Consider the following 72,089-nt stretch of genomic DNA (forward strand, 5'->3'; position numbering starts at 1 on the left):
ATGTTTATACATGTTATGGATGGGTGGTGAGATGTGCTTGTCTTTGGTGACAAGTGTTATGAAATAAAATTTCCTCCTAATTCAGAGCAGACTATTAACATGATGGTACAATCAAGACATTCATGGCAACTTAATGACAAAAACATTCAAAGCACTGCAGAAGGGCATTTCCCTCATCTTTTCACGTCACACCCATTAAAATGAAAACTCCTTTTGGCAAGCTAGGGAGACTCAAGGTAAACTGATTAGTTGGATTGTACCAGCCTATAAAGGGCCTTTTCCCCATTAAATTAGTATAAATGAGTTATTAAATACATATGAAAATTAATGGCATTTACAGCCATTGTTACGGCCATGATGTTTGCACAAAAACTTTCACATAAGTAAGGAAGAGAGTGTTTATGTTTAACAAGTCTACACTGGTTGTTCTCCAACATCTTTGAAATGTATTGCAAATTAGGAGAACCTTACAATTGCTAAAATATCAGGGACAAGCTGACAACGGGACTGTTGGGGTGCTGAGTTGTGCCCAGAATCAGATCTTCTCCTAAGCCCACAGGAGTTTTCATGCCAAGCTTCCCAAGTCGAATTTATTGGGTAGGATGGTGCTCTTTAAGAAGAGATCTACAAATCTGTGGATTTCCCTATGAAATCTGCAGATCTCAATATAAATAAATGGGCTTGGATGGACTACAGATGTGGGCTAAGGGTCTGCAGATGCAGGTTGAATGTGCATATGATATTAATCAAAACACATGTGTAAATATGCCCTTCCTCTATCACCATGGGTATAATGCTGGCTAGGACATAGATTTTTGTAAGAGAGAGTTAGGTTATCCATTTGGGTTATCCACTCAATATACAACACCCTCATCATCTACATTGGGCTGCTCCAGATCTCCATATTTCCACCAAAACAGGAATCTTACCACTCTACTCACTGACGGTGAACCTCAACCTCCTACAAAGAAATCTTGAAGATGGAGTGAGTTGAGAACCTTCTCCTGTAGTCCTTGACCTCATGTCCAGAAGGGAGAATAAGATACCGTATGGCAGCCTAGATTCTCTACCCAGCAACTCAATTAATTCACAAAGCCCTCATTTTTATATCATTTCCTCCCACCACATGCCCATGTTTCTTATCCTAAGGGCTCTCCAGGGTAGACCTGCACACAAAAGCACAGAAGAACCCTCAGTGGTTCCTCCTCCAGTATCTTCTTTGCTAAGTGAAGGCTGGAAGCCCCAGGTTAGCTTTCATGGTCTCTCTTTTAATATGTTTTATTTATGGTGCACATTTAAAAATTCAACCCCTAAATATTGAGTGCTTACTGTGTTCCAGTCTCTGCTGTAGATTTTTGGGACACATCATTGAACAACACAAAAATCTTTGCCATTGTGGGACTGACCTTCTAGCTCCTTCCCCAGGATTCCTGACCCTCCACAGGGAACAGGTGGAGGAAAGCTGAGCTCCGAGTTAGCATTCTATCAAAGGGAAGGTTGCATCCCTTAGTCCAAAATCTTGATTGAGGAACAACTGAAATTCAGGCATATTGATTTATTAAGTAAAACTATATTCATCCTAAAGAAAATAACATGAGTCTGTTTTCAGCTTTTATTTATCATCTTATTTTCATATCTATCTATGCCATTTCCCTTTGGTCTTTTGGACATTAGTCATCACTGTGAGGAACATGTTTTCTGTACTTTACATCAATAGTTGGTGATAGCTGCTGCAAAACTTGGATTTTAATCCTTCTGCAAGAATTACAACAGGATAGAAACTGCCAAATTATATCACAGTCTCAACTGATATAAAAGGAGACAATATTTAATCCTCTGATGCTCTTACTTTTCACCTTAATGTAGTGATGTATTCAGGGAGAGGATGGTGGTTAGACTGAAAATATCTTTATTTCACCCTTCCTCTCAAAGGACAGTTTCATTAGGTACACAATTCTAGGTTGACAGTTATTTTCCTTGGCATTTTTTTCTTCCTCAATCAACATTTCATATTAATTCTTAATAGAGATCCAATTTCCACTTGACATTCGTATTTCCCCAATTTCCTAAAAAAGATCTTTTTATAGTTGGTGTCTTTGAATTAAGTTCGAAACAAGGTCCATGCATTGCGTTTAATCATTAACTCTCATAAATCCCTTTCAAACTTTACCATTATTTTCCTTTTTCTTAGCCATTTTTTTCTTCTGTTGAAGAAACCTGATCCTTCATCATGTGGAATACCCGCATGATTCTGGATTTGGTAGATTGCTTCCTGGTAATGTCTTTTAACTTGTTTCTCTAACTCCTGTGTTTCCTGTAAACTGGCAATTAGATCTTGAGGCTTGATTGATTCAAAGTTAGTTTTTTTGCGGGGGGAAGGCGAGGGCAGGTGACAAAGACGGGTAGATGCTATGTGTGTCTAATTGCCTCACATCAAGAAGGACATAATGTCTGGTTGTCACACTTTTAAAGATGCTAAAACTGGCCAGGCCACTGGGTTTAAGTAATGTCAGCCCAATCCCTCTGTTATAAAATTCTGGCAGATCGGAGGGGGATATTTCTTAGAGTGTTTTTTGTCAATGTATAAGTAAGATGTCTTTCTTTCAAGAATACAAACATGTACTAAGAAGAAAATAAAAAGTATCCTCACACTCACCCTCCAAATTATAAACACACACACACACACACACACACACACATGCACGCACACACGCTATGTGTATAGTTTTGTATGCAGCTTTTTTTCAGTTAACATGAACTGAGAAGTGTTTAGATGCATTTACACTGTGCAACAAATAGGAAACAAAGAGCCTCCTTGGCAGTGTTCTTATGATCATGAGGTTTCTCTTGTTTCCTGGTAGAATATCAACACCCCCCATCTACTCCACAGACCTCCAAAGTAACATAAAAGACACACCTTCGAGACCCTCATTATCATTGCTCGAGTTTTCTGAAGAGGTTTTAGATGCCATGGGTTGGGAAGCACTCTGTATTCTGCTACTCCAGAAGATTTGAAGATTTATCCTTGAATCATTTGGGTTTTTTTCCCCCAAAGCTTCTGATGTCCCAAAGAAGCTAATGGTCAGATACTAAATATGCAATAAAAATGGGGCTCGATATTATGCTGAATCCAAAATCAGTTTCATTGGCAGATAATTTGTATATTTAAATTGTATAAAATCAAATAACCCCATAGAGGAAGCCTACATGTTCAGATAGCCAGAAGGTTACTGTTTGGCTGGTTGAAAATCCATAGAAATATTGTAGAAGATTGTCTATGGGTAAAGCAGGTGTCAGAGTAACACTTGTTTTGAAACTATTCCAGGTCTGAATCAGCTGTCCTGCTGTGGTATAGAACTAGAGGCTTATATGTGCTCATAAGCAGAAGTCTACCCAGAGTCTCTCGTTTATTTTTCTTAATTGATGTTGAAATAATGCAGTTTAGAAACCAGCAATTCTATAAAACAATCAGGAAGACAGATTAAAATGTTTTATGTTATTTTACTGTAAAATACACTCTGAATTCTAGGATAGAAAATAGCTTTTGCATGACAGTGAAATAGAGGATTGGCTTTTGAAGGCTTCTTTGGGTGGCCAAGTGCCAAGGACCAGTGCTTCAAAGGTGAGCTCTTTGTGTTCTGGGTTCTGAGATTTATCCTGAAAAGATGGAAGAAGCATAGGGTCCACTTCTTGCGCTGTTTGTAGGCCCAGAGAGTGGCACAATGCCTCCGGGTGGAAAGAAGTCTGAAGCCGAAGGCAGCTTTGGTACCTGTGGTTGAGCCCATCCTAAGCAGACCCCTGACTTCTGGCGAGCCAGAGCTTTTTAGTCCCCTTCAAGCGAGGACAGGGTAAGATGTAACGCACTGGAGAACACTAGTCGTGATTCTCTGGTTTCCTGATAGAATGTTAACCCCCCTATTCACTCCACAGACCTCCAAAGTGACATCACATACACACCGCCATTGCTGGAGTTTCCTGGAGAGGTTTTGATGACTTAGTTTGGGAAGCATTCTGTATATTCTGCTACTCCTGAAGGTTTTAAGTTCCATCCTAGAATCAAGCCCCCCCCCCACCGCCAGCCCCGACCCCCGACAAGACTCCACATTTGAAACACTCTGGTGGAGGCTCTTTTTTTTTTTTGTATGCTTTTTTTTTTAAATTGAGGTATAGTTGATTTACAATATTATATTAGTTTCAGGTGTATAACATAGTGATTCAAATTTTTACAGATTATACTCTACCTAGAGTTATTGTAAAATATTGGCTATGTTCCCTTGCTGTACAATCTATCCTTGTACCTCATTAATTTTATACATAGTACTTTGTACCTCTTAACCTCCTAAAGTACTGCTTTCATTGAGCTGCTCTTCAAAGTTATGCTTTTTGTTTTAACATTTTAAAAAGGTGAGAGAGTGGGGGATGGTCATGAGCAAACTGCTTCTGAACTGTTTCTGATTTTTTTTTTTAAACATCTTTATTGGAGTACAATTGCTTTACAATGGTGTGTTACTTTCTGCTTTATAACAAAGTGAATCAGTTATACATATACATATGTCCCCATATCTCTTCCCTCTTGCATCTCCCTCCCTTCCACCCTCCCTATCCCATCGCTCTAGGTGGTCACAAAGCACCGAGCTGATCTCCCTGTGCTATGCGGCTGCTTCCCACTAGCTATCTATTTTACGTTTGGTAGTGTATATATGTCCATGTCACTCTCTCACTTTGTCCCAGCTTACCCTTCCCCCTCCCCATATCCTCAAGTCCATTCTCTAGTAGGTCTGCGTCTTTACTTCCATCTTGCCCCAGGGTTCTTCATGACCGTTGTTTTTTGTTTGTTTTTTTTCTTAGATTCCGTATATATGTGTTAGCATACGGTATTTGTTTTTCTCTTTCTGACTTATTTCACTCTATATGACAGACTCTAGGTCCATCCACTTCACTACAAATAACTCAGTTTCGTTTCTTTTTATGGCTGAGTAATATTCCGCTGTATATATGTGCCACATCTTCTTTATCCATTCATCTGTCGATGGACACTTAGGTTGCTTCCATGTTCTGGCTATTGTAAATAGAGTTGCAATGAACATTTTGGTACATGACTCTTTTTGAATTATGGTTTTCTCAGGGTATATGCCCAGTAGTGGGTTTGCTGGGTCGTATGGTAGTTCTATTTTTAGTTTTTTAAGGAACCTCCATACTGTTCTCCATAGTGGCTGTATCAATTTACATTCCCACCAACAGTGCAAGAGGGTTCCCTTTTCTCCACACCCTCTCCAGCATTTATTGTTTGTAGATTTTTTAATGATGGCCATTCTGACCAGTGTGAGATGATATCTCATTGTAGTTTTGATTTGCATTTCTCTAATGATTAGTGATGTTGAGCATCCTTTCATGTGTTTGTTGGCAATCTGTATATCTTCTTTGGAGAAATGTCTATTTAGGTCTTCTGCCCATTTTTGGATTGGGTTGTTTGTTTTTTTGATATTGAGCTGCATGAGCTGCTTGTAAATTTTGCAGATTAATCCTTTGTCAGTTGCTTCATTTGCAAATATCAAGACAGTGTGGTACTGGCACAGAAACAGAAATATAGATCAATGGAACAGGATAGAAAGCCCAGAGATAAACCCACGCACATATGGTCACCTTATCTTTGATAAAGAAGGCAAGAATATACAGTGGAGAAAAGACAGCCTCTTCAATAAGTGGTGCTGGGAAAACTGAACAGCTGCATGTAAAAGGATGAAATTAGAACACTCCCTAACACCATACACAAAAATAAACTCAAAATGGATTAAAGACCTAAATGTAAGGCCAGACACTATCAAACTCTTAGAGGAAAACATAGACAGAACACTCTATGACATAAATCACAGCAAGATCCTTTTTGACCCACCTCCTAGAGAAATGGAAATAAAACCAAAAATAAACAAATGGGACCTAATGAAACTTAAAAGATTTTGCACAGCAAAGGAAACCATAAACAAGATGAAAAGACAACCCTCAGAATGGGAGAAAATATTTGCAAATGAAGCTTCTGATTTTTTTATAAGGTGTTGCCAAGGATACTGTCTACAGGACAGGACACTCCATATAAGGCTACACTTGAAAATTTTCTTTTTGGGTTGAGAGCTAGAAAGAACAAAAAGCCTTTTCTTACAAAACTGGCCAACTTTCTCCTTTCTAGTAAGTAGAGTGTGTTAGCCTAAGCTCCTGTAACAAAGGTACCCAAAACACGGTGGCTTAAACGGATTGGACATTTATTATTATTTTGTGTGAAAGTCCAGACATAGATGATCTAGGGCTGGTAGGAAGCTCTGCCATCATTGACACATGGCTTATATCTTTGGGTTCAAAGTGATTGTTCCAAGGGACAAAGGGCAAGGGAACCCAGAAGTGGTTTACATTATTTCTGTTGACTAATTTCTCCCACTGGTCAGAAATTAGTCTCATGGTCATGCCTGCTTTTGAGGGAGGATGAGAAGAGCTTGACTATAAAGAAGAAAGAGGCATAGATATTGGTGGACAAACTCAGTATCTGCCAGAATTGGCTCCTCTGGCCATCCAAATATCCATATGCACCCTTCTTCCCACACACAGAACATTCTCCCTCAGACTTAAAGTCCAGAATCTCTGCATAATGTATCATCCTCTCCATCGAGTCTAGCTCCAACTCCTGTAATCTGGTGACCTAGCAACTAAGAGGGAAGTTATCTTCAGCCCCACCTTCCACCCAAACTACCACAATAAACAAAGCTTTATGACCATTTTATTGTGGATAACCACAATAACAACTCCTATTCAGAGAAGTGAAAAATGATGAACATAGAGCAGCCACTCATCCATAGCAACTGTCACACCGCACCAGATGGGAATTGCAGATTCTGTGCCCTGGCAGTGCAGGGCCCCTTGGTTAGGCTGGCATGCTGGGAGCAACTCTCTGGTCCTGTGGGAGGTTTTCTTGCCTTTATCCTTCATGGCCACTTATAAAGTGGGCATAGCCTGTTGTCTGCTGGTGAAGGTTTAGGAAGCTGGGGATTACTTTAAGGTTCAGATGGCCACCGTCTTTTTCAGGGCAGGCTTGTGGTTTTTTTGGCAATACAATTCCCTTAAAACCTAGTAGACTTATGGTCTACTAGCTTCCTGTCAGTTCCAATAACCACTGCCAAAGGTCTCATTTATCCATAATTCTTAAGCCCAAAGATTCTATTCTTTCATTTCCTGGTCTCCTCTCTCTCTCATATTGCTGGAGACTCTCTAAAGGCCATCTGAAACAATAGCTTTGAGTGAGAAGGCAACACCCTTAATCTTTACTGTGGGAGTGGCCCTGTTGCCTAGTAGGGAACACTCAATATCAGGCTCTGAGGAAGGCTTGGCGTTACAGTCTCATCTCTCACTGTATTTGGTGGTAAAATAGATGTATTTTTCAAACCTTTGAATCACTAGACTTTCATTCAATTTACATTGTAGCCTGCAGGCAAGAGAGAACTTCTGAGAGCAGAGATCTCTTGTAAGATGGCTAGTTACACGTGAGTTAACCTCTCTTTAAGGCTTTGCTAAGATCGTCAATTACTAGTCATCTACCACTGGTGGTAGTATTACCATGACAAAAGTCAAGAGCTAACAGATTTCAAAGTCTTTATCCTCAGTGTCTGTTGCTTGACCATTAAGGCAGTATCATCTATTTTAGGGTTTCTATTTCTACTGCAGAACTCCACTTCTAGATACCAATTTCTGTTGGTAGGGTACAGTCTAATCGGGTGAAACAAAAAGTCCAAAACTGCAGTAGCTTCAGCAAAGTAATAGCCCAAAGGTCAGCAGTCCAGGGCTAATACAGAGATTCTGCCATCCTAAACACACAGCCCCTCTGGGTTCCAAAAGCTGCCTCAGTTCCTGCCACTACGTCTGCATCCCATCACATCTATTATGCTAAAGAGTATGACTTGTGAGTTGTACCTATCAATTCCACTTACATCCCATTGGCTAGAAGTTAATCTCATGGCTGGGTTAGCTGTAAGGAAAATGTGAAACATCATGTTTAGAAAGGAACAGACATTGGTGAGCAGCTACAATTCCCACTACAGAATTGAATTGTCTTGTTTTTCTTTTTGCCCAGGCAATCAGGAAGCTCCAATCCATAGCATTTGTGTATGTGTATGTGTGTGGGTGTGTGTAGACTTAACGGTCTACTTGCTTCATATATATATGTATATATATAATATTTAAAACATTTCTCTATTTTTTCCACGGTCTTGATTTTCTATTTTGATTTTATTAAATTCTTTATATGCATGTTTTATTGTAAGCTGACTCAAGTCCTTTTCAGAAAGGGCTGTCTGTGGTATAAACAAACAGTAAATGTGAATATGAATAATAAGAATTGTAATATAGGACACTCCCAAGGAACATTCAGCTTCAGTTTCCCATTTATGATGGAAAATATTAGTCATATCGAATATATCAAGCTTGAACTTCATTTAATTTGCAATGTGTTAAGCTGCCTAGCATATTACCTGATATTCCACTGTTAGAGGGTACATTACTAGGCTAAAGATTCATGCCATACTAAACTGTGAATACTCTTGGGAGGAGTAATCATTTAAAATGTTAGCAGACATCACTGCTGTAGTGAGAGCTCGACAGATGAGCTTCATTGTAATAGCTGCTAAGAAGGTGTGGGTGTGAGGAAATGTGACACAAGACCAGTGAGCGTTCATTCCGGGCAGGGCGACACGCTCCAGAAAGGGTGTAAAGTGAACACCACAGGAGGTCACACAGTATCTGGATGGTTTGTTGGGGCATCCTAGGGGAGTGGAGGTGGGGGGATGTAGAGGAAAGCCTGATCATCATTAACTTTTATCATGTACCTACCTGTGCCAAGCAACGTTTAAGGGCTTTATGTGCATGTGTTACCTCATTTAAAACAAGGGGGCCCTGGAAGTCAAAACGGGACAAGACAGACTCAGGTGCCAGGAAACAGGACACAGCTGCTAAAATTGCCTTGCACTAGTTTACCAAGAGCTTTCACAGAGCTGGTCTCATTTGACCCATCTGGAGCCCTGTTGTGTAGGTTGGTCAAAGGTGAAGAAACAAGGCCCTGAAAGGCCAGGGAATATAGAAGCGACAGAGCTGGGTCTCCAGCCCGTGCCTTCCCCAGCCTCATCTCACTACACCTCAACCATGCCTCCTAATTCTACATCTTTTCACCAAGATTTGGTCTCATATCTAAAAACAAAGTTCGAGGATGTTTTCAAAGTGGGAACATAGGAAGATTTTTAGATGAATAATGGAATAAAAGATTTCAGCGTGAAAACATCATAAATACTTTACTCCAAAAGCTGAGAAAGAACTTTCTCATGGTGGCTGAGGTGTTAGGCCTCATGTTGAGGCTGGTCCCTCCCTTGTGTTTATTCTCTCCTTCTTGGAGACATTGTATGTATTCTTTCCTTCCCAAGGGGCTTCTTTTTTTTTAATTGAGATATAGTTGGTTTACCTGCACCCCTGTGTTCGTAGCAGCACAATTCACACTAGCCAAAACATGGAAACAACTTAAATGTCCATTGACAGATAAATGGATAGAGAAGATGTGGTACATATATACAATGGAATACTACTCTGCCATAAAAAAAAGAAGGAAATAATGCCATTTGCAGCAACATGAATACAACTAAAGATTATCATACTAAGTGAAGTAAGTCAGAAAGAGAAAGACAAATACCATATGATATCACTTATATGTGGAACCCAAGGGACTTCTTACCTTCAACCTCTCAACTTTTCTAAATCTTGCCCATTCTACAGGAAGGGAGCATTGCCCCCAGCTTTTACCTCGTCCTCTCCTTTCTAGTGTCCTCAAGCTTCCCAACAATAGGCATGGTTCACGCCTCACATCTATTCACACCTTCCTCTGAAAATGGGTCTTTGCTTTTGACACCTTTTCTGGTAAAGTCATTGGTTATCTCCTGACACCAAATTCAGTGGATTGTCTCAGTCCCTTCCTTCCTGGTCTTCCTGGGACACTTGACACAACTGGCCACTCCCTCTCTTTTCCTTTGCCGCCCCTGACACCACCCTCTCTTGGTTCATCTTCTACGTCTTTGAACATTCTTTCTAAGAATTCTTGTTGGATCAGCCTTCTCTGTCCATCACTCAGATGTTAGGATCCTTGAGTGTGTTCTTGTTTCATTCCTGTTCTTCTCTCAATCTTACCTGCTCTACCTCGATATATATCTCCATCTCCATCACTATCTCATCTCATATCTATATCTCAGTTCCCCAAACTCCTGAAGAAATAGCTCATTTCTTATTAAACAATCCACATTTTCCCCACAAATGTCCCTAAACAACTGAAATTCATCACTTCTGAAATTGAACTTCTTATGTTTTTCCCCTACACAATCCTGGACATCTTCCCACATTGCTCATACCAACTGGTGACACCACCATCCACCTCATCTCCCAAAGGTGAAACCTGGGATCATGCTGGAGTCCTTCCTTTCCTCACCCCACGCCCAATCGTTCCTTGAGTCTCCCTGCTTTTGCCTTCTAGCCATTTCTTGGTTCCATCCTCTCCTTGTCATCTTCTCCACCATGGCTTAAGTTCAGGCCAACCTTGGCTCCTTCCTAGAGAGGTTCCTAGAACGTTGACAGTAGGTTCCAGATTGGTTCCACTGCCTCCAGGCTCATTTCTCTCCCATCCAAGCAGCCTACCAAGTTTGTCTTGCTAAAACACAAGTCAAATTCTTCTTAAAACCCTTAACAACTCCCCATAGGCTACAAAATGAAATCTGAGCTTTTCTGCAGGGCATGTAAATTCTTCAAGAGCTGCATCCTAGTTTTCTACCTCCCCAGCCTCATCCCCTGCTATTCTTCCATCCATTGGCCCTTCCTTCCAATTCCCCTTCCCCCACTCCTTTGTCTGGTATGCTCTTCTCTTCTCCAAACTCTGTCTGTAATCTTGTATAATCTCTACTATCTCTTCACCAAATTCTCCTGAGTTCCCTTAACGGAGGTCTCTTCCAAGTATATTGGGACAACAGAGAAAGGAACACCTATGTTTGCCTAGGGAACTCTGCATAGAAGAGTGTAGTGCTTGTGCTAAGCCTTGAAAGATGAGGAAAAGCCTGTCCCATGGAGCCTCTCTTGACCCCCGAGGATTGCTAAGTCCTACCTCTTTCCTGTATTATACTGCTGCCCTGGTACATTGACTTCTTTCTTTCTCCTGGTGGACTGTGTGTTCCTTTAGTGTAGGGACCACATCACACTCCTGGGAGTAGCCCCAGTGCTAAGCACAGCTGCTGGTGCTTTGTAGACCTCAGTAATCTTGTTAAATTAGCCCAAATCAGAGTAGCCCAAGGCCACTGAGCTCATTAGTGGCAAGTGGTTGGCTTAAGAGAAATGGTATCCCATCCTCAGGAAGACTGGGCCTGGAATCTTGACCTCATTAGCACCCTGTTCTAACCTAACCTGCCAACTGGCTCTGACTTTCCAAATGTTAACACAACACATCAGCACGTGTGAGCTAAGGATACACACACCAAGTATCAACATGGCATATGGATATGTAGTATATGGAAACTAAACTCCTTTCACTCACCAAGTTTACAGCCCTTTTAAACTGCCTGAGTTAGTTTTGAATCAAACCCAGATTTTCTAGTGTTTCAGTTCATTTTCTTTTGGCAAACACATCTTCCTGTTGTTAAGAAGAAAGACTTTACAAAGATTATTTAAAAGTCGAACTGGTTTCTTGAACATCAGCTAACTCTTATAATACAGGATTTTAATGGTACTAGTGTAAACGAATTAGAAACACATGGATTTATATCTCCTAGAATCTTCAGGCTGTTTAAAAATTTAGAGGAGATATTTGAGGGAAAATACGGTTGATGTTCCATCAGATTCCAAATGTAGAATATTGAAAGATACTCTATGAGCTCGAAGTATGACTGTGCAGCCTGTAGGAATATCATTTCATTAATAGGTGTATAAGTGAACTATTTAGTAACTAGAGTTATCATACGTGGCGTGAAACCATAAGGTCCTGTTTAAACAAAATGGCTGCCACCAGAAGAGAAGATAAGCCTCCAACTCAGAGTTTCTAAGTCTGATCCAACTGGTAACAAAGAGAAGCTTTTTTTTTAAGTTCAGTATAGCAGCCCTGTGAAGGTGGGTGCCCTTAATGTGTTTCCTTAGGAGCGCTAGGTACAGGGAGACTTGGGACACTGGAGTGAAAGGAAAGTCATGCAGGGGTCCAACTTGTCTCTTTAATGGAAACTCTTTCATTGTGAAAGCGCTGCCTCATTTGGCACAAGTTGAGTGCAGGCTGGGAAGAACAGGGTGATTGCAGGTCATGATGATCTAGTAGGATTAGTTAGTTTGTATAAACATGTTCCAAGTCCAGCTATGTTTCAGTTAAGCTGCACACAGAGAAATACCAAAGCAGGCCAGCCCTGGTTCAGTGTCACAAACTGTTTATTTGTACAAGAGATCCCTAGAAGTCCACTAATCCAGGAGACAGCCATCTTAGGGTATTAATGGAGCCGTCTCTGGGGTGGTTATTTTAAAACCAGATTAAACCAGGCCCTTGAGAAAGCAGCATAGAAAGTAATCCCACGTGGAGTCCTGTCGTGAAGCAGGGAAGTGGCTCTTCGGAAAGAACTTTCTTATCACGAAGGTCTATTGATCTCCTCCGTTCTAGAGGAATGTGAACTGGTGTACAGGGGGTGGCTTACACATTTAGGTACGAATGATGTTTACCTAAGGTGCTCCTTCTGTGTCTAACGTGCTTTCTCTTCTTGCCTGTTGAGAATTAGCCTTAGCTTTCCTGCAGTTCAAGCGGGCATTCAAGAAGGTTTGTTTTTTTTTTTTTAGGCCTCCAATGGAAACCACAAATGAAATCTACACTGGGCATTGTTATCTAAACATTTACTGAGCGCTTCCTGTGGGCCAAGGACTGAGTTAGGGACTGGATACAGAGATGACAGTCATCGATAACAGGAAAAGCAATGTAGTATCTTCAAGAAGGTTATAGTCTGGGTCGAGGAGGGAAGAGACAGATATGTGAACACACCACAAACATACAAGGAGATAAGTGCTAAAACAAAGTCAAGGACAAACTGCTAAGTAGGTCCAAGCTCTGCAAGGAAGGATGCAACTTACTGGGGAGATCAAGAAAGGCTTCCCAGGGGAGGTGATTTGGAGGGAGGTCTTAAAGGATGGGTTGGATTTTCGTAGTTGATCGAGGTCAACAGTATCAATGGAAGAACAGAGAGGTAGGGAGATGAATGCGAAAAGGAACTTGTCCACATGGGCTCAATAGGAGTGACTTTTGATTGGTACCCTTTGTGTCTCCTATTGAGGGAGTGGTTTGGTTTCTGTCTTCCTTACTTCTCTAATACCCTGCTTCTCATTTGTCACTTTGACTTTTCTCTTGGATCTAATCTCCTCTGGCAATCTTGATTCAATTTAATTCAGCATTTATTGCCATCGTATATTTTTCAGCTCTGTATCAGGCCTGTGGGAGATAGAAGAGGAGGAAACCCTGTCCCAGACCTCCCAGAGCGTGTTCTCCAAGGCTTGTGTTGCACTGCTTTGGGAGCAGGTTGATGATTATCTTCTAGTCCTTAAAAGACATCCAAATTGACAGTTGATAGCTCAGCCTTGTCTCAATTAGGAGGTTAGTGAAAATTTCACAAAATATGCTAGGCATGGAAGTTGAAGTTTCCGATGTAAACTGTAACTGAAGCTGAAGATGGTGAAATATAAATCCTTCCTTATGACAAACACAATCCCCAGGACTGGGACCACAAGCTGATTCACTTATGTTTTGTATGTTTTAGGATAAGCACAATTTTTCCAGAAACTGAAATTGTCTGTTTAGGAATATATGCCTAAGGGAGTTATAAATGTAGATTTTCCTGGCACTAACATCTCCTGAGCTGTAAGGGTAAGGCTCCCTAAGACAGAACTTTAAAAACCTGCAGTGTTGCATGAAGTTTCTCCATACTTCTTACTGCTTAATCGCTTTTATTTTATTGGTTGATCACGGAAGAGAAATGTTAACTAGTTGTTAGTTTGGCTCAATAGATTCTCATGTCTGAGAAAAAGAAAGTGACGTTGAATGGGAAAAACCCCAAGATAAATTCATGCTGGCACTCACTTCTCTCCTTTATATTGAGGAATAAAAACTAGATTTAAGAAGGTACTTGTATTTTGTATACCTGGAAAATCTTCTAACATAGAAAGGAAAAGGTTAGGCCATGGCAATTAAGGTCAAGAGAGATTACATTGGGTCTACTAAGGACCTCTTGTCACCACTAGGGACACCAAATTCAGAGCCTTCACACCTTAAACATGCAATAAACCAAGCAGGCATTCACTGTAGCCCTTGCCATTCAAAATATCCAAATTGACTTCCAGAATTTTCAAAATTATTAGGAGAAAGGATAGCACACAATGGACTTCTAGCTAGACACTCTATCGAATCCTAACTTTATTCTTCCCACTCTATTCCCAGGAAACAAATCGAGTCAACAAGAAAATATTAAACTATTAAGAAGTCACATGAGTAAACTTTGATACTGACTATAAAAACAAGAGGCCTGATCTCTTGGATTTGTTCGTTTGGGGGGGCATGTGTGTGTGTGTGTGTGTGTGTGTGTGTGTGTGTTTTGCATTCTGGTCATTTTGGCATTTACCAAGTGACTAATACTCTCTGGTATCATCAGTTTATGCTGAACCCAGGACCTTTAATTCAGGCCAAGCATGCTTATGATTATTCAGGGATTTCTGCGGGGTTGGTTGACCCAATCATCTGTGTAGTCTGCAAAATATTTTCTCCTTTGTTTTCTTATTTGATCCTTAAAGTTAACCTATGAAGAGACTGAAAAGCTTTGATTATTCACATTTCACAGATGGGGTCCAAGGAGGCTAATTTAGACCCAGTTATATTAATTTAAGCCTTAGTAAGTAGCAGAGCTAAGGCTTACAGCTAAGTTTCCCCTCTCGGGGTTCAGAATTTTTCCCACTACACAGGAGGTGTATGTGGTAAAAGAAATCATGGGCTGGGGTGAATCCCCACCGTGCCAATGGCTGCTGCCTGACTAGGTTATTTTAGCAGAGATATCAGTGCCCCAGGCAGGAGGATGACCAGATGTTCCCTCAAGTTGATAGTCTTTAAATATTTATCTTTATTTAGTGAGAGCATAGAGAAATTGATTTTCTAATAACAAAGATTCAACATTTCTTTGTTTTAAACAATACGTTCATTCCCGGTGCTATGGCTCCAGCTCCTCCAAGTGTACATTGATGACCCATGTAGATTTTACCAAAGACACCGTGGAAGAGCGGAAGGAGAAGTGCCACACTGCCCTCACAGCACGTTCCTTGAGAAAGCCCTTTTGGATACATTCCTATCCCAGGTCTCTTTTCTCTCTCTCCCGTTCTCTTTACAAGCTCAATCTTCCCAGCTTTGACACCCTCTTCTCAGGTCTTATACTTCCTGAGATCTCTCTCCCCTTCTTAGCAGAGTAATTTCTTTGTCTCAGCTTCTCTCTCTAAACTTACAACCTCCTTACACAGGATAATATAAACCTTCAGTTATGTCAAACACTGTTTCAATGCAAATAAAGATTTCCTTAAACTCAACAAACCAAAGAACCAGGGCTCAGTACCAGACTCTCTGGTGAGGAGTGAGGTGGTAAAGAAAATTTTAAAATATGTATGTAAAATTTTCCTGTTATTTAATTAAATTCAAATGAGGGATTAATACATACACTAAGGCAGAATTTAAGAAAACATGGGATAAAATAATTCTAAGTTAACAGACACCATATTCCTGATAATTTCAAAATGTTTATATTCCTTGTTGTTGTTGCTTTAATTTTTATTTTATATTGGAGTATAGTTGATTTACAATGTTGTGTTAGTTTTAGGTGTACAGCAAAGTGATTGAGTTACACATATACACATATCTATTCTTTTTTAGATTCTTTTCCCATTTAGGTTATTACAGAATATTGAGTAGAGTTCCCTGTGCTATACAGGAGGTCCTTGTTGCTTATCTATTTTACATATAGTAGTGTGTGTACGTTAATCCCAAACTCCTAATTTTTTCCTCCCTCCCACCTTTCCCCTTTGGTGACCATAAGTTTGTTTTTGAAGTCTGTGAGTCTGTTTCTGTTTTGTAAATAAATTCATTTGTATCATCCTAAAAAAATATTCCACATGTAAGTGATATCATATGACATTTGTCTTTCTCTGACTTCACTTAGTATGATAATGTCTAGGTCCATCCAAGTTGCTGCAAATGGCATTATTTCATTCTTTTTTATGGCTGAGCAATACTCCATTGTGTATATGTACCACATCCTCTTTATCCATTCATCTGTCGAGGAACATTTAGGTTGCTTCCATGTCTTGGCTATTGTAAATAGTGCCACAATGAACACTGGGGTGCATGTATCTTTCCAAATTATGGTTTTCTCCAGATATATGCCCAGAAGTGGGATTGCTAGATAATATGGTAGCTGTATTTTTCGTTTTTTAAGGAAACTCCATAATGTTCTCCATAGTGGCTGTATCAATTTACATTCCCACTGACAGTGTAGGAGCATTCCCTTTTCTCCACACCCTCTCCAGCATTTATTGTTTTTAGACATTTTGGTGATGGGCATTCAGACCGGTGTGAGGTGATACCTCACTGTAGTTTTGATTTGCAGTCTCTAACAATTAGTGATGTTGAGCATCTTTTCGTGTGCTTTTTGGCCATCTGTATGTCTTCTTTGGAGAAATGTCTATTTAGATCTGCCCATTTTTTGATTGGGTTTTTTTTTTTTTTGATATTGAGCTGCATGAGCTGTTTGTATACTTTGAAGATTAATCCCTTGTCAATCTCATCATTTGCAAATATTTTCTCCCATTCTGTGTGTTGTTACATTCCTTTTATTATTTCTTTTTTCAACTCACTTAGACTTAATAATTCTAAAATAGACTCAAAATATATAAAGCAAAATTGATAGGACTACAGGGAGAAATTTACAAATGTACTATATTCACTAGGTGATTTCCATACATCTTTCTTAATTATTTGAAGGTCAAGCATCAAGAGCTCAGTAAAGATAGAGAGCATTTGAACAACATAATTAATATGCATGATCTAACAGACACATATACAGATCCTACACCCAGCAGTTAGAAAATATACATCCTTCTTAAGCACATGTAAAACATTTTTCAGAACAAAACAACAACACTTAAAGCAAAACAAGCAGGAAGTGTTGATGATGCTATAGATAAGCATTAGCTTGCTTCTACTTTTAAATCTTTTCTTGATATGGGGCATTACTAGCACTAGGTGAGCATAATACATGTTATCACTGTGTCTGAACCCTTGATCGTTCCTGTGAAACTCATCCATGTTTTCCATTTGCAGACCTTGTGATGAATTGAGAGGAAACTGCTTGTGTCTTTGACAACATAGTTGAATTATATGAGCTATCTGATTCAGCTGTTCGTCAAGTTTATTTTTTTCAGCTTTATTGAGGTATAATGGACAAAGTGTACCTCGTAATAATTTGATATAATATACATTGTGAGGATTCCTTTCATCTAGTTATAAACACATCCATCACCTTACATAGCTGTTTTTAGCGAGAGCACTTAAATTCTACTCTCTTAGCAAATTTCGATTATATAATACAGTATTATCTACATAGTCTACATGTTTATACATTAGATCCTCAGACCTTATTCATCTTACAGCTGAAAGTTTGTATACTTTTACCAATATTTCCCTATTTCTCCCACTCCCCAGCCCCTGGCAACCACTTTTCTATTTCTATGAGTTTGGTTTTTTTAAGAGTCCACATATAAGTGATAGCATGCAGTATTTGTCTTTCTCTGTCTGGCTTCACTTAGCATCAAGTCCATCCATGTTGTGGCAAATGGCAGGATTTCCTTCTTTCTCATGGCTAAATAATACTCCTGCATGTGTGTGTATCAGATCTTTTTTATCTTTAGCCATTCATCCATTGATGGACACTTAGGCTATTTCCATACCTTGGCTATTACAAATAACGTTGCAGTTAACATGGGGAAGCAGATATTTCTTTGATATCCTGTTTTCATTTCTTTCAAATATATACCCAGAAGTGGGATTGCTGGGATCATGTGGTAGTTTTATTTTTACTGTTTTCCATAGTTGCTGTACCAATTTACACTCCTGTAAGTTCCTTTTAAATGGTTACTTTGGCACCTGCTTAATTGGATTGCCCTTTCATTGAGCTCTTCTTCTAAACATGAGTTTCCTCATCTGGAAAATGGGGATAGTATTTACATGCACTGGTTTGGTGAGAATTAAATGAGATACTTCAACATAACACACCTAATCCCAGGGTCTATTCATGGAGGTAACTGGCAAATCTGAGCCATCCCTTCCACCTCACCCTCACCAACATATGCCCATAATACTTCTCCTGTCACTCCAGTCCCAACTTCCATCAAATATTGTCAACTTCCCAGGGGACAGGACCTTGTCATTCTTCTTCTTATTTTAAGACTTTATTTTCTTTAGCATAGTTTCAGGTTCACAGCAAAATTGAGCAGAAGTTACAGAGATTTCCCATATATCCCTGCCCCCATACATGCATAGCAGCCTCTATTATCAAAATCCCCCACCAGAGGGGTACAATTTATGAACCTACACTTAAACAGCACAGTCGCCCAAAGGCCATAGTCTACGCTGTAGTTCATTCTTGGTGTTGTCCATCCTATGGGTTTGGACAAATGTATAATGACATGTGTAATGAAGTGTATAATGACATAATGATATCCACCATTACAGTATCATACAGAGTATTTTCACTGCCCTAAAAATCCTCTGTGCTCTGCCTATTCATCTCTCCTCCCCTTCCTTCAATCCATGATAACTGACTGATCTTTATACTGTCTCCATAGTTTTGACATGTGTTCGTCATTATAATATCGTACAGAGTAGTTTCACTACCCAAAAAATCCTCTTGACTTTCATCCCACCCCTACCCCGATCCCTGGCAACCACTGGTCTTTTTACTGTCTCCACAGTTTTGCCTTTTTCAGAATATCATATACTTGGAATCATAGAGTTTGTAGCCTTTTCAGATGGCTTCTTCCACGGAGCGACATGCATTGAAGTTTCTTCCACATCTTTTCATGCCTCAATAGCTCATTTCTTTTTAGCACTGAATAATGTTCCACTGTCTGGATGCCCCACAGTTTATTTATTCATTCACCTGCTGAAGGATACCTTGGTTGCTTCCAAGTTTTGGCAGTTACGAATAAAGTTGCTATAAACATCCATGAGCAAATTTTTGTATGGACGTAAGTTTTCAAATCATTTAGGTAAATACCAAGGAGCACAACTGCTGGATCATATGGCAAGAGTATGTTGAGCTTTGTAATAAATCACCCAACTGTCTTCCAAAGTGGCTTTGCATTCCTACCAGCAATGACTGAGACTTTCTCTTGCTGCACATGCTCACCAACATTTGGTATTGTCAGTGTTCCAGATTTAGTCCATTCTGGTAGGTGTAGAGTGGTATCTCATTGTTTTTTTAAGACCTGGTCTTTTTCTCCTTTTATGCTTAGCATACTGTGGCAAATGTTGGGTATAGAGAAGTTACTCAATAGATGTTTCTTAGTTGATTTTCCAGATTAAATAGATTCTCTCTCTCTCTTCCCATACATATATACGTGCATACACATATAAGCTTATTTGAATGCATATTTTAGCCTGAAGTTTTTTTTACCTTTGCTAGCAACACACATTTATGTGACAATAAAAGTGTTATCTTTAGAAAAGAGATAAGAGATAAGAAGTCTTACTCAATATGATGAGCCATTGATTCTTACACCTGACAAAAGGTTAAAACACCTATGTTCCTTGAAATCATCATCTCTGTGACAAGCAAGACCTTAGTTTTCAAGGTTCCACCTGAAAGACAAATGTTCCTCCTCTTCACAGTACTGATTTTATCTACCTATAATGGATAAAGGAATCATTTGAAGTGACAGAGACCCGAAATGCTGGTTCCAAGAAATTTTGTTGCGAGTTTTTATTAATTCTTCCTCTCTGGGTAGAGTGTAACCCTCACAATTGAGCTTGCTACATGACTGATGTTTTATTTGACTTCATTCTTCACCCATCTGTGGAGTGTTTTGTAGATTAGTGTTGTGTTTTGGAAATATAAAGAATGCTGGAAAATTCAAGTGAGGCTTTAAAAAATTGACCACTAATTTGGTAAATAACATCTTCCTAGCCAGAATGTTTAAACTTTGCCCTTTGAATATAAACCTTTTTAGGAAGTATATTAGTTTAGTAATTCAATTATAATTCATATCTTCTATTATTTTTTCTTACTCAAATGCTGCAGAGTTATTTCCCTTGAGTCTCATTATTCCACACCTTTTTGCTTTGAGTTAATCCTCAGTCATACATTGTGAATCTCCTACATGCCCTGCACTGTGTTAGACAAGACACCAGCCTCCCGGCATTTGTAGAGGTCCAGGCTAGAGTACAAATGGGGGCTCACGTGACACATGCCTAATATTTCAAGGTTGCGAATGACAAAATATGATCCATCTTCTCACTATGATAAATATTGCTTCATGACTACCTAGAAGGCCAGGTTCAAAGTTAGAACTCTCCAATTTCTTGAGGTCCCAGCCCCCAGCTCTCAGCCTGCCTTTTCCTGCTCTGACCAGTATCACTGGATACCTGGCATGAATACCTGTGGACAATCTAACCTGTTTATACAAGCTCTGTCCGTATGACTCTACAAATAGCCAGTCTTGGCCACTCCTTGGATCTAGGAGTGAGCACACACCCTCTTGGTCCCTTCTCTGAAGGACAGATCTAGGGAAAAGACCTGGGCAGCCCCCCAAAGGACATTCAGGCCATTTGGACAGGGAATCCTTGGGATCTGGGTGAGCAGAGCATGGTCTGGAAGCAGGAAGTATGGGATCTGGGTAGACATGGAATCCAGGAAGGCCTATCTTGTTGGTCCCACAGACTTCTCACCTCATGTGGAGGGACACTGCCGGAGAGGGGCCTGAGTGGTGTCTCTGAAGCATGGAACCTCCATTTTTCCAGGTGTAAGAGCAGTGCTTATGCTTGATAAGAAACTAAAATCCTGAGCAGATTGAAGATTATTACCTTAGAGTCCACTGAGGAGACAGACATATAGACAGTGAACTCTATACAATGTGGTCCATGCAATAATCTAGACATGTCTATTGTACTAGTCTGACCTAGGAAAGGGTGGTGTCACTGGTAGTGTCAGGAGAAGTGTCATCTGAGCTGAGTCTTGAGAGATAGAGCATTTGCCAGGCAAGTGTATGCCTGGATATAGATGGTAAAGAAGAGGGTGGTAGGAGCTGGAGCTGAAAAAGTAGACTGTTGTCAGTTCATAAAGTTTGACATTTATGCTGACAAGGGGGAGTGTGAGATAGAGAATAGTGAAGGGAAAAGCTGGAGAGAGAAGCATGAAGAGATGAAGTATGGATTTCAAGGCAATGGGAAACCTCTGAAGTATTTGAAGCCAGCAATTGACTTGGACTTATTCGTGTTTTTAAGCAATGCTGATGGTTGTGGTGTGGAAGGGGGTTAAGGTGGGAGAGTAGATGGAGGGAAATCAGTTAAGAATCTGGCCCATGATGGTTTAGGTGGGAAATGACAGGTAAGTATCCTGGACTAGGCAAAGGTCACATTCAAGAGATATATAGGATAGGATGCCATTGTGATAATGGAAGGAGCTGAGGATAATGCCTGAATGGAGAACATAAGGTATTTAGAAACTAGTTATCACTGACTTAAAATAAATGTGATTTTGAGAAGAACCGAGCCCTCTGTTAGCTTCCCTTGTGATGTCATATGCACCCACCATGAGGTGCACACAGGCACCTCCTACAAATCAAGCAGGCTGGTGACACACTCTCCAAAAGCAGGCGTGACACAGGCCTCCAAGATTGCAGCCCAGCCTCATGCCCAAATGTTTTCATGTTGATGACTGACCTACCCTTTGTCAAAATTTCATCTACCTGATTTAATATTATTGCACAAATAGTTTATCAGGCTTGCAGCGGATCAGGACCCTTCATTTCTCCTTCTCTATATGAGTCCTTCATGGGATATTAGGAAACCAGTGACATCCAAGAAAAACTGGCATTTAGAACTTTGGAATATAGTAAAATGTTTGGCTGAAGATGAGCTGATAACAACTGTGGAGGTTTTAAAACCATGTACATTTACTTTTTCAGATCATTCCTATCCTTTACTTTCATTGGTAAGGGAGAGTTGCTGTCACTGGTTTCACAAGCAATTCTCAGGTTTAATCTCCCCTTTATATTTCCTTTCCCCCAACCCAGAAATAATGCAAGAAACCGTAATAGTTCAGTTCACTTCCACTGTTAAGTGGAATTTAAGTGTAGAACTCCACTTCTTGTTCCTGTTGGTGACAATGTTTCATGTCTAATGATTAAGAAGAAATAGTGGGACTTACATTTCTCTGGCAATCTAGGAAACAAATCAGTTGAAAAGCCATGCCCTGAATTTCCCAACTCTTCTTAAGATTGGGTCAAAGTACAGGAAGAAAATAAACTCTTATTCAAATTCTTGCCCTGTTTGCAAGATCTTTGTTTGGAGGCAACATAGTCAGGGTAAACCTTCTGCCTTGGCTTCTCTTCTGATTGGCACACCGTGAGATATTGGCTGAGTTGCTTAACTTTTCAGCATAAGCTCTCCTATCTGCACAAGGTGTTTGACCGCGATCATCTTGTCAACAAGCATTTATTAAGCGTCTATTTTCGTGTGCCACTGTGCTAGGTACTGTATCAAGATGCCTACCCATCAGACATATGGTAAAGATCTATGAGATAACAAAAGTAAAAATGTTTTAATGTCCTTGAAGGACTGAATCCGTGCCATGCCAGAGATTATGAATTCAAAGATTCATAGCATGAAGAAATGTCTTCACAGTTTTTATAATTTTAAATTTATTGAGTTGACATGGGAAATCAGGATCAATCCCAATAGAGAAGAGTTAGCATTGCACAGAGAGAAATTCTATTTCAGGGCCTGGAATATTAGTACAGATCACAGGATCTCAAAGGGGGTCAGGGTAGAGAGCAAGTCTGGATAGAGAGCTGCAAATTTATCATAAATACTAGCCAAAAATTTGGGCAGAATCATTGCATATGGAGAACAGCTGTTTATGCTCCAATTGTCTTAGCAGATTAATTCTCTGCCTTTCTTCACCCGGCTTTATGTCCTGGGAAGCTGACCCCTAGGGAATGTATCACCCAGTCTCCCTTGCCACTTCCTTCCACCTGAGTTAGACCAACGAGAAGCACCAGCAGCATCAGGGGTTGAAAGGAGATAGTGCTGGGGTATTTCTTCCTGGCTCCCTGTCTCCTTGGTGGGTCTTTGGCAGGGACTGTAGCCTCCAGTAGGTTGCACTGAGTTCAAGTAGCCCTATTCCCCCCCTTTCCCTTCAGACCTAAGGGTGGTAACATCTTCCTACTGTCGCTGCTCTCTGGGTACCTCAGCATCTCTTGTGTATTCCTTTAGCCTTCCCATACCCCTGTAAGTAGTCACTTATTAAACTGTTTTCACTGGAAACTTCTGGGGTGAATTCTGTTTCTTACCAGGACCCTGACTAATGAGTACAGTTACAAAAAATTTTTATAAAGCCCATAAATACCCTTGTTTAGACTTTAAGATATTTTTCACATGAAAAACAAAAATCCCTCAGTTTTAGAATCAACCTCTCCACAAGCTGTCCCTGAGATATTTGAATTTCATTTCTTTGGCTCTCTGGAAATACTCACACAGGGACATTAAAGTCCTCTGATGAAACCATTTTTCAGCTGAGAACTCACTGCAAGAATATCTTAGAAGGGGTGAGAAACCCCAGAGAATACTTTGCACGTTGTCCTTTTCCTTGACGTGGTTGATGACGTGCATTTTAAGTCAGAAGAAAGGAAAACATTCAGTAATTCTCGCCTTTCTTTGGCAATAATGGGTTTTGCAGGTCTGGGAGAGGACTTTCTAAGAGGTTAGAGAGTGCCTGGATAGAAGCTCTGAGCCACACGCGGACGACACAATGAGGTGTCCGCAATCTGCAGTCTGGAGGACTCACACCTGATCCACAATTGACCTTTTGTGGCTCACTTTACCTCCCCTCCACGCTATTAACAAACATACAACCAAGTGGGGAGCTGTAAATGAGTCCATTTCCTGTAAATAAGATTTTAATGAGACTCTCTTGCTGGTCACATACCAACCCAAGATGATAAAATGTTGATTGTTGATCCCCTTCCTCCCGCTAGTGATGTAAACCCTGGTCAATGTTCTGAAAACAAACCAAATTTAATTTTAGTTTACAAAATCATAACGAAACAGAAAATTAGGTCAAAATAAGTAAGTCTGTCTCTTGTGGCAGTAACAGGGACTTTTGCATGAAGCCAAGTGATCTCACAGCAGAAGCCCGTTCTTGCCTGACCTGGTGTTGTGGCAAACAAAACATTTTCTACCTGGCATGCTTCGCTGGGCGTGATTTGGCTAACTAACTCTTCCTGGGCATAAAAATGGGGCACTGAGCTGGGTTAGAGAAAGGGCAAGTTACATTCCAACTCTCTCTCCAAGGGTATTGGAAGGTATACATGAAAAAAGATTTGTTTCCTCCCCACGATTTGTCTCTGTTCTTTATCTTTGGATATTGATGGGTGAGAGGGACACAAAGGGTGCAATGTGACCAGAAGCCAGCTGGCAGGAGCTGATGCTGGGGGAAGAAATGGGAAGACAAGTAACTTTTTCCCCACTGTGTCATCTACTTTTCTCCAGGCAAATAATGCAAATCCCAATAGCCTTAACTATTAGGGACAACTTTAAAACTGCAGATGACCCCACTCATTCAGAACTTAGCCTGCTGCTGGCAGCATCTTTTACTGCTCCCGAGGTTGAAGGAAATGGAGAGGTGAAGAGGAGTATGAAAAAGACAGGATTGAACAATAATATTAGCTAGTTTGATTTTTTGATGTTAAATTATTTGTTTATTTATTTACTCAACAAATATGTACTAGGCACTATTATGTGTCTGGTAGTAATATAGACTCTATGGATCCAAGGGCAAAACAATGTTAATTCCCTACCTTCAAATGCCTTACTTTTGAGTGAGGGAAACAGAGACAATAGACTAAAAGACAAAGTGATACATAATGTGATGTTTGGTATGATAAATGCTGATATGTGCAAAGCTCTGTACCAAGAATTTACTTACACCGAGAGCTCATCCACTCCTCACAACGACTCACAGGGGTAGATTTATTGCCTCTATTTTATTCTGAAGAGACAGATTCAGAGCATAAGGGAACTTGTCCCAGGTCGTCCTAGGTGGAGCTGAGCCCAGGTCTCCCTGACTTCACAATCTATAGACAATTGGATGGGTTTATTTGGCCTCCTCATGGGTCTACCTACATCTGCCTATCCTGAAAGATGCGTTTCCAAGCTTGTCCTCTCTGAGGTCTCAAAGCTCTTCCTGCTTGTTGAATTCTCTTGGCAGTTGACCATGAGAGCTGCGGTCTCTTTTTATTCAGATCTGTTATTGAAATATTTTATGTGTATTTAGCTTAATTAAAAGGTTGATCATGGTTAAATTGCTTGTCCCCAACTTTGCTGTAAGCTCCTTGAGGGTCAGAAACGTTTAAAAGATTTTTATCCTTTATGGCCCCTCAAGGACCACATCATGACTAGCACACGTGGACATTTAATATGAAGTTTACTTAATTGAGTCTCTAGAAGACGTGGTCCCTGGAATTCACTAAACCATCCTCATCGTTATCTCAAGTCATAGAGGAGATCCTTGTTCTTGATTTCTCACCTCAGGGCATCTAGGGCTAAAATTTAGAGGATTTCTTTGTTTAAATGTGTAGTCTGCCTTATAATACCTCTTTGGAAGGCAAAATAAACTGGTCCAAAGTATTCAGTGTAATTAGCACATAAAGGTACTCTGGACCCTTAAACATCCCCACTTATGGGAAAGAACTGAATTGCTAGACTTAACTTGTTAAGCTAGGAATTAAAGAATAAAATAAAACATGCAAAACAAAACAGGACCTGGGAATAAATGACTTGCCTTTACAAAATCTTGCTATGGGGGAAACACCCCTGCAAACATCAGGTTCAAACAGTGTCCACTGCAAACTTTGCTAACCAACATCCGGAGCAGCAGGTCATCCATCCTGAGTCTATTTGTATGAGGTCAAGGATACTCTTTTACAAGAGGACTCATCCTGCACCCTCACTCACATAAAATATCATTCCATTTCAACGTAACATTTCTTCAGCAAGAATGCAGAGTCAGGGAGCAAGTAAAAAAGAAGTATAGCCTTTCTGGGTGCGTAAATACGCTGCCCAGCTGTTCTTTACTCAAAATTCACAGGGGACCAGGAGATTTGAGCAGAGTGATTCCAAAAGGAAATGTTTTCAAAGTACAATCATGTCTTATTCAAATAAATGTGATCTTTCTGAGTTGTTATATGGAGGTATCCCATAATTGAGACTTTAACTTCCTCCCTTATACTTCCATTGTATTAGATAAATAAACGTGAATGTAACATTGTATGAAATATAGAGAGAGAGACATAAAGGAGTTTTATTGGAGTAATTATTTTAGGATGTGGGGCAGCTCCCAACTCACTTCGAACCGTTTTTGACATTTACTTGGTCAATCTATGAATGATCTCCTCTCTCATTTTGATCACTTGAGAACTGGCAGTTGGAAGAGGTTTTCTTAGGAGCAATTTCAGCCTCTTTGAGATTGAGGTGGTAGCTTGGCTCTAGAAAAGGGGCATGTCTACCATGGTTTTGCTGTTTATACTCTTTGGGCTGGGCATGTTGCCATGATGAGAAACCACAGCGCCCAACTTCTGTGTGTACGTCCAGTGTGGGAGGAGTGCTTCCAGATATGGCTGATGTCCTGCATGACATTGCTGAAGACTAAATAAATTTGACAGCATTGAAGACTTATGTGCAAAACAGAGACACATGTTCAAACTATTAGAATTAGGATGGTAGAAGATGAATAAAAATAGTGAGGAAAATAAGAGAGCAAGTGATTAGTTGCTCATGATCAAATTTCAGAGTCAGGAAAATCCTTCATTCATTCATTCAACAAACATTTTTTATATATGCCAGGTGCCCTGCTAGGTTCTTTGAATAGAGAGATGAACAACAATCCCTTCAAGAGTGTTCACAGTAGAGAAATAAAGACAAATAAGCAACAATTTATAGGAGAGTGTATTAGTTTCGTAGGGCTACTATAAGAAAATCCCACAAACTGGATGGCTTAACACAACAGAAATTTATTTTTCACAGTCCTGGAGGCTGGAAGTCCAAGATCAAGGTGTCTGCAGGTTTAGTTTCTCCTGAGGCCCCTCTCCTTGGCTTGCAGATGACGCCTTCTTCCTGTGTCCTCACATGGCCCTTCTGTGGACGTGCATCCCTGGTGTCTCTCCTCTTCTTATAAGGGGATCAGTCACATTGGATAAGAGCCCCACCTTAATGGCCTCGTTTTAACTTTATCACCTCTTTAAAGACCTTATCTTCAAATATGGTTACATTGTGAGGTGCTGGAGGTTGGAACTTCAACACATGAATTCGGGGGGTAACACAATTAACCCATAACAGTCTATTAAAAACTATGATAGAGGTTGCTCAGGATACTTGGGAAGCCCCAAGGAGGGGGACAGTCAGAGAGGCTTCAGAGAGCCTGTGAGAAATAACCAGGTCTTATAGGATATAGGACCAATAGCCTGGGTACAAACAGTGGGCTCTTCCCACAGATGGAACAGGGTATGAATTAAGAACTCATGAATACATGGTGACATTATGTACTTTTAGAACCACATCTTACATTCAGTCTAAAAGTTCTGCAATAGTATATATATATATATATATATACACACACACACAAATATATATATCCTTATAAAACAAAGACACAAAATAGGGATGTATACAGGTGGGAAAGATATCTAGAGACATTAATGGGTGTTGGCATGGGATAGAAGCAGAGTGTGAACAATGCAAGGTTAGAATGTGGAGGTGTTAGCTGAAGAGCGAAGAGACAGAGGCCAGGAGAGGCCTGCCCATCAACCATCTGTTGATTGCCCACTTGTGGGCACTGTGTGAGGGCTTCTTGGACCAGCAGCAATTCTATATTACAGGCTCTTCTTTTAGGCTCCTGCCACCAGGGGCCTCTCTCTGAGGCTCAAACCAATGGGGTCCACACTCTGTTCCTCTGTCTGGTCTTTATTTTTTAGCAGATAGATATTTTTCTCCTTAAAAAGGTTTCTGGATTTGCACAGTCGAACCATGTTGAATTGTTATTGAATTAACAAACTGGTAGATTGTGGTAGAAAATTAAAGAAATGAGAAATTTCCTGCCTCCTACTTGTGTACTATCTCCATGATACATCACAAAAAGCCATCTTCCATTTTCCCAGCTCAGAATCAGTGAGAGTAATAATGATTAGAATTTAAAACTAAAATAGGATAATTTTGGGGGTGGGGTGGAATATGAGGAAATTATAAATTGAATCAAAGAGTTTATATTCCTCTGAGGAAGCTGCAGGTGGATAAAACAATTCATTTGAGTTTAGTTTTGAGGATTAAAAGGGGAAATTCTTTTTTCAGAGACATTGAAAAATGTAAGAAGTGTATGATTCAAAGATGTCCACCATATGGATTTGAATGGATCAGCTTTCAGAAAACAGTGACATCAGAGAGCATTTCTCAGCTTCTGAAGCCCTGTGAGCCCAGGAAGCAGGGGGAGCTTAAAATGCCCTGAAATTAATTCTCCTGCTTTTATGATTTTAGCCAGTGTTTTCTTTTTAGTATTGATACCCAGAAGTAGTTTCTCAAAGGACCCTTTAAAAAAAATCAAATAAGCAAATGACACTATTCATTTACTTGAATAACTAGAATACAGATTTCAAAAATTGATGAATTGTGTTGAGTTCAAATGACCAGGATCAAATTTGCATACATTCAAGTCAACGAGGGGCTTTACTCAAAAGTATTATAACTTTGAAATGTGTGTTGAAATAAGCTGTAGGAGGAAACAGTGGTAAAAGCTGGAATTAAAAATATGTAAATATTTTACTTTTTGCCATTTTTGTCCCTGAATTTCTCTGAGCTTTTTGATAATTCTCTGTTAGATTTAGTTTATCCATTTTTAGCTATTATTATTACATTCATAACCTTTTCCCACATTCAGCATAATACCGCAATAGTGCAAAGTTCAATTAATTTTTATTTATATGTGAGTTTCAATCACAATCCCGACAGGAAATATATATGGTATCTGGTCCATTTATCTTAGTTGACAGGAGGAAACATCAGGCATGAAAAGAAGCATTTCTCAATGACACAAAGTGATATAGTAGCAGAGATGAGGCTCAATTATGACTGCTGGGTCCTCCATTCCAGCACCTTCTTCCACCCTGCTCTTCTTCTAGGAGATTAGTCCCTCTGGATGTCTGGAACCTTCTCCTGGGCCCTCCTCCAGCTAGGACCTGATCAGCTGAACAGAGGTTGAACTTAAGGATGGATGGAAAAGGATCATGGACAGTACTGAGGTGTGGGATTCACCACAAATCAAAGCCAAATTCAGGTGAGTTTTGTTTGAATTTTAAGTTGTTCTTCAATTATTCACATTCCTCCTTCCCGTCATTAAAACAGAGAATGAACAGTAAAACCAATATTCCATCTAGATTTTCATACTAGACTGTGGGACAAGGACTATCCTCATTGCTTTTCCATCACGTTTTTACAGATATTATGGGCCTTGCTTAGTCAAAGTTCTGTATGAAAAAGACTTTTAATGGGGGAGGAGAGGCAGGGCAAGTTCCTTCACTTAAAAAATCATTATCATCTTCAATTATGTACATAAGTAATACTGGATATTGTGAGGATACAAAACTGTATGGTATGGTCTCTGCCCTCATAAAGCTTATAGTAGTGGAAATTTTCAGATAAAAAAATGTATAACTTTTCAACTTAAACAAACATTCATAGGCTGCCAGTTAGTAATGGTTGCGTGTTCTTCTTTTTGTATTTACTGGAAGGAGAAATCCTAATAGTTTAGTGGGAAAAGACATCACTGGGGTTTTCCGCTGGCATTCTAGAAGGAAGCATGCACTATTTCAGACAATACAATAACGTTCTTCCAGCAAAAAGGAACTAGTCCAGTGCCTAAAAGTGGTTCAAGGCAAAAGTTCCTGAGAGAAAGTAATTTGGGCGAGCCTTTCATTGAATCCTAAGGGACCAGCCTCCCTCATTGGTTCATAATGCCAGTAAACAAGAGAAAAACAACAAAAGCTTTTTCCCTCCCACTCTTCTCTGGACTTCCACTGTGGGGGATGTCTGTGACTGAGAGCTGAAGGCAGTATTGCCTCAAAGGCTCTACCCAAGCTTCTCTCGCTCTCTCTCTTTTTTTTTTTTAATTTTATTGAAGTATAGTTGATTTACAATGTTAATTTCTTCTATACAGAAAAGTGACTCAGTTTTATATATATATATATATTCTTTTTCATATTCTTTTCCATTATGGTTTGTCACAGGATATTGAATATCATTCCCTGTGCATCCAGTAGGACCTTGTTGTTTATCCATCCTATATATACTAGTTTGCCTCTGCTAATCCCAACCTCCCATTCCTTCCCTCCCCTACCCCCCGGCCCTTGGCAACCACAAGTCTGTTCTCTACATCTGTGAGTCTGTTTCTGTTTTATAGGTACGTTCATTTGTGTCGTGTTTTAGATTCCACATGTAAGTGATATCACATGGTATTTGTCTTTCTCTTTCTAACTTACTTTACTTAGTATGATCATCTCTAGGTCCATCCATGTTGCTGCAAATGGCGTTATACCCAGGCTTCTCTTACTTTGGGGGGTGAGGTGACTCCTGCCTCCAGGATCCTTCTAGATATAATGAAATTATTTACTGAAATTTTCACTTATGAATAGAAAATTCTTCCTTTCATAATGGTAAATGAAATTTTTATTCATTAATACCTATTATTGGCTTATGAGTATGTAATGCACAGTTTTTCCACAAATGCCTGCCTGCATTAGTTGCTGGGAATCCAGCCCACCCCCAAACCCCCAACCCTCCACAGCCCCCTCCCACCCCTCTCCCCTCTTTCCTCTGGGAGACTGGATGCTTTGGTCTCTCTCACCCAAATCATGCCAACAGGAGCCCACTTCCCTCAGGGGTTAGCAACCACCAGTCTCACCTTGGCTGAGCAGAAATCTGATTTTCAGCCAGCTCCGCTTATTATAAAGGAATAGGAGCAGTGAGTGAGAGATTTCTAGAAGTCTGCAAGACTCACTAGTCCATTTATTAACATAGAAACAAGCTCAGGAAAATAAGGACAAAACTGAGGACATTTAAGAGTAGAGTGGCGTTAAAGAGGGCTTCAATCTAGTTGTTAAACTTTGTGGCAACTCTGTGCAAGGTTGAAGTTATTTGTAACCCTGGAGTTTTAGCTTGATGACGGATACCTGTAGTTATTTTTAAGTGAAAGGATTCTTTTGAATGCTTTGGTTCCCTCCTCATGATGATTTAGCACATTCGCCTCTTTTAGAAAGAAAAGTTTAGATGTGTGCCGCTAATGAAGCCTTTCTTTCACACATGTAAAATATAAATAGAACCACTTCACTACAATCCAGCCAAGAGCCAGTCTTAACAAGGGTATTCTGAGTTTGCAGAGTCTGATTTTGCTCTGTGCGTTGATCACGATGAGTGGAGAGGGGGCTTTCCTGGAAGGTACGTTGTCAAGAACTGACCCAGTGCTGACCTTCCCCACTCAGAGCGTCCCCGTCGCCCTGCGGGGAGGGCAACAGAAAGCATTGTCCACTCAAAACAGTGCTTTAAGTCCCACCCGGCCAAACTGTCCTGAGGGTGACAGTTGGTGGAGTCAGAGGCAGACTTGTGCGTGTCTTTCCTGTCCTTTCCAGGGTCGGTCCCTCGTGTTTAAAGTAGGAGACTCTCAAAGTCAGGAAGCTAGTCAGACGTCTGAACTCTGCGGTGACGCGGAGGCCCCTGTGAACCGGAAACAGACATTGACATTATCCCCTTCCAACTCAATCGGTTCCAAATACCGACCTCTGATGCAAAGTGGGTATGGCAGTTGACCCAAAGTCTAACCTGGGCAGAGTCAACCTACAGTTCACCAAGGTCACTTTTATTTTTCGTTTTTACTGCTTAAAAAGAGAGTTGGGCGTGTAATGTTGGCACTTTTACAAGCCGCTGGTAAAGGGAGAGGAAAGAGGAAAAAGTAAGACTGTTTTTAATTCATCAAACTGCTGCTGATTTCGGAATAATAAACACAAGTCTGTTTCCTTGATTATTTTATAAATAGCAAATATTTGGGTAAAGGAATTTGATAAGTGCACAGACTATAGGAATTGTTTACCCAAATGTTGCATCAGTTAAAAAAAACAAACAACAATCCCCAAAAAACCCTCGAGTATGTCTGTGAGATTCTTCAGTCTGGTTCCCAAGGTCCTTAGTCATCATTTCCCTCATCTTTTGAACTTGATCAAAGCAACACGGGGGCCTCTGAGGGGAAAGATTGGTTTCATTAGGCAAAAGGCAATAAGGTAGTGCCCTTCCCAGCAGTTAATAGACAGGAATGTTGTAAAATACCGTGTGGTTTTCGAATACCAAGGCGGAAGTTTTCTGGTTTATAACCTTCCTAGTCATCTTGCCTGGGCTCCTGGCTTTCTCGTGTGTTGCTGACCGATTCCATGCTAAACCAAACTGGTTAGGCTGGGGACCTGCTGCCCCGAGTAGACAGGACCTCTGCCTGGTGCTAACTATCATGGCCACCAAGACCACCAATCCTGGGCTTCTCCTCCAGACCCCAGCCAAAGATCTGGGATTTCCACAGTGCCAAATTACTGTAAGAGCTTCCCGACTCAAGTCACTGACCCAAACATGCAGCAAATTGCATTTAAATGAGCAACCCAGGCCCTGAGGAAAATAGGAGGGAAAATATAAACTGTGGTCACTGCATTCTTCTGATATTTAAAAATTAAAATGGAAATATTTTGTCCGTTTGGATTTCTGGGAACTTCAGGATGGGAAAATTCTTTTGAAGTTCTTGTAAATGGGGTATCCATTTTTTAATTGAATAATTACCAAGGAAAAAGTAATGAAACAATGTTTTGTTTGTTTGTTGATTGGTTCCACAAATATTTTTCTGAGCATCTATCACAGCCAAGGCTGAGACAGATGTTGATGAACAGGAAGGGTCTGGCTCAGACGCTTTATCAAGAATGGAAAACATCCACAACTGGATCATGGTTCTCTCAAGGTGAAGAGCCTTCTCACTGTGGAAAGGAAAGAAACACACAAAGGAACCATCCACCTCTAGGCAGCATTACGAGTCTCCCATTTCGGGGGTTAGTTTTTCAACCTTGAACCTCAGGAGGTTAGAGGTCATCAAAGCCCACCCCTCAACCGTTCTCCGTCTGGTGCTTCCGAAGTCCTTGCATCCCCAGAGACCAGTGCAGCACTGTTTGTAGGTGGGAGGGGGGATTCTCTCTGCTTCTAAGACATAATATTCCTTGTGAGGGAAGATGTCACCAGCCATGGAGCAGGGATCCCATAGCCCTTCCAGACAGGATTAGATGGTTTTGGTGTGGTCAGCTTTCTCGGAATGTCTCCTTAATCAAGCTTGTGAAGTTTGTCCCCCATCCTAAATGAGAAAAATATCTGCTTTTAACCACATTTGTCTCAGGGTCTTTGAGTTATTTGATATATCCTTAATCCAAATTACAGGTTGTTCTAGGAGACTCAAGGATTCAGACGGCTTAAATGTGGCACTGGCCGGCAAAAGACACTATCTGTCCCATTAATAACCAGCCAAAGAGAAGCAGGAGTTGCAGGCAGCCCAGAAGAGTACAGGTAATGACACATGGGATATAAACAGAATGGAAGAGGCTTCCAGGCAATAGTCTTGTTTTCATAATAGTGTCTTTTAACATGATAGGGTCATGTTAAACACAAACTTAATTCATTTGCCCAAGAAAATAGATTGGATTTAGAAAACGTTTTTCTTTTTAGTAGCTCGAAGAAAACACACTACAGCATCTAGGACTGGTTATATTGGAGACTCTCTTTATGTGAAGCTGACATCATGCTGACTATTTAAGTGGAGGTTAGAACAGCTTTCAAACTTTGTAAAACCATGTTATACTTATACAATACCTTTCATTTGAGCATTTGTTCTCCCAGGACTTCTGCAAGGGTAGAGATAATTTATGGCTTTTTTTATGAGTAGAGAAACTGAAATGACTAGCCATTAACAGGTTGTATTTTTCTCATAGTTACCCTGTAGGTAATGAGTAGATTTAAGAAAACAACCCAAGACTACAAATTCTCAGTTTCTTGGCCTTTCGCCTTAGACCTTTATACCTTAGATGATCCTAAATGCAATGCCATAAGAATATAAGAGACCTTGTATTAAGGATCCCAGTGGACTATTACCTCATTACCATCATAGGACATTTTGATGGGGAATGTGACAGTTACTGTGTATGAATTCTTTCAAATTTAGTACTGCTCCGTGTTCACAGATTTGCTTCTTTGAGGTAGTGCTTGCCACTTATTTTACAGGATGATGTGCAAGTTGAAAGAGGGACACTGACACCCCGCATTCCAAGAGGCTCGTTCACTGATACTCATCAGCTTTGGAAGCTATGAGCAAATCATTTCCAGTCTCACTCTGTCATCCCTTATGCATCTAAAAGTGCTTTTGTGGAGGGGAAGTACGCACCACTCAACAGGACTCATGCCATCCGCCCCATCGATTTTCAGTTTTCAACAGAGAGAGCCTATTCACAGCCAGGGACAGTAAACAATCACTTCAATGCAGGCATTTGCAGCTCCCTGTGCAAATGAGGCAGAAGCAGAGGGTTGGTTTTTCCTTATAAAAGGAAGAGGCCTTTCAAATTCAGGGGGCAAATCCACGGCACAGCAGAAGAGGTGAGATTGCCCCAAATTCTCTGGAACTGAAGGCAGTTGGTAAGATGTGCCCAGCCAGGACGGCAAGGGCTCCACCAGGGGACCAGCGATTGCCCTTGGGAACCTCCAGAGAGGAGTGAAGCTGCTGTCCCAGCTAGAGCTCTGAGGTCCAAATGGCATTTACAGGGGTCTGTGATTTAGATAGATTTGTATAGGATTGAAAGCACTTTATGAAATCTGTTGCTACAGTTACACTTCCTAAGAATTACTAGGGATTAGAATGTCACTATTCTCAGACACTCTGGCACACAGTTCTCTGTACACAGTTTGTACAGAAATAAAGGAGAGGGAATGATCACTTGCCAATTTGTGTTAGTTTTTCCATACAGAGGCTCACTATGGCCGATTCCTTCTGATTTATGTACCAACTGCCTGTAGCCAGCTGGACAACCGTCATCCTGACTCATTAGCACTTTAGAGCATTTTAAAATAAGCCCTAAGAAAAGACTTCCTTTCTGTTATCCCCGTCATTTGGGATAACGGAAACTCCCCACAGAAATTGTACACATTTCTCAAAATCCGTAAATCCTTGGGTGACATTTCAATGTCCCAAAGTCAGTGCTTAATAAATGTCTCTTGTTATATGCTAGGGCCTTTCTGGGATGTGTTGACCTTTGAAGTGTCTCCAATAGATAGGTTTTCTCTCTTATTCAAGAATACCATATATTGGTTTCAATTTCTATTAACCCCAAAATTATGGTTAAAATTCTGAAATACTTGGCTTTTTTATAGCCTGCAATGATGCTCAAATTTAGTAACATGAATCCCCTTTTTTTTCCCCTAACACTGAAGAATTAAAAACCAAATATCATATTTGGGGAGGGAGGCATATTATAGAATGAATATGTTAGAGAAATTATAATGGGCAAAGAGTTAAATAAAACACATTATTTAATACTGTTACTTGGCTGTGTCAGCCTATACACACACAGGAATAATTTTTCAAAATTTACTAAAAGTCCACTAAGAATCTTACCAAGATTCATTATTAATAATCTCACTGATTACTAGGAATCCACTACTGCTATTAAAGTTGGATTTTCTTCCCCCAAAAGGACTGTGCATATTTCATGGATCGCTGGACGTGAAGGAGAATTTCAGCACAGTCAAGGTCTGTGGACCTCTTTGGCCTCCTTATTCCCTCTCCGGCCAGCACGCGCTCCCCTACCCACTTTGGAGTACCACATAGTTCCCACACCCAGGAACGGGTCTCACTGCAGGCTGGTGCCTATAAAAGGAAGCCCTCTTCCATGGAGATCCGGACCTTGAATCTATAGAAGAAAACTTCCTATGGGTCTGTTGAGCATCTGGAGCCAAGGGATAGATTTTGTCCCAGAGGTTTTCTGACTGGAGTAGAAGACTCTCAGGGCTTCTGAGTATAGGTGCCAGGCAAAGTCCCCGTAGCTGTGAGCCAGACAGATGTGGTCTCTGCCCTCCTGGAAGGCACTTTTGTGCTTTCAGTTTAAACACCCCTTGGTACGATTGAAACACATTCTTGTTCTGTGGAGACACAGAACTATACGGTGCAATTCCATTTGTGCGAAAAATCTATATATACAAGAGTAAACAAGTACGCGTATGCATACACTTGTATATGCTTTAAAAATATTCCAAGGACCAGAGTGATACTGTAGGATAAGGAAAGAAGGAAAGCATTTTTATTTTCAATATATTCCTCTCTGTATTCTTTGCTTTAATTCTGTGTATAACTTATAATTTTAAAGAAGTCTAGTCTTAAAAACCAAACAAGAAACCAAGGTATATCTTTATAAACAAACATGGAAAGGTATATTGTTGAATGGAATGAAAAGCAATTTATAAATGTATCAAGGAAGATTCCATTCTGGTAAAAAAAAATAGAGATAAATAGATGGTAGATAGATAGGTGGACAGATAATAGTGTATCTATGGGGAAAAAACTGAGGATATAAAACAAATTGCTATCAAAAGTTACCTCTGGGGCACTTCCCTGGTGGTCCAGTGGTGAAGAATCTGCCTTCCAATGCAGGGGACACAGGTTCCATCCCTGGTTGGAGAATTAAGATCCCACGTGCTGCAGGACAACTAAGTCCGCACACCGCAACTACTGAGCCCACACACTCTGGGGCCCACACGCTACAACTAGAGAGAAGCCCACGTGCCGCAATGAAGAGCCCACACACCACAACAAAAGATCCTGCGTGCTGCAACGAAGATCCCGCGTGCCGCAACTAGGACCCGACACAGCCAAATAAATAAATAAATATTTTTTAAAATAAGTAACCTCTGGGGATGTACTGAAAGAGAAGACCTCTCATTTTCTATGTTAACATGTTTCTGTAACATTTGACTATTTTGTCAGTGAGCATGAATAGATAATCAGAGAAAATTTTTAATAAGAAAAACATTGTGATATGCTTTATGCCAAACAACCTCAGCAAATTCTTCTTCATTTAAGTGATAAAAATAGCTTAGAGAATATTAGAGCATTTTTTTTTTCCCCTTTCTGGTAAACGTCCATAAGCATAAACATTCACCCAGTACTAGTTTTTCCAAATCCCTCTAGTTCTCTTTTGCCTTTTAAAGTCCTAAATCAGAGAGGATTTCCTAGAACTCTTCAGGTTCAGTCTGGAGGCTGTCCCTCTGTGGAGCTGTCACAGGGAAAGGCCTGGGTGAGATGCAGTCCAGCAGGGGACATTTACATCCCGTGTGGGTTGCTTGACCTTGCTAAGTGCCACCTTTCCACAGCCATGCCGCTGGGAAAGGATATTTAGTCTGAGGGGCAAACCGCTTTCTGTCCTTAATCCTTCAGCCTGACCTTGTACCCCAAAACCTTTGCTATCTTATGGGCCTCATCGTGAGGTAGCAGGCAGATTCAGTTTTCGTTTTACTTTCGGAGCACTCATTTGAAGGTTTTCATTTTGAATTGGCCTGAATCTGGGTCTCAGACCCACACACAGCCAGCGGCAAGCTCTTGCTTGGTGGAGACGGCCTAGGCAGGCTCGTCTGTACTTTCACTTCCCACCCGGATTCCTGAGCACAAACCAATGGGAGATTGCGTCAGCTCCGCCAAGGCGGACCAATTAGACAATCCTGAAATCCCCTTGATGACACAGCAAGCATGAAAGCCTGTTTGTACCATAACACATGGCTAAATTTAGATGTAGTCTGGCTATTTTACAGAAAAAGCTCTTGAACAGAGGCAAAGAGATCAATCCAGGGATACAGGAAACCTGCCTGGGCTGGTTAGTCTTCACTTACCTTGTAACGCAGACAGAGGAGGAGTTGATCCCAACCTCAGCCAGCTGCAACAGAGTCCGTGTTTCCATGAAGTTACCCTGGAGAAGGACGTGCCTTCTGGGTGCTAGGGAGCTGATGTCTGCCAAGCCCACACAAGATGTAAGCTGGGAAGGGTAATTGGTAACCTGAAAAACAACAAGTCAGTTATCCAACACCGAGTTACTGACAGTGTCCTGTGAGTGCTTGTAACAGGGCAAATAACAAGCATATGAATAAAATCAAGTATCCCCCAAAGAGACACGAATCAATTGCCGAGGTATTAATAGTACCAAGGACATCATTCGTGTTATGGACAAAGTCTTTGTAACACTTGTATCAGATAGACCTTTTAATTCATGTGAAAAAATTGGACTTTTAGGACACGTTGTGGTCTATAAACTGTGGAGTTTTCAATAGTTTTAGTAGTTGATACCAACAAGAGCAACATTATCCTTTGAAGACTACTTGGTATTTTGGAGGATGTCATAGATTCTCTTTTCCATGGAAAGATGCAACAAACTATCTGGGTATGTTAACCATTATTTTCTTTTAGAAGAGCTCATTTTCTCCAGAGTCTTTCCAAAGATTTTAATTTACAGAATAGAGTCTTTCCACTCTTGGATATGAGGCTGAAGAGCTACAATCTAAGATGTACTTAAAACTTTTCACATGGCAGCACCTCACAGGGCTTCACGGGCTAATGAGTTGATAGATAAAATCTCAAAAGGGTGGAGAGAAGCACAGATAATCATTAGGATACATGTGGTAGAGTGGAACACAGAATAGCAGTCCAAAAAGCTTTGGAAGACATGGAAATCCAAGTTGCCCTGAGAGAAGACTGGTGAACAGAAATGTATACAAGAAAAAAAAAAAAAAAAAAAAAAAAACAGCAACAGAAAAATACTCCAGTGCTTTGCTAAGGATGTCAGTTACTGGTTTCCTCTTTCCCACCAATCAATCAAGAAGGCACTGGCTCAGCTGAATACATGTGCACTGAAACAGAGGCTCTTATATTCTAGAACCCATAAATTCATATCTAATTTAATCTCAGACAAAGCATTGAAGTGAATGACATAAACAAGAAAAAAAAAAAAAAATGGAGCCCAAAGAGACAAAAAAGAAATGAGTTAAATAGGAAGTAAAAAATAGTCATAGAGAGAATTATCATTATAAACTGGATATAATTGTATAGCTATTTGTGTGCATTATTTTATGTTAATAATAATAGTATTTGATATTGGTAAAGCACAGCACTTTTATCAATCTCTCAATCTTTAGTATGTGACTCTAGTAAAGATTAATTTATCGTGAAGTACAGATTTTTGGAAATATCCCTTTTGCATTGTTCTGATTTGTCTTCTATACCCCAAAGTTTCTAACAGTCAAAGCTTTGGGTTCCATTTGTAGTTTTGCTGCTTCAGCCATATCTCTAAAATGAGAAAAAAAGGGTGAAAACAATTTGAAAATGAATTTGCCAGTTAAAAAAATGCCATTATTCAAAATATGAGATGAGTCAAAGGGAGACATTGCCCAGAAAGAAAACACACACACACACACACACACACACACACACACTGATACTGAAAACTATGTCACTAGGCAAGTTTGTTCACTTTCCAACAAGAAGTGACTCCTTCATCAGTTCGTATGCCACATTTATTACATGACTTGAATACAAAATGCTATTTGCCTTTCAACAACAAGAAAAGCCCCTAAGGTCTCACATTACCTCAGTTTTCCCCTAAGTTTCTCAATGTGCTAGACCAGTCTATTACCCTTCAGAATAGCTGATCTGCAGAACTTGAATAGACAAGGAAAAACAACCAATTATTTTCCTACTTTGCACAAATAACAGCTACAGTCACTCCTGTTGCCCAAGGCACTTTCCCCTTCCCTTTCACTGGGAGCTAATAAATAGATGGATGGATGGATGGATGGATGGATGGATGGATAGATAAATTAAATAAATAAACAATTTTAAAGAAATAATTATTCCAAAGCCCCTTGTTGAGCTGAGTATGGACCAAGTGCTGTCTAAAATTTTAGAAGAAAGGTTCTGGAAAAATGCAGCAAATAATGACTCAACAGTTATCTCAGGAAAAGACCAGCAGCATTATATTTGGGGTCTACTGGTTGTGTCTTAGTGGGGGAGAGGCTTGTTTGTAACGTAAGTGTTAGCTGTCAGAGCTTTTCCCACAGGAGTGGGGGAAGGGTTTTGTGTCTCCACATGGTCTGTGTGACCTCACACTCCCCGGCTTCTGGGTCCAAAAATCTGGATTTTATGGCAAAGATGAATAAGTGAGGAGATTTATTAGCTTCGTATTTATGCATAAAGCAAAACCAGAACATGTCAATATTGGTCAATGCTGTGTGGTAAGTACACTCATATTTATTATATTTTTTACTGTATCTTTCTATATTTTTTAACTTTTAAAACAAAGACAAACAAATCAATAAAAGAAGCTTCATGTTTCTACACACAAAAATTTATTTTACCTCATGAATCAATGAAATGAATATCCTGTGAATCAACGAAATAAATATCCTAATGTTTTTTAATAAGGAAATGTTTGCCACAAGTATTCCATGTCTAGAACCAAGGCAGAAGTTCTTTTTTATAGAGTGTCTGCCAAATATTTGCTGTTTGAGATCAGGAAATATTAAAGGCTATTCAAAAGTACATAAAGAAAATTGTATGGGAGGATTAAAAACTTAAATGAAAACTATCAACATGAAAAAAAAGAGAAAGAAATCTGGATTTTTAGTCTAAGTTCTGCTGCTAATTTATTATTTGAACTCGGCAAATGTCTTAGCTTCACCTGGGTCTCAGTTTCCTTATTTAAAAGTGGAGGTGGTAATGCCTTTTGAACTAATGCAGTCGGGTTTTGTGAGGGACGGATGTGTGAAACTACTTTCAAAGAACAAAGCACTGTTTGAATGTTAGGTAGTTTCATAAAAAAATATAGTACCTTCTTCTGATTTCCTTCTCTCACAGGTGCCATTAATAAAAATTATGGTTAGAGTGAAACTGGAATTAAAAGTACATTCCTGATCTAGGCGTTGCCAATTACAGTGCCATGGGCTTCTGGGCACTTAATGAGTCTTACATGGTGGTCATAATCCACCTTGATACACAAAGAGATTCATTCTTTCAAGGTTTGACTGTAGAGTGAATGTCCCTTTCCATGTTGGAATTTTATTGCCCCTGACATCCAGATGGAAAAAGGCCAAATGTTCCAGAGTGTTTCATAGATTCACTTTAACTGTGATTTAGGTGTGTGGTGATTAATGTCCGCAATGCACATTCTATCAATTTGTAGTCTTTTGAATTGAAAGTTGCCCTAACCACGTTCCATTGGGTTCCCTTTGACTTATGACGAACTCATACTGTTTGGTTAAATGGTTGTTCACTGGGCATCTCAATCACAGATGTAGTAGAGTATCCTAGTTTTCAGTTGAGTACAGCAGTCAGTTATAACATCCTGGGAAAATAGTCAATTTAGCCTGTGATTCATGTTGGAATCATGCATTGCTTTCTAGTAAGAGATTCCTTGGAGTTGTGTCTACAGTTTAATAGCAGACAACTTTTACAAGAACATTTTGCTGAACAAAAATTCCCTTCGTAACTTTTAGAAATTGAGTTTGCACAAGAGTGCTTGAATAGCGTAGACGTTACTGTGGCCAAGTTCAATGCAGTCATCTTACATAATTTTCCAACTCCTGAATAAGAATATTCAAAGCTGAGGTTGCGATTCCGCTACTCTCAAATGTGGTTTTTTGTTCTGAGGTGATTTATTTTCCTCCCTGCAGTTTATCACACTTAACATCATGCGGATAGAACCACTGACCTCCCCTAAGAGAACATTTTTAATGATCTTAATAGTTCTTGAGATGCCTGATGTCTCATGACTAAGCAACAGACTTGAAAACACAGGCACTGTAGAGATTCCCAGACCTTCCCTTAAGTTGTTACAAAAGTTTAGGCAAATCACATGCTGCACTCATGCCTCAGTTTTCTCATCTGTAAAACAGAACAATACTGATCTACAACACAGGGCTATCCTCTAACTTTAGGGGAGAAATGTTTACCAGTAGAACATTCTACTAGACAATTCATCAAAATATTTGATTTTGGGGGGTCAGTCCTAGCATTTTGGCACTTTCATTTAGGAGAAAAGTAGTTTAACATGGGAAAATATGTAATTTTAAAATTCGTAGAGAAGAAAAGCAAGCTTTTCGGTTGTGTTGAGGTAACCAATAACTCTGTCAGGATTAGGAATCAATCTACCTATAGGAAATGGCTAACTTTGGAGACGTGTCCACGAGTTTTTGTCCCTCACATCACTAACACTGTTTCAATAGCACACAGATACATTTGGTGACGTCTGGTACCTACGAAACTAAGGAATGTGGAGGTTTGGGGCTTTGCTTCAGTAGATGGTAAACCAAGTAGGAAATAGAACCAGGACCAAATTCCATTTTCCTGTGTCACAGACTTGTGTGAGTACTTCATAGCAGGTCTCCAAAAAGCAGCTTCTGTAAACCTTGAAAAGAAAGTGTGACTATTTCCTTAGGCACGCTTTATATGGCCCAGCTCCATCAGGTCACTAAGTCACCACCCAAAGTGCTTGAATTTCTGTGGTGTGATATACGACATGAGATCATTGTATCTTGTCTTACATAAAATGTTAATGCACTGGTAAACGATCATTGTACAAGAGGCAGGCAAAGCAGGTCTAATAGGAGAGGTAAGGCATGGATCCTTCCCTGCCTCTCTTCCTTCATAAGGCTGGGTTAGGAGCTATTCCTCTGTACACCAGAGTCCCCTACACATTCCTCCATCATCTGTACTTACTGCGTTGCTTGGTAGTTTTATTTCCTTTACTAAACTGAAAAACTTACTATAAAGCCAGCACACAGTGGAGAGGCAAAACTAGGTCTCCTTTTTCTTCTTTTGCCCTCCTCTTTTATTAATTTATTAATTCACGCTTTTATCCAAGAAATATTTTTGAGCCCCTCCTATGTGCCAGCCACATGAATGGATTATCACATTTAATCTTTACAACTTCACCTTTAAGTAACCAGTATAGCAGGTCAGTTCTGTAAAGTGGAGAATAAATACAGCACAAGGCCTTCAAGGAGGCAGAGCCTGGGGAGGGGGCTCTGGTCAGGGCAAGAAACCAGGACACAGTTTCAGGGGAAGATTTCTAAGTAAAAAAGTGCCCCTAAGGCTGATCTCTGTAGCTGGGAAAGGAGAATTCAAGACTTACAGGAACAGGTACCAATTAACATTTGGCCGGAAGGTAAAAAACCTCAGGAAAATGCCAAGGATTTCATCAGGATAAACTTGCACAAGAATGTCAAGTTCCAGAGCACCAGATGGCATTTTCTGAGGTACTCAGTATTATAAACAGAGACTTCTGATACAGGCATTTCCTCAGAGACAGAGGAAAAGTCATCGCAGATTTTTATTTGAGGACAGATGTGGCCCCAAAGGAAGCTATACACGCATGACCATGCCTTGTGGAGACACGGGGCGGTAAACTGGCCAAGGAGGCTGATTCCTTTCTTCTGCCTGGATTTGTTTTCTTTGGTCTCCTTGAGGCTTACTGGTAATAGCCAAGCTCGAAAACATAAACTTTTGGTATCTCTTTTAGGAAACATACTTTTCATGTTTCTTTCCGGAAACCATCCCTTTATGAGACTGGAAACTCTGCGATCATTTTGTCTATCAGAGGACAGAAGGTTAAGATTTTCTCTTGGCTAGTGGGTGGCATCAGTGGAAAGCTTTGGAAGAAAGCATTAGAGAAATTTATTTTCATTCTTGCTAGTAAATAGGCAATATTTTTGAAGATACTAGAAGTAGGGCATTTGTTTCTCTACTTTATACACAGAAGTCTCCTGTATTTGTGTCCCTTCCCCCCACGCATTTCCTTTGCCTCTGCCTTTCCACCCCACCCCCTCAGCCTGCCCGAGCCAGGAACATCTTCTTACATCTTCTTTGTTCCCTTCCTAACTTCCACCTCTCGTATTCTTCCATATGCTTCAGATAAAAGCCCATTGTCCATCTGACAAGTCACTTTGCTTTCATATTCCTCCTTATGAGTCACATCCCCTGGAAGTCCATCTTCCTTTTGGAGTGTCTTTCTTTCTGAACCACTTCAGATCCTGAAATGATGAAGGGAATCACAACAATGCCCTATTTTCCTGACTTCTTTGTCACGTAAACGGTCTCAGAAAACTTCCTCCCAGAGATTTGGCATCCTTTTCCTTTTATGATGTCTTTGGAGGGACTGTTATACGTCAGAAAGGCAGGGATGCTTTGGGATTTTTGCTTTGTGCACGTCCTAATGTGCTTGTTGGATTCTTACGTGTCACTGAGGATATGATTGTGGTAGCTGTGACAGAAAAAAGTGAGACTATTGTTGACCATTTATTTATAAAAGGCAATGAAAAGTTCAGAGGAGCCCATCATATTTCAGAACACACACGCAGTGAGAAAGATCTAGACCAAGCTGTCTTCCATGGAGGGGAGACAGACCCTGCTGCAGACGGGACCATCTTCCACTGGCCGTGGGGAAGGGTGGGGGAGCAGGAGGCAGACATAAGACAGATCTAGGTTTGAAGCCCAGCTTCACCACTTGCTAACAAGTTAACCTCTCAAAGCCTCAGACTCCTCTTCTGTTAAATGGGAATAACTAATATCTAACTAACTCGTGACCTTGCTGTGAGGTTTCAGTGAGACAGTGCATGTGACTTATTCCACATGGTGACTGCTATAAGGTAAATGTTCAACAAATGAGAACTGTGGTTAGTAGATGCCAAGAGGGGCATCTAGAGAGTATGTGGATGTTTCAGGAGACAGACAGCAGCACACAATCCAACACAAAGTAGCAGTCATTAAAAACAGATGAAGGAGCTTCTCCGTTCTCTGGGAAGACAACCACCCAGCCCAGAGGAACTTGGGGAACTGCAGGTTACTGGGGGTGGCTTGGGCTCAGAACCTGAGTCAGGGATCCGCAGGTGGGGATCTTACAAGCAGGTCTTACAAAGCAGAAACTCATACATCGAAATCAAGAGTCAAGATCTTGGCTGGACGAACCTTGGGAATGCTTCCATGCTGAGTTCCCCTTCAACTCCTTAGGCCCCTCCCGCCTCAGATCAGGATTGATGTCAAGACCAGGGAGCCCAGGAGTCCACTGAGTAGCATCTTTTCTTAAGAAGTCTGATGAAACGCTCTATTTCTTTTCCTCACGTGGTAAATACTCAAACATAGAATTATCATAAAATGTATCATTGAAAGAGAGCAATTTGAATTTTTTCCAAGACAGCTGTGTCCAAAAAGACTCTTTCCTCCGAAGAAAGTTCTCAGGTTTCAATATTTCATTCTACCCAAGTTCCAGAACTTTCTTTCCTTTATCTTGTTTGCCTGAGCTGTCATTCTGCAAGTTCTCCCAGCTGATCTGTGTGCTGGTGTTACCCCTGGCCCAAAAGAGTTTTAGGCTGCTCCCTTACATTATCTTTAAATTTAATTCATTAACATTCTTTCTGATTCAGAAACATAAAGATGAGAAACTAATATAATTTGTCCCCTTGAGTGTAATTACTTTTTATTAATGTGACAGAGAAACATAATATTTAAAAAATACATATATCTAGTATACCAAGCTTTTCAGAGCTTAGATTTGGTTACAAATAAATGAACACTAAGTCTTAGATATTTATTTTTCTTTTTATGTTGATATGTGTATAGGTAAATCAAAAGAACGTTTCTTTGAACTATTATACCCTGGAATATACACTGACTTATGGGGAGTTAATACACTAATCTGAGGTGTTGTGAAGAAGATCTCTTTTGTCATACAGATGCTGTATTCGATGAGTATGGCCTGAAACCTACACAAATTTTCTTTTCCTGAGTGTTCTGAATCTTGCAGCAGTCACTCAGTCTGTTGGTGGTTGTTATTGTTGTTTTATACTGTAATGCCCAAAGACTATTTCCTACCAGGCCCTCCCTGCACACACTGGTCACTCAATAAATACTGTGGACAGATTGACAAAACTTGAACTGTATATCCACAATGATTTACTTTTTATTTTGTATGCACTTACTGGCAATATGTGGGGGAATTGTCAAGGTGACTTTTCCCTCTAAAGGAGAAATAGCTGTTGCTTGAAAACCAGGGAAACCTGACAAATCCAAGAAACAGGCAGAGGGTAGGTTTGGACAGGGAAGGAGTGAGGAAAGATGCTGGGCAAAGAGGCTTAGGTGTCTCTCCATAAGGATGCATATTGATTAGAGTGGAGGAGTAGTCCTGGCACTTTACAGCTGTCATCGCAACCCTAGAGCAGAAGGTTTGTTTTCAGGAAGTGACTAGTGGAATTTCCCAACTGCAGACAGATAATCTATTAGGTGGGGCATGTGGAGAGTTACTAATTGCCTCTGGGTTATGACAGAGAATGTCCATAAATCAGGCCATTCTTCTGAAGGGAGCAGGCCATGGTGGGGGATTCGCGTTCCTGAACAAGGCTGGAGGAGTCCAGTGGTACCCCCGAAAGAAACTTTAATCCTTAAAAACCTACAGCCCTGTAGTGCTGGAATAAAAGGAGAAAGAAATGATTCAAAGAGTACAATTCAAAAACAGGTCAACAGCATCTGTAATAATGGAAAGAAGAGAAGGCTCCTTCTAGCATATCTTTATCACCATCTATTTCTTATGTCTCTCCTTTTCATGCTTGGTAGTAAAGGTGAGCACATCTTAAACCCTTGTGTTAAAAAACAAAATTCAATTGAGTAAATTCAGAGATCTAATTGGCTCTATTCACTAATGGGGCAGCATCCCATCTAGCAAATAGGAAGGTGCTCAGAGGACCTCAACAAAATGGAAGGCAGAAAGGGGGTGGGACATGGAAGTGGGAAAAAAAGAAAAGATTATTTCAGGCAAGATTACCTTCCTTTAGAAGAAGGGAAAGTGTCTATCATGCAGATTACCTCACCAGTGTTGATCAGGAAATTCCAGATTGATTGGTTTAAAATTCCACTCCTAGGAGAGGCTGAAATTGCAGTTAGGTTAGGTACTACATTTTGGTTTGCTGACCTGAGACTTAGCACAAGTGACTCCACTTTGAGCCTGCTCTTTCTTTTTTTAACCCTTGGTATACTCTCTTTGTTGAGTGGGAAGTGAAATAGGCTCTAAGTTCTTTTTCAATTGCACATACTTGGAGAAAGGGCTGCATTTGGAGAACTTGCTGCTGGAGCTCCAGGGCCCCCAAAGTCCGTGGCTGGGGCTCCCCAGGGCCTCTGCCTGTGGTGCTAACACCAGGAACTGCACTGCACCTCAGGAGAACCTATGGGGAGCCCTCTCATTGGAAGAAAGGCCTCCCAGTATGGGCTGGGAGGGGTGTTTAAAATACCAAAATGCTGAAGTAGACACCATCAAATGATGTACTTTCTGAAGGAGAGAAGAAAATAAAATAGAAAGGAAAAAATCTTCTTCTCTAAATAAAACCATAATTAAAACTGCTTTAGAGGCATCAGGTTTTCATTCCACTGCCCTTTTCCCCAATCTGTTTTATTTGTACAAGTCAAGGGGGAAGAAATCCATCCATAGAAGAAGCTTCACAGAGTAAAAAGATGTGTTAGGGTTCCACTACCCAATAAATTCCCCACAGGCACCTAAAACTGCATTTGGAATCTCAATGGCATGGAACGCAGAGATATTTGAATATTGATCTCTAGCTCTTAAGTATATCAGGTCCTCCAAAATTTCCTCCCAGGTTAATCTTCTTAGTGGACCCCATTCTCCCCACGGAACTGAATTTTCACCTGATCCTTTCTGTCCCGTGGAAATGAGAGGAATTTCCATCAAAGGAGGAATTATTTTATTCGACAGCAGAGACCTAAAATAAGACTTGCCGGGGAACCCATTTGTGTGGATAGGAAGCCTCCTAGAATTCTGACCTTGCTCGCTTTGGCTCTAAAGCTTCCCTCTTGGCAGTTTTCTAGGCAGGCTTCCTGACTGTTCCTTTTGACCCCAGCGAGGTCAGGCCAGCATGTGTTTTAGTGAAACCTTGCACTTTCCCTACCGAGTAGCCCAACATAATTTACAATTTCATGTTTTGCTCCTGAGTTTGCCTCACCTCTTCTTTCTTCTTTCTTCCATTATCTCCAATCCCTTAACCTGTATTCTTGAGACCCCAGGATTCCCATCTCTCCCCTAAACATCCCCTCTCCATTCCACGCCATCAGTACAACTCTGTGTATAAGTGTAACTCAGTAGCCAATGATAACGAACCCCTTAAGCCTTCTCCCCTCATTTTCCCCATGAGACAACTGAACTGAAGAATGTCGTGGGCTTTGCTTTACAAGAACCAGGAATCCCAAACCTACCTCCTTCAAAAATGTTAATACTAGATTGAACCAAAGAATGGGAAGAAAAAGGATCAGTCTGTCTAGCTGAGACAACAGATATCCTCGCCGCCCCTGCCACCCATTGAGGAGATTAAATATACCTACTTTTTAAAAATCTCAAGCTATCTGACCATGTGGCATACGGGTATTTTACAAGATATATGAGAACCCCTATGTCCTCAAGTTTTATACCATAGAAAAAATCCTCAGTGTCTTCCAAGCTAAACCAAAGAAACCGAGTTTACTTGATTTGCCTCTGCTAGTCTCATCTGTTCAATCAAGCTCATCTGTGTGCTGTTATATATACGGAGTGAGGGGCTTTATTGTATCTCCCCTCTATTTAGTGATGCATTCTGTCTCCTATGCGCATAACACTTTTGCTTCAGTTATGACCCTTGATTTGAAACTTTCCGTTCTCTGGATAGGATGGAAAAAATAACTGGGCAAATCTTGCCCAGTCTTATAAAAATCCACAGATGCTTCTTTGAATAAAACAGTTCAAATGGCTTAAAAGAGGCTTTCCACTCTAACTTTCATCTAACAGATGAGGTGGCTTGGGGGGGAAGGAGGAAGTGGATCACCGGCTACAATCAAGTTTTGATCCCAGCTCTCACCCAAGCCCCACCCACAAACACCATCTAAAGCAGGACCGTTTGTCAGCACTTCAGTCATGAGCACGGTAATTAAGATTCCACAGTTCACTTCTGGTGTCAAACGGTGGGGTTTTTTTGTTCTCTGTTTTTTAAAATTTAGTTATTTTATTTATTTTTGGCTGCGTTGGGTCTTCGTTGCTAAGCGCGGGCTCTCTCTAGTTGCCGTGAGTGGGGGCTACTCTTTGTTGCGGTGCACAGGCTTCTCATGGCGGTGGCTTCTCTTGTTGTGGCTCGCGGGCCCTAGAGCGCCTGGACTCAGTAGTTGTGGCACACGGGCTTAGTTGCTCCGCGGCATGTGGGATCTTCCCAGACCAGGGCTTGAACCTGTGTCCCCTGCCTTGGCAGGCGGATTCTTAACCACTGCGCCCCCAGGGAAGCCCCTCAAACGCTGGTTTTAATGGAAATAATTTATATGGCAACTTCTCTGTGAAGAAGCAGTAGGGCCATTTGGACTCTCGCCTCTGAACACTGGTCTGAGCACAGCTCCGTGCTGCAGGGTGGAAAGCTTGCAACAGACCCCACTGAGATGGACGCTACAGATGTCACCCAGAACCTGGAGCAGCGAAGAACTTCGGCAAGTTAGGAAAGAAAGTGAAGAGGAATGTTTTCCCTTCTGCCATTTCTCTAACAACTGTGTCAAACCTGAAAATGTGGCTCCAATCCTTTTCAGAACTATTATTTTCTTTACAGCAAAGTTCTAAAAACTTGGTTTCTTTTGATTTCTGCCCCCCGGCAGGAAAATGACACATTTGGGGCCAAGGCATTAAAGCAGGGTCTCTTGGGAGAAGGGAGAGGGCTATTGCTTTCCAGCCCACAAACAGTTGCAGGTGCAAAAAATGTGCACACGAAAAGGGAGGTCTGCTAGAGGCCCCTTTTAAACTGCAGCCTTTTAAGTTCAATAAATCTCTTTGCTCTTCCCTTTGTGGGCCGTGTGCTTCCCTCCCACGATCAAATGCACATCCCAGTCCTCAATGTGGCCTCCAGAAGGAATCTTCATGTTTGTCGTGGTTTTCCGTAATTACATAATCGGTGAAGTCTGTGAGTTCGTGTTGAGGTGGTTGAAAAATTCAAGCCTGGGGATTACGGTAACATAATTAGATGGCTTCCTGTAAGAGCCAAGTGATTTTTCCCTGCGCTGGACTCTGATTGGCTGCCCTCAGAGGCCTTCCTCTTGATCAGTGAATCACAGTTGGATGGACACTTCTGTTGGCCCAAGGTGTTTTCACGGGGTTTGTTGGTGGTGTGGGTGAACTCTGCGTACTCTGTGTTGATTTGATTAAGAAGGCAGGAGCCACGAAAACAGAGGGCTGTGGTTTCTTGAATGCCTTTGCATCCGTGTGTGACAGAGCCAGTGCTTAGCTTGTCTGGGCTGTGGTACCTTGACTCATCCAGCAGTGTCTAGAAGCCTGGATTCCTTGCCTCTTGGGGTTTTAGGGGCAGGAAGAAAGAGAATTTTGAAGGGAAAGACCACAGCTGAGTTTTAGGTGTGTAATAGCATTTGGTACCTGATATGCATCATTTCTTGTGAATTTTTTCCAAGTCAGCTGGATGTTGACAATTAGATATTAAAAACCAAACAGAACCAGAAATAGCCTTTTATTTTCCCACAGTGTTAGTCTCTCAGAATCTGCTCTCCCAGTACCTAGCAATCCTCTGAAATGATTATTCATGTGCTCTCTAAACCCTACCCCCTCTCTCTGGTGTTCAGTTCTTGTGTGTATTTGCTATTTTAGCTCTGTCCTGACAGGTGCAGAGACTAGGAATTGTTTAAAAGCACAGGCCAAGGTGTGGTAGCTGATTGTTTTCTAAAGGAAACCCTTACATCGCTACCTTGCTATTTAGCTGGTTTCCATGGAAACATCAACTGTCTGTCAGTGGTCTCAACCCAAAGGAGTAGCTATGAGATAAGAAAAGATGACTACGAGGGAAATCTCTCCTTTTATTTTGTTCTGTAATAAAGAGCTAGACAGTCAGATTCTATACTTGATGCCAGAATTTAACATCTGATTTAAAAAAATACAGATGGAAACACAGATGAGTCTCAGGTGGAAAGAGTATACATTTAATTTTCAGGGGCATCAGGACTGGTTCAATTGCCAATGACTATGTTCATCAGGCACAAAATGCTTCTCCGAGCAGATATTGATCAGAGTTTGGATCCTCGAGTAAAAATTTTCCAGAGGTCTCTCTTCATTCTATTGCACTGAGAGATTCTCTGGCTCTGCCCTCTGGACCTTTCATTTCTGCTGCCATCCTACTACTCATTCATTCTGCCCAGTTTGCTCTCAGAGTTATTCTAACTACATAAATTTACACAGGGAAGCATAATCCCTCTTTTGCTATGTTCCCCAAGAGAATAAATAACATAAATGTATTTCTTAAATATTGAAAGAATCTCTTTGAAAGCAAACTGAGCCCTGTGCCTTTTTCAGAGGTAACTCCTTATAAGACATCTTACTTTTTGAATAACAGCTGTTCTTGATTTTGTCTTTGCCAAATTTGAACTCCAAAGAATAAAATGGTCAATGATGCCTATATATACATATTTGCTCTTCTGCCTTATAAAATGAAAGATAAAAATTAGATTTGTTTGGAATTCTCCAAATTTTAATGATTACAAAATGATTGCAAGAGTCCTCGTATCAATCAAACGTATGATAAAAGAAACAGAAACTTGACAAATCAAACGAAGTTTAGCATTCTGGATTATGTTTAAGTAAAATGTGTTGCTGTAAATATGATCCATGTTTGAAAGAGATATACTCATGCTCATGCACAAAGACTAGTATAATAATTGTCAGTAGGGTAATGAGAGAGAAAAATACTTTTTTTCTAGAGTTTTAAATGTCCTTGTCAACTAGTGACATTTATAATACACTTTATGAGTTAAATTAATGATTTGCCAGTGTCTTCACTGTCCATAATATATCCTTACTCCCAGGATAATCAGTGACCAAATTCCTATAAAACTGATTATGTATAAAACTTCAATAGAAGAGAAAAACCTCCTTTCTAATATTGTTATATAATAATATATAACATAATTATATAAATCATATAATAATTTTTATTGTAAAAATTAACCAGAATAATTTAATCTTATTTTATCTATCCATTATCTATGGCTATTAACAAGTTATCCCCAAACTTACTGGCTTAAAACAACAAACATTTATTATCTCATAGTTTCTGTGGTTCAGGAATCTGAGCATGGCTTTGCTGGATACTTCTGGCTGAAGGCCTGTCACAGGGCTACGATCAAGGTGTTGACTGGAGCCCCCAACTGGGGGAGGATCCCCTCTGAGTTCACTCACTGGCGGAATTCAGCTCCTTGTGGACTGTTAGACTTGCTGGCTCTTCGCCAGAGACATCCTTTCCTTGCTAAGTGGGCCTCTCTATTGGGCAGCTTACAACAAAGCAGCTGGCTTCCCTCTGCATAAGCCAGTAAGAGAGTGAGAGAGGCAAGTAAGATGGGAGCCATGTGCTTTTGTATCCTAAGCTTGGAAACAGTATCCCATCTCTTTTGTTATAGTTTATAACTTAGAAGCAAGTCACTAGATACAGTCTGTGCTCAAAGGGAAAAAATTACATAATGACATGATTACCGGGAATCAGAGATCATTAGGAGCCATCTTAAAGGTCAACTACCATACTTATCATCCACAGGGATTCCTGCTTCTTCCTTATAATTACCTAAAGCCCCCGGTGATAATCAGAAATTGAGTCTTCTGGAAGGAATAGTACAAAATCTCAGTAAAGAGCAGTACTTTAGTTTTTTGCTGGTTCACGAGTCTGAATTGTTAGTAGACACTCCTGTCTAATGGTCATGGGACTTCTAAAACCATTGCCCTTGACAATTAGCAGATGTGGGACTAATCTTACAGACACTGGCAAAGATAACCCATCCGTGTCCAAATTAAACGAAAAGGCCATTTGAAATTAGCTATCTATTGTATTCATGGTCTGTCTTGATATTAGTTATCTATTATATTAGTTATCTATTGCTATAAAACACATTGCCCCAAACTTAAGGACTTAAAACAAACAAACATGTATTTCCTTTAGCACAGAGTTCTGTGGGTCAAGAATTTGGGAGTGGCTTGGCCAGGATGTTCTGGTTGGTATCTCTCATGAGGTTGCAGTCAAGATGTCAGCTAAGGCTATAGTAATCTAAAGGCTTGACTGGAGGATCCACTTCCAAGGTGGCCACTCCTATGACTGGCAAGTTAATGTCAGCTGTTGGCAGGAGGTCTCAGTTCCTCACTGCATGGGCCTCCACAGGGCTGCTTGAGTGTCTTCATGACATGGCAGCTGGCTTTCCCCAGAGAGAGAAATCCAGATTGATTATGGGACATATGAAATATGTTTCAAATTTGAGTAATGATCCTTGTCTTAGGGTTTGTCCATGTTGCAGGCAAAATACGTATGATTGCCAGAGTATTAGGTTCTGCTACACAGGACCTGCCTTGTCAAATGATTCAAAAAATATTCAGCTCGCCAAAAAGGTCAAAAAAATTCCCAGGAAACTGTGATAGCTGATCACCAGTTGCCAAACCACAGTGCAAATTTGTTGGACCTAAGCCCATCTCTTGCCCTCTGAATCTCTTAGATGTTCCACAGAATTGCCAATACACAGACCTCAGACGGGAGGAAGAGTTGTATAAAAGGATTGATTATACTTGGCAGAACTTGGAGAAGGAGTGCAAATATGATCAAATCACCAAAAAGTCCTGGGAGATTATATCCATAAGACAAACAAAATAAAACCAATGCTGAAGGGCTCAACAAAAGACTTGGAGCTCACATTGGTAGAGAGACTCGGTTTGTCAGGACAGGCAGAGTGGCTTTTAGGGGGTGGAGAATTAGGGCTCCCAGGTATGGCTATCTGTAAGAGTCCAGCTCTACAGCAGCAAGAGTCTCTGACAAATCTTGATAGGACCTTGATTTGTTAAAATATCATCCAGAGACCACTGGCACACACCTGTAGTAAAAGGAAAAAAAAAAAAAGGTTGATTTAGCCTGCAGCAAAAGACAATACAAAGCAGAAGAGTGAGTCAAATACAGTACAAACCATGGAGTGAGTCCAAAGTTGGGGAGCTTAGGGTAAGGTTTTTGTAGGACCTGGGGGCTGGAATTAGTCACAAGATGGTCTTGGCATGGATTATTCAGAATCTGTAAACCAGGCAAGTTGCTGGAACAGTCAGTGGTCTCAGTTTTAGAACATACGACCTTTTCGGAGTTATTGTTACATCACTCTATGGTTCTATCTTGGAACATATGCATTTAAACAAAGAGATATACAATTTTGACCTTAAGTCATTTATCTGTTTTACTAGTCATAGTGCAGACCATTTTGTAAGCTATGGTTTCTGTTTCAACTCTCATCCTCAATCTATATAAGGGAATCTGAACTAGCCCCTTCCCACGCCTTCATGTTCCATGAGGAAACCTCTAACCAAGGTGTATTTGATGAAAAAAATCCCTTTCCTCTATTTGTGCTGTTTCTTTTTTCCCAGCAAGACTCACCCCCAAGCTTGAGGGGAAAGGAAGAGCTCAAAACTGGATCAGTTCTATCATTGCCTTTGCACACAGTGTTTTCTCTAATTATAACTCCACTGCAAAATTCTGCTCTTTAATACCCAGCTCAAAATTACATCCTTTAAAAAGTATTTTCCAATGTCTCTTCCTTCTCTCCTCCCCATCTTCAGCTCCCACCCCTGACTTGGAGGATAAAATTTGCTCCCTATGTGTTCCTGGTGCTTAGTAGTCCGCTTGGTACACAGTAGATGCTTAGTATATATTTTTGAACTGTGTTGGTAATATCTAATTAATTTGGCAGTAGATATTATTAAAATACTTTGATATTACTGTTACTTCAGCTCTTTCTAAGTTCTCTCCTCTCTGATTTCCTATTGCACAGTTTGGCATTGTTGTTCTCTGACAGTTTCATACATATTAGTTTTGTTTTTCTTTTATTCCAGTTATTAATAAATTGTGAGCTCTTAGGGATGGGGACAATTTCTTTTACTGGGTCGGCACCTTCCATCCCACTCCCATGCCCCTTCAGACTTAAGACGATTCTCATACTTCCTAAATATTTGTTGGTTTTGAGCCTATTTTGAGATATTAGCTTATATTTTCTCCTATATTTTCCCTACCCTTCATTTTATCCCATTCAGGAAGGCAGTTGGCCCAAACTTCATTGCCTCAGGGAAGAGTTGAGGCCAGGTGTGAAGCAGGAGTAGAGCATCAGCCATTGTGGGTTTTTCCCCAAAGGCCTAAACACTAAGTTGAATGGAGAAAGTTTGGAGAGGGAAATAAAGAATGGGACTCCCAGGTATAGACAGAGCAAGTGGAGAAAGCAGGCAATTGTCAGGTCCCCCTTTCACTGCTTCCAGCTTAACAAAATAATAATAATAATGAAGTGATGGAGAATGTGGAGAGGAGACAGAGACAGTTCTGGGGGTCCAGGAAAGGCGTGGACTCAGGTCCTGCCTGCAAGGCACAATTCCAAAGTAGTGGCAAACCTTCAAAGAGGAGTGGATAGAGAGCGATGGTGGATTTGACTGTGAGAGACCCTGCGGTGGATTGTCCTCTACATTCGGTGTTTGTGGGGAACATTCCATATGAGGCTACTGAACAGCAATTAAAGGACATCTTTTCTGAGGTTGGACCTGTTGTTAGTTTCAGGTTGGTATATGACAGGGAGACAGGAAAGCCAAAAGGTTCTGGCTTCTGTGAATACCAAGACCAGGAGACAGCACTTAGTGCCATGCGAAACCTAAATGGGTGTGAATTCAGTGGGAGAGCACTTCGAGTGGACAATGCTGCCAGCAAAGAGAACAAAGAAGAGCTGAAGAGCCTTGGCACTGTGCCCCTGTCACTGAGTCACCTTACGGAGAGACCATCAGTCCTGAGGATGCCCCTGAGACCATTAGCAAAGCAGTTGCCAGCCTTCCACCAGAGCAGATGTTTGAGCTGATGAAACAAATGAAGCTTTGTGTCCAGAATAGTCCTCAGGAAGCACGGAACATGTTGCTTCAGAACCCTCAACTGGCTTATGCTTTGCTACAAGCCCAGGTTGTGATGAGAACTGTGTATCCAGAAATTGCCTTGAAAATTCTGCATCGCCGGACAAATATCCCGACACTGATTGCAGGCAACCCTCAGACAGTCCACAGCGCTGGACCTGGCTCAGGATCCAATGTGTCAATAAACCAACAGAATCCTCAGGCCCCTCAGGCCCAGTCTTTGAGTGGAATGCATGTCAATGGCGCACCTCCTCTGATGCAAGCTTCTCTGCAGGCTGGAGTTGCAGCACCAGGGCAGATACCAACGACCGTAACAGGACCTGGCCCCGGTTCCTTAGTGCCTGGAGGAGGAATGCAGGCCCAGGTTGGAATGCCAGGGAGTGGACCAGTGTCCATGGAGTGGGAACAAGTGCCGATGCAAGACCCCAGAGCAGCTGTGCAGCGTGGGCCCTTGCCTGCCAACGTCCCAACTCCTCGAGGTCTGTTGGGAAACGCTCCAAATGACCCACGCAGAGGCACTTTCCTTTCTGTAACTGGAGAGGTAGAGCCTAGAGGTTACCTGGGACCACCTTATCAGGGTCTGCCCATGCACCATGTCCCTGGCCCTGATAGCCGCGGCCCACCCCCACATGAGATGAGGGGAGGGCCATTAGCTGAGCCCAGACCTCTAACGGCAGAGCCAAGAGGACCCATGCTAGATCAGAGGGGTACACCATTGGATGGCAGAGGTGGAAGAGATCCCCGAGGCATAGATGCACGAGGTATGGAGGCACGAGCCATGGAGGCCCGTGCAGTGGAAATCAGAGGGACTGAGGCCAGTAGCATGGATACAAGGGGCCCAGTCCCAGGCCCTAGAGGCCCTATACCTAGTGGAATCCAGGTCCCAGTCCAATTAACATGGGGGCAGTTGGCCCCCTGGGATCCAGACATGTCCCAGTCATGCAAGGAGTGAGCATTCAGGGTGGAGGCCAGCCTGGTGGCTTTAGTCCTGGCCAGAACCAAGTCACAACACAGGACCATGAGAAGGCTGCTTTGATCATGCAGGTTCCTCAACTAACTGCAGACCAGATCGCCAAGCTTCCTCCTGAGCAGAGGCAGAGTATCCTGATCTTAAAGGAACAAATACAGATGTCTACTGGAGCGCCTTAAAATATTTTCAAAACTACCTGGCAACAAATCTGGAAATTAATTCCATAACTTGGTTGAAGTGTTGCGAAAAGATGATTTCTGCATCCTTCCCTTTGAATGACTCAAATTGGTGCCAGGTGGGGGACTCCCATCACCTTCTCTCAGAACAAAATCAGTTCATTCTGTTGTCTTAGTTTATATGTTTTCTGTGACTTGAAATAAACTTTGAACACAATTTTAATATACTGCAGATTGATATACATGACCTTTTTCCTTTTAGAAGGCTGAACACCAAGGGTGAAACCTTACACGTGTTTTCTACCCTTACTGCAGTATTGTACTTTTTTTTTTTTTAACGTCTTTATTGGAGTATAATTGCTTTACAATGGTGTGTTACTTTCTGCTTTATAACAAAGTGAATCTGTTATACATATACATATATCCCCATATCTCTTCCCTCTTGCATCTCCCTCCCTCCCACCCTCCCTATCCCACCCCTCTAGATGGTCACAAAGCACCGAGGTGATCTCCCTGTGCTATGCAGCTCCTTCCCACTAGCTATCTATTTTACATTTGGTAGTGTATATATGTCCATGTCACTCTCTCACTTTGTCCCAGCTTACCCTTCCCCCTCCCCATATCCTCAAGTCCATTCCCTAGTAGGTCTGCATCTTTATTCCCGTCTTGCCCCTAGCTTCTTCATGACCATTTTCTTTTTTTTTTTTTTTTAGATTCCATATATATGTGTTAGCATAAGGTATTTGTTTTTCTCTTTCTGACTTACTTCACTCTGTATGACAACTCTAGGTCCATCCACCTCACTACAAATAACTCAATTTTGTTTCTTTTTATGTCTGAGTAATATTCCATTGTATATATGTGCCACATCTTCTTTATCCATTCATCTGTTGATGGACACTTGGGTTGCTTCCATGTTCTGGCTATGGTAAATAGAGCTGCAATGAACATTTTGGTACATGACTGTTTAGAATTATGGTTTTCTCAGGATATATGCCCAGTAGTGGGATTGCTGGGTCGTATGGTAGTTCTATTTGTAGTTTTTTAAGGAACCTCCATACTGTTCTCCATAGTAGCTGTATCAATTTACATTCCCACCAACAGTGCAAGAGGGTTCCCTTTTCTCCACACCCTCTCCAGCATTTATTGTTTCTAGATTTTTTGATGATGGCCATTCTGACCAGTGTGAGATGATATCTCATTGTAGTTTTGATTTGCATTTCTCTAATGATTAATGATGTTGAGCACTCTTTCATGTGTTTGTTGGTAAGCTGTATAACTTCTTCAGAGACATGTCTATTTAGATCTTCCACCCATTTTTGGATTGGGTTGTTTGTTTTCTTGATATTGAGCTGCACGAGCTGCTTGTAAATTTTGGAGATTAATCCTTTGTCAGTTGCTTCATTTGCAAATATTTTTTCCCATTCAGAGGGTTGTCTTTTCGTCTTGTTTATGGTTTCCTTTGCTGTGCAAAAGCTTTTAAGTTTCATTAGGTCCCATTTGTTAATTTTTGTTTTTATTTCCATTTCTGTAGGAGCTGGGTCAAAAAGGATCTTGCTGTGATTTATGTCATAGAGTGTTCTGCCTATGTTTTCCTCTAAGAGTTATGATAGTGTCTGGCCTTACATTTAGGTCTTTAATCCACTTTGAGTTTATTTTTGTGTATGGTGTTAGGGAGTGTTCTAATTTCATTCTTTTACCTGTAGCTGTCCAGTTTTCCCAGCACCACTTATTGAAGAGGCTGTCTTTTCTCCACTGTACATTCTTGCCTCCTTTATCAAAGATAAGGTGACCATATGTGTGTGGGTTTATCTCTGGGCTTTCTATCCTGTTCCACTGATCTATATTTCTGTTTTTGTGCCAGTACCATACTGTCTTGATTACTGTAGCTTTGTAGTGTAGTCTGAAGTCAGGGAGCCTGATTCCTCCAGCTCTGTTTTTCTTTCTCAAGATTGCTTTTGCTATTCGCGGTCTTTTGTGTTTCCATACAAATTGTGAAATTTTTTGTTCTAGTTCTGTGAAAAATGCCATTGGTAGTTTGATAGGGATTGCATTGAATCTGTAGATTGCTTTGGGAAGTATAGTCATTTTCACAATGTTGATTCTTCCAATCCAAGAACATGGTATATCTCTCCATCTATTTGTATCATCTTTAATTTCTTTCATCAGTGTCTTATAATTATTGCATACAGGTCTTTTGTCTCCTTAGATAGGTTTATTCCTAGATATTTTATTCTTTTTGTTGCAATGGTAAATGGGAGGGTTTTCTTAATTTCACTTTCAGATTTTATATCATTCGTGTATAGAAATGCAAGAGATTTCTGTGCATTAATTTTGTATCCTGCTACTTTACCAAATTCATTGATTAGCTCTAGTAGTTTTCTGGTAGGATCCTTAGGATTCTCTGTGTATAGTTACATGTCATCTGCAAACAGTGACAGTTTTACTTCTTCTTTTCTGGTTTGGATTCCTTTTATTTCATTTTCTTCTCTGACTGCTATGGCTAAAACTTCCAAAACTATGTTGAATAATACTGGTGAGAGTGGACAACCTTGTCTTGTTCCTGATCATAGAGGAAACAGTTTCAGTTTTTCACCATTGAGAATGATGTTGGCTATGGGTTTCTCATATATGGCCTTTATTATGTTGAAGGAAGTTCCCTCTTTGCCTACTTTCTGGAGGGTTTTTATCATAAATGGGTGTTGAATTTTGTCGAAAGTTTTTTCTGCATCTATTAAGATGATCATATGGTTTTTCTCCTTCAATTTGTTAATATGGTGTATCACGTTGATTGATTTGCGTATATTGAAGAATCCTTGCATTCCTGGGATAAACCCCACTTGATCATAATGTATGATCCTTTTAATGTGCTGTTGGATTCTGTTTGCTAGTATTTTGTTGAGGAATTTTGCATCTATGTTCATCAGTGATATTGGTCTGTAGTTTTCTTTCTTTGTGACATCTTTGTCTGGTTTTGGTATCAGGGTGATGGTGGCTGCGTAGAATGAGTTTGGGAGTGTTCCTGCCTCTGCTATACTGTGGAAGAGTTTGAGAAAGATAGGTTTTAGCTATTCTCTAAATGTTTGATAGAATTCACCTGTGAAGCCGTCTGGTTCTGGGCTTTTGTTGGAAGATTTTTAATCACAGTTTCAATTTCAGTGCTTGTGATTGGTCTGTTCATATTTTCTTTCTTCCTGGTTCAGTCTCAGAAGGTTGTGCATTTCTAAGAATTTGTCCATTTCTTCCAGGTTGTCCATTTTATTGCCTTTTAGTTGCTTTTAGTAATCTCTGATGATCCTTTGTATTTCTGCAGTGTCAGTTGTTACTTCTCCTTTTTCATTTCTAATTCTATTGATTTGAGTCTTCTCCCTTTTTTTCTTTATGAGTCTGGCTAATGGTTTATCAATTTTCTTTATCTTCTCAAAGAACCAGCTTTTAGTTTTATTGATCTTTGTTATTGTTTCCTTCATTTCTTTTTCATTTATTTCTGATCTGATCTTTATGAATTCTTTCCTTCTGCTAACTTTGGGGTTTTTAGGTTCTTCTTTCTCTAATTGCTTTAGGTGTAAGGTTAGGTTGTTTATTTGAGATGTTTCTTGTTTCTTAAGGTAGGATTGTATTGCTATAAACTTCCCTCTTAGAACTGCTTTTGCTGCATCCCATAGGTTTTGGGTCGTCATGTTTCCATTGCCATTTGTTTCCAGGTATTTTTGATTTCCTCTTTGATTTCTTCAGTGATCTGTTGGTTATTAAGTAGTGTGTTGTTTAGCCTCCATGTGTTTGTGTTTTTTACAGATTTTTTCCTGTAATTGATATCTAGTCTCATAGCATTGTGGTCGGAAAAGATACTTGATACGATTTCAATTTTCTTAAATTTACCAAGGCTTGATTTGTGACCCAAGATATGATCTATCCTGGAGAATGTTCCATGAGCCCTTGAGAAGAAAGTGTATTCTGTTGTTTTTGGGTGTACTGTCCTATAAATGTCAATTAAGTCTATCTTGTTTAATGTATCATTTAAAGCTTGTGCTTCCTTATTTATTTTCATTTTGGGTGATCTGTCCATTGGTGAAAGTGGGATCTTAAAGTCCCTTACTATGATTGTGTTACTGTCGATTTCCCCTTTTATGGCTGTTAGCATTTGCCTTATGTATTGCGGTGCTCCTATGTCGGGTGCATAAATATTTACAATTGTTATAGCTTCTTCTTGGATTGATCCCTTTATCATATGTAGTGTCCTTCCTTCTCTCTTGTAATAGTCTTTGTTTTAAAGTCTATTTTGTCTGATATGAGAATTGCTACTCCAGCTTTTTTTGATTTCCATTTGCATGGAATATCTTTTTCCATCCCCTCACTTTCAGTCTGTATGTGTCCCTAGGTCTGAAGTGGGTCTCTTGTAGACAGCATATATACAGGTCTTGTTTTTGTATCCATTCAGCCAGTCTATGTCTTTTGGTTGGAGCATTTAATCCATTTACATTTAAGGTAATTATTGATATGTATGTTCCTATTACCATTTTCTTAATTGTTTTGGGTTTGTTATTGTAGGTCTTTTCCTTCTCTTGTGCTTCCTGCCTAGAGAAGTTCCTTTAGCATTTGTTGTAAAGCTGGTTTGGTGGTGCTGAATTATCTGAGCTTTTGCTTGTCTGTAAAGGTTTTAATTTCTCCATCAAATCTGAATGAGATCCTTGCTGGGTAGAGTAGTCTTGGTTGTAGGTTTTTCCCCTTCATCACTTTAACTATGTCCTGCCACTCCCTTCTGGCTTGCAGAGTTTCTGCTGAAAGATCAGCTGTTAACCTTATGGGGATCCCCTTGTATGTTATTTGTTGTTTTTCCCTTGTTGCTTTTAATATTTTTTCTTTGGTTTTAATTTTTGATAGTTTGATTAATATGTGTCTTGGCATGTTTCTCCTTGGATTTATCCTGTATGAGACTCTCTGTGCTTACTGGGCTTGATTAACAATTTCCTTTCCCATATTAGGGAAGTTTTCAACTATAATCTCTTCAAATATTTTCTCAGTCCCTTTCTTTTTCTCTTCTTCTTCTGGGACCCCTATAATTCGAATGTTGGTGCATCTAATGTTGTCCCAGAGGTCTCTGAGACTGTCCTCAGTTCTTTTCATTCTTTTATCTTTATTCTGCTCTGCAGTAGTTATTTCCACCATTTTATCTTCCAGGTCACTTATTCGTTCTTCTGCCTCAGTTATTCTGCTATTGATTCCTTCTGGAGTGTTTTAAATTTCATTTATTGTGTTGTTCATCACAGTTTGTTTGCTCTTTAGTTCTTCTAGGTCCTTGTTAAATGTTTCTTGTATTTTCTCCATTCTATTTCCAAGATTTTGGATCATCTTTACTATCATTATTCTGAATTCTTTTTCAGGTAGACTGCCTATTTCCTCTTCATTTGTTAGGTCTGGTGGGTTTTTACCTTGTTCCTTCATCTGCTGTGTGTTTCTGTGTCTTCTCATTTTGCTTAACTTACTGTGTTTGGGGTCTCCTTTCGCAGGCTGCAGGTTCATAGTTCCCGTTGTTTTTGGTGTCTGCACCCAGTGGCTAAGGTTGGTTCAGTGAGTTGTGTATGCTTCCTGCTGGAGGGAACTAGTGCCTGTATTCTGGTGGATGAGGCTGGATCTTGTCTTTCTGGTGGGCAAGTCCATTTCTGGTGGTGTGTTTTGGGGTGTCTGTGACCTTATTATGATTTTAGGCGGCCTCTCTGCTAATGGATGGGGTTGTGATCCTGTCTTGCTAGTTGTGTGGCATAGGGTGTCTGGCACTGTAGCTTGCTGGTCATTGAGTGGAGCTGGGTCTTAGCATTGAAATGGAGATCTCTGGGAGATTTTCACCATTGGATATTACGTGGAGCTGGGAGGTCTCTTGTGGACCAATGTCCTGAACTTGGCTCTCCCACCACAGAGGCACAGCCCTGACACCTGGCTGGAGAACCAAGAGGCTGTCATCCACGCGGCTCAGAATAGAAGGGAGAAAAGAGAGAAAAAAGAAGATAAAATAAAGTTATTAAAATAAAAAATAATTATTAAAAAAAATTTTTTAAGTAATAAAAAAGAAAGAAAGAAGAGAGCAACCAAACCAAAAAACAAATCCACCAATGATAACAAGTGCTAAAAACTACACTAAAAAACAAAACAAAACAAAAAAAATGGACAGACAGAACCCTAGGACAAATGGTAAAAGCAAAGCTATACAGACAAAATCACACACAGAAGCATACACATACACACTCACAAAAAGAGAAAAAGGGAAAAAATATATATATATCATTGCTTCCAAGGTCCACCTCCTCAATTTGGGATGATTCGTTGTCTCTTCAGGTATTCCCACAGATGCAGGGTGCATCAAGTTGATTGTGGAGATTTAATCCACTGCTCCTGAGGCTGCTGGTAGAAATTTCCCTTTCTCTTCTTTGTTTGCTCAGCTCCTGGGGTTCAGCTTCGGATTTGGACCCGCTTCTGCGTGTAGGTTGTCTGAGGGCCTGTCCTTCGCTCAGACAGGACGAGGTTAAAGGAGCAGCTGCTTCGGGGGCTCTGGCTCACTCAGGCTGGGAGGAAGGAGGGGTACGGATGTGGGGCGAGCCTGCGGCGGCAGAGGCCGGCGTGACGTTGCAGCAGCCTGAGGCGCGCCGTGCATTCTCCCGGGGAAGTTGTCCCTGGATCACGGGACCCTGGCAGTGGCGGGCTGCACCGGCTCCTGGGAGGGCGATGTGGATAGTGACCTGTGCTTGCACACAGGCTTCTTGGTGGCGGCAGCAGCAGCCTTAGCGTCTCACGCCCGTCTGTGGGGTCCGCGCTGATAGCTGCGGCTCGCGCCCATCTCTGGAGCTGCTTTAAGCGGCGCTCTTAATCCCCTCTCCTCGCGCACCAGGAAACAAAGAGGTAAGAAAAAGTCTCTTGCCTCTTCGGCAGCTGCAGACTTTTCCCGGACTCCCTCCCGGCTAGCCGTGGCACACTAGCCCCCTTCAGGCTGTGTTCACGCCGCCAACCCCAGTCCTCTCCCTGCGATCCGACCTCCGAAGCCCGAGCCTCAGCTCCCAGCCCCGCCCTCCCTGGCGGGGGAGCAGACAAGCCTCTCGGGCTGGTGAGTGCTGGTCGGCACCGATCCTCTGTGCTGGAATCTCTCCACTCTGCCCTCCGCAACCCTGTTGCTCCGCTCTCCTCCGTGGCTCCAAAGCTTCCCCCCTCTGCCACCCGCAGTCTCTGCCCGCGAAGGGGCTCCTAGTGTGTGGAAACCTTTCCTCCTTCACAGCTCCCTCCCACTGGTGCAGGTCCCGTCCCTTTTCTTTGTCTCTGTTTTTTCTTTTTTCTTTTGCCCTACCCAGGTACGTGGGGAGCTTCTTGCCTTTTGGGAGGTCTGAGGTCTTCTGCCAGCGTTCAGTAGGTGTTCTGTAGGAGTTGTTCCACATGTAGATGTATTTCTGATGTATTTGTGGGGAGGAAGGTGATCTCCACGTCTTAGTCTTCCATCATCTTGAAGCCACTCCTCCCAGTATTGTTCTTTAATGTTATGTTGCCATAGCTCTGTTTTTCCTTTTAAGATAACCATTTATTCTTCTTGATGATATTTGAGAATTTCTCCGAAACAGTGTTTTCTGGAACTTAGTTTTTGCTTAGTTTGTTTCCAACAGGAATAATAATATTTGCCCTTTGAGAACTTGCTAGAACTTCTGAGTCCACTGGGAGAAAATAGCATGTGCTTAGAGCTATAAAATGGTCAGAAGGCCAACTATGCAAAGAGCCTACCTAGCAGAGCAGTGTTTTTAGTGTAGAATAATCCAAATATCAAAATGTGTTTTTTGGTCAGTACCAAGTCTATTCACACACATAGTTCAGAGGTAAGACAAAGATGATGTATGATCACTGGTTTGAGTGTGTCAGCAACACAAGAGACTGTTGACATTTTCTTCTCTGTTTTAAAACTCTTCAGTCTGGGTAGTCAACCTTAAACGTTAAGAAAGGCACTAAATTTTCACATGCTCAAGGTGAAATAAACACTGGACAGAAATCAGACAAACAAAATACATTTCATCCTGCCTTCTAAATAATTACTAACCTACAGCCCTACCCAGTAACCAAATTTATTCTGGGAAATTAAAACCTAGAAACTCTAAAACTTTTACATTTTTCTCATTTATTTTAAGAGGACCAAATGTAGAGCAAAAGCTGTCAGATTGCCCATTAGGCCTGCCCCTGCCTGCTTCCTTTCAAATAGGTGTGAACATAATCAGTGCTACTTACACTAACCTATTGCTCTTCCAGCCTAGAATTCTCTCTTTCATAGTGGCATTAAGGAGAAACATGATTTCTCTCCATCACGCCAACCTCAAGAGGTTAAGAGGTGCCTTAATAATTAGTAAAGTTCCACTGGAACTACTCCTGAGCCTGTTTATGTTCTCAGAGTCTTAGCATCTGGGTTAGGATTATGGTCAAGTGAATTAAAAGCCTGCCATAGGCTTAGAGAATGTAATAACATATTGCTTACATGTGAAACAAAAGAATGCAAAGATAATCAACTTTATGAGAGACATTAAAATTGAGGGATTTTCTACTCTGATATATAAACATTTACTGCAACAAAAATTTGCTGAATAAGATACTTGATATAACAACCTAGGAAGAAAAACTTGCTCAAAACAGCTGAGGAGATTTCTGGGTATCTTGCTCATCCCCAGTTTGGGCTTAGATGTTGATTATGTGTAGGTTTATTATTATCATTACCTTTTCTGCCTACTTCCATGAACATTCTAGGCCTTGATATGTTGATTTTAGCAGCAGTCATATCTTGACGTGTCAATATATTTAGACATTAAGACCAAGAGTACAGCCTTTCTCCTTAGGAACTCATTATAAGTTTCAGAGCACTAAGATTCCAAATCAAACTCACTGATGATCAAATTATAATTTGGTCAGCAGTTGTCTAGAAGGAACCATATCATCAAGGTTCCATCATGCATGTTCCAAAAGACTTATTAAATTTAAATTAGCTGAAATCCGGGAAATTGGTAACAGCAGGGGTATCCCAATCTATTCCCACGGAAACATCCATTAGAATTTTTTCCTGATGTCCAGTTAATAAATGAAACACAATTAGCTACCATGAGTTCATGACCTACCTTTATTTTGTTCAGACTAGTGACTGAAAAAATTGGTTTTACTAGTCTTTCAAGTCACATAGGTTTCTGGATAATTAGAAACAATCATTCATTTTTGCTCACTTAATGGTAGAGAAATAGGTGCTATAATGTTGATTCAGTAGAAACATTCTTGTAAATCTAGTGATTTAAATTGTCTTTGGGCACAACGAAATGTGGATTATTTTTCCTCTTTTAAGGGCCCCAGTCTTCTTTCCTTCTACTGATTCACTGTGACTACTGACAACCCAGAGCCAGGTGGATGGAAGAAATAAAAAGCATTTCGATAGGAGAAAGAAAAGGTATTTTGCTTATGTCATTAGGTGAATGATTCCTTAATGAATAGGTACATAGGAGCTAAAAAAAGTGTTGTCAAAATTTTAAATTATCTTTTTTTAAGACTAGACATTAATAACCCCCCTTGATAAAAATGGTAATAAAGAGCCCTTGCTGACTAAATAATCATCCTAAGATGGAGTTCAAGTTTTCACAATTATTTCCGACAGAACAATGCAAGCTAATGACAACATAACTGACTTTCAGTTATAATACAATTTCAATTACGATTATCATACTTTCAAGATTTTCTTTCCCAAATAGAGAGCCTAGGTAAAGTAACAAAAGATTTATTCATTAAGCAAAGAAGAAAATCCTTCATTTTTTGACAAGCAAAAAAAAGTAAAGCATAAATTGCTCTTCACACTGGATAAGACCATGTTCAACAGTAAGAATGTACATAGTGTTATATAGGGTTTGGATTCTCAGTAATTCTATGTTCGTTGTTTTACTGTTTATGCTTATTATTATGTTTTGTCATTAATTCTTTAATAAATTTTTATTTAAGAAAAAAAGAGGAATGGATACACTGACCAGGGACAGTCTTACAAAAAGCCCCTCCACTCATGGTATCATTTTAAGTCCCCCACCAGTGTGAGATGCTTTCTTGAGCTTTGGGACAGGGTGGATGAGGTTGCTTGAAGGAACGAAACACAGGGCTTAGAATCAGAATTTAAGTTGCTATAATCCATAGAGAACGTGCTCTTCTTGCACACCTGAGTACGTGGGAATTTACAGACATACCTCATTTTATTGCATTTTGTTTTATTGCATTTTTTTTTACAAATTGAAGATTTGTGACAACCCTGCATGGAGCAAGTCTATTGGCGCCATTTTTCCAACAGCATTTGCTCACTTCCTGTCTCTGTATCACATTTTGATAATTCTCACAATATTTCAAACTTTTTCATCATTATTATATTTGTTCTGGTGATGTGTGATCAATGATCTTTGATATTACTACCATGACCTGCTAAAGGCTCAGATGATGGTTAGCATTTTTTAGCAATAGGCATTTTTTAATTAAGATATGTACATTGTTTTTTTAGACATAATGCTTCGCACACTTAATAGACTAAAATGTGCCGTAAATATAACTTTTATATGCACTGGGAAACCAAAAAATTCATGTGATTTGTTTTATTGCGATATTCACTTTATTGCAGTGGTCTGCACTGGTCTTTATTCACCTTCAATTTGCATTTGTTTAGTTGATTAATTTGTTAGTTATATAAATTTGGCAAAATTATTGCCTATCACATCCTAGAAGGGAAAAAAGTTCATGTCTCATTATGTAACAGGTGAATGTGTTATATAATTTTGGTTCCTAACTCTGTCACTAAATTAGCTGTGTAACTTTGAGAAAATTATTTCACTTTTTTAAGTCCAAGGTGCATCATATATTTGTAAAGGAATGTCTGCCTTGTTGGGGTGATATGAAGATAAATCGAGATAATATCTATAAAGTGCTTCACAAAGGAACTGCAATGATAGCTATCATATATTAAAGTACAGACTTTTTTTTTAGGACTGAAGAACCTTAATATTCATGTAGACCAATTATAATATTCAAATTTTGACAGCAGTAAAAAAATATCCTTTTCCTCCTGTATCTTTATTTCTCTTTCAAAAAGTAATTAATATTTTAGGGAAAATTCAGCAATATTTATAGAAGAAATGGACAAAAGTAGTTCCTCAATTTTAAAAATTCTCAACTAAAAAAATATAGAATAGGAAGAAAGTTATGCCTCAGAGACTTATTGAACATTAAAAAAAAAGTGTAGATAAGATGAAAACACAAATAAGTTATTCGATACTGCATATTTTAATTAAAGTAAGACTGAACTAAGTTGTATATACTCATTTATTGCATACCCATGCCAGAAAAGGAGTCTTATTTTTTCTAGGTGAATTTACAACCTATATGTCAATGAAATCTAATTCTTTGCTGATTGATGGAAAGCCATATATAATGATGACGAATATGTTAAAAGCAAGAGCAGTAAATGGCAATCTTCTAACTTACTGTATATGTCACTGGGAAGAGTGATTATTTCTCACAAGTAGAGGTGAAGTCAGGAACTATTATCGTCCATATTTAGGTGGTTTTGCTCTTTTCTTCTACATCCACCAACTTGATTAAATAATGATTTGGCGCACAAGAGACTTGAGCTTGGTGGCTCCAAGTTTATTACCAGTCAAGACTGTAAATGTAAAGAGAAACGCAGAGATAAGAAAAGGCTCCACTAAGTCAGAACCAGACAGGGTTATGGGAGGGGGCAGCAGCCTGGAGGAGAGGCAGCAAGTCACCAGCCAGAGAAAGAGTCAGAAGACCTGAGTGACAACTACAGGTCGCCTTCCCAGTACGTTGCATAGCCCCAGGCAAATTCTAGTCTGTTGAGGAGGAGGAGGGGGCTGTAGAAGCCATCCCTTAAGGAAAAAAGCTTTGAATCCTCTCAGACTGATTGAGGAAAATCCAGGACTTGCTAGAAGATCCCAGTAGTTTCACAAGATAGTCAAGGAAGACAATTCTCTGGTGGTGGTTGTTAGGTCTTCAATGAGAGCCAGGTAAAAAGTATTAGAGTCACATTTCTGTTTCAGCATTTCAATGAAGAAACACCAGGGGGTTAGTCTCCCAACACCTGTGATCTCAATGGGCATTTTAATTGGTACTGCTAGTGGGCAGGAAATAGACAGCTTTTTACCAGGAGCAGAGAGTGTCAGCATGGCCTAACAATAAAGAACTTCAGAAAAGTTATGTGATACTATGATTTATAAGAAATATGTGTATTTAATCTTCGTCCATGGTTCTTGGCTCACAGCTCCCAAAACCCCTGGAATTTCCTGAGTGATAAGAACAATGGGAGCATCTTTTATTATAATATTTGGTTTTGACCTCAGTTTCTGAAAATGCTCCAGAGCCATAGAGGTGAAATGGGTGTCTTGTTATTTATAATAAGCTCTTTTCCACCACATCTGGGTTCATGTTACTTTTAAAAATGCCCTGAGGATGGGGACTGGTTGCCAGGAGAACGAACCATGAATAGAGGGTTGGAACTTTCAGTCCCATCCCCTGATTTCCGGGGAGGGGAGAGGGGCTGGAGGTTAAATCAGTCACCAATGGCCAATGAGTTAATCAATCATGTCTAGGTAATGACGCCTCCATAAAAACCCTAAAGAGGTGGGCGCTCGGAGAGCTTCTGGATTGGCGAACGCATGGAGGCGCAAGGAGAGTGGTGTGCCTGGAGAGGGCATGGAAGCTCTGTACCCTTTCCCCACGTGCATCTCTTCCATCTGGCTGTTCCTAAGTCATATCTTTTTACAACAAACCAGTGATCCAGTAAGTAAAATGTTTTCCTGTGTCTTATGAGCCACTCTAGCAAATTAACTGAACCCAAGGAAGGGGTTGTGGGAACCTCTGATTTATAGCCAGTGGGTAAAGAAGTACAGGTAACAACCTGGTTTTGCGGTTGGCATCTGAAGCAGAGGAGGCAGGGGTGGACAGTCTTGTGAGATTGAGCCCTTAACCTGTGGAATCTGATGCCATCTCTGGCTAGATAGCATCAGCATTGAGTTGCATTGTAGGACACCCAGCTGGTGTCGGAGAATTGCTTACTGGTGTGTGGGAACCCCTCCTCCACACCCACATTGGAATTGGTGATCAGAACTCCTTTAAGGTGGTTGTCGGAATGTCTTCTTAAATTTTTTAAATTTACTACTGTAAGTCACAGTTACTCAACTTCTACTGCATTCAGAGTTATGTATTAGGGTTCACAATGTTTAATGTCAGATATTTGTTCAGAATTATAACTAAATTCCTCTTGCTTCTAAATCAATCTCAGGTATATAGGCTATTAGCATTTCCTTTTCTGAAAAACTGGTCTGTGTCAAGCACTAAAATAGTTTTTATTTTTAACATATTGTCTCATGACATCATTGTAAAAGTGCCATGTGGTGGTCATGTGCCCCATTTTCAGAAGAAGAAACTGAAACTCAGAAGTTAATTTGCCCAAACCCCACAGCCTAGTAAATTGAAGAGAAGGAATTTGTAGCCAGATCTCTCTAATTTCCATAAATCGTACTCATTCCTCCACAAATGCTACCTGTCATAGAACAAAAGAGACAAAAGCCTTTGTGTTGAAGAAAAATCTCTGTTCTCATTTGGAAAAATATTTTGGGGTCATTTCTCACTTTGCCTACTTTTACTTATATCTTGATTAATAAGTAAAAATGAAAAATCTTTTCCCTATCATTAGAATGCTGTGGTTTGACAACATAATGAATTAGGTGCTTCATTTATAACCCATGCCAATCCCCATGACGTGCTATAACTGTTTAGAAGGTGAATTCTGAAGTTAACCTTAGAATTAGTTTCTTAGAAAATACTTGCTCACAAAGAAAGTCTCTCACCAGCTTTTTCCTATTCATTTCAATTTGGTAGACAAGACCCTAAAATACACTTAGGAAAGAACACAGCTTTCCTTTCATAGTTGGCATTCTGATACACTGAGAAAAGGAAAGGGGAAAGCAGATATCTGAAGCAGCTGAGGCATTACAAAATATATAAAAAGAAATGTATCATTCATCTGTTGATAGACACTTAAGTTGCTTCCATGTCATGGTCAATATTTTATAATAACTTTGGGGTTATTATAGTCATTATAGTCTATAAAAATATAGAATTACTACATTGTATATCTGAAACTAATATAAGTCAACTACACTTCAGTAAAAAAAGAAATGTACCATGTTTATTAAGAGCATTTCTAAATGTTTGACTCATCTTCTATGTGTGAGTACAAAATTTTTTTTTTCTATCTAAAATTACTTGACATGTCTTCCTAAGTGTAATTCTGTAGCCGAAATTCGGCCTCTGTACCCAGTACCAAATCGAATCTCGAATCCTGGGTGAAGTAGAAAATGATAGCTTTAAACTTTGCCAGGTAAAGGGGGCTACAGCAGGTTAACGCCCTCAAAACTCTGTGC

At 40.4% G+C, this 72,089-nt stretch overlaps 1 long non-coding RNA gene and 1 pseudogene across 2 annotated transcripts; one reads left to right on the plus strand and one right to left on the minus strand.

Annotated features, from left to right (window-relative positions):
* Nucleotides 1-8,914: 8,914 nt before the first annotated feature.
* LOC309634628 lies at nucleotides 8,915-40,313 on the minus strand. The gene is made up of 2 exons (XR_014248258.1): nucleotides 38,366-40,313; nucleotides 8,915-33,797 (listed from the first exon to the last, which is right to left on the minus strand). It is a non-coding gene; the product is annotated as an uncharacterized lncRNA (long non-coding RNA).
* A 9,374-nt stretch (nucleotides 40,314-49,687) lies between these two features.
* On the plus strand, nucleotides 49,688-58,072 carry LOC309634797 (cleavage stimulation factor subunit 2 pseudogene; annotated as a pseudogene). The gene has a single exon. The product of its transcript is annotated as a cleavage stimulation factor subunit 2 pseudogene (transcript).
* Nucleotides 58,073-72,089: the final 14,017 nt, after the last annotated feature.

The sequence above is a fragment of the Balaenoptera borealis genome (assembly GCF_965194805.1).
Source record: "Balaenoptera borealis genome assembly, chromosome: 9".
NCBI classification, from domain to species: domain Eukaryota; kingdom Metazoa; phylum Chordata; class Mammalia; order Artiodactyla; family Balaenopteridae; genus Balaenoptera; species Balaenoptera borealis.